Source organism: Etheostoma spectabile, chromosome 4, assembly GCF_008692095.1.
Source record: "Etheostoma spectabile isolate EspeVRDwgs_2016 chromosome 4, UIUC_Espe_1.0, whole genome shotgun sequence".
Classification (NCBI taxonomy): domain Eukaryota; kingdom Metazoa; phylum Chordata; class Actinopteri; order Perciformes; family Percidae; genus Etheostoma; species Etheostoma spectabile.
This window is the reverse complement of record NC_045736.1, coordinates 23326149-23398237: the sequence shown is the minus strand read 5'-3', so window position 1 is coordinate 23398237 and position 72089 is coordinate 23326149. Positions and strand designations below refer to the sequence as shown.

The following is a 72089-nucleotide window of genomic DNA, read 5'->3' as shown; positions in this document are numbered from 1 at the left end:
CAATCATTTAGCAGACTCAGGACCATGTGAGGACAATCTGTTCAGTCCTCAGGTCTGTCTTTAGAGACGGTCTGATAGAAGTAGGCGTGTGTAACTGTATGAGCATCTGCAATGTTTTTATGTAGTTTCAGAAATGTTAATACTATGTCATATAATAAGTATGATGATATTCTAGAATTAAAAATTATAATGCTGGATATTTTATTGTCAGACATATGGTGAAAACAAAGATATGAATACAAATCTAAATGTAGTTCTAAATGCTTGGTTGGTAACTTCAGGACCAAAGAGACTGCAAAGAAATTGATAGAGACAGTTTTAACAGTTGCATTTCAAGTCACTATGGGGCAGGTTGTTTGCACATGTGCAAGTACAGAAGTATGTAATCAGCACACACACACACACCACACACACACACACAACACACACACACACACACACACACACACACACACAACACACACACACAACACACACAAAAATGTATGTGAGCACTTCACCTAACCTCACTCAAACCCTCATGGCCTAAAACCCTGAAGTCCTCATATCAACGAAGCCACACTGATATTACACCACGGTAGATGTGTTGCCATAGCAACAAGGCCCTTTCATCTCCTGATTCCTCATTGGGTATGCATATTTAGTTTGGTGCCTTTATCCCCCCCACCCCCTTGGCCACTCCTCCCCCTTCCCAGCCAGTCAATCCCACTTTCGTCTCATCTCCCCTCTGATTGGCTTGTTCCTCTCATGCCCTCTTTCAAGGTATTGACCTTCATACACGGCTGACTGCCGATGGCAATGAGGAGAGAATCACCTGTACCTCTCTCAGTGCATGAGAAAGACACTGTGAGAGAGGGAAGGAGTGGAAGAAGCACACCTGTTGCATGTTTGAGTACCAAACCACCGAGGCTCAGGAGGCGCTTGAAGCAGCTCTTTTCGAAAATAATGCCTTGGTTGAGAATGGGGATCAGAAATAGAAAAGGCTTTTAGATTTTTCTCTATGCCTCTCTTTCCTTCCTTACTTAAAAAGTACTGCTGTTTCTGCACCTGAAAGCAGAAATATAGAGATAAGGATGCATTGCATGCAACTGATGTTTTTTGACACACACACCACACACATACTGTATATATATATATATATATATATATATATATATATATATATATATATATATATATATATATATATATACAGTGTATATATATACATATGTATGGCTGATTGATTGATCATGTCTCACAGTGTATGTAACGTGACTGTAGATTTCTTATTCTGATTTTTTCCAGCTCATTTCTTTGGGGGTTCCCAGGGAAGTGAGAGCTATTGACTTTCTCTTCTCCCAACCTGTGAGCTCAGGTTGTCTGCTCCGCTGAGCTCCAAAGGCTGACTGCCACAGTGTGGGAGGGGAAATGCGAAAAAACTAAGTTCTGATTATCTGGTCATAGCTTAGTCAGTTAGCTGGGCCACTCGTCTCATTACTGACAGCAACCTTGGCGTGTGGATAGTCAGCCGAAAGGTATTTTAGCAGCTTCTATTGGAAATCCTTCTGCTGATAACCATGTGCTCTGAAGGCAGCATGTTGGTTAAAGAGGCTGCTCATTAGTTTAAAAACTGTTTGTCTAAAATGCTGCATGACAGTGCTTGACATTACTTGCACAGTGGTAGCAATTAGATTGGTCAAAGATGAAGAGTAAATCTAATAACTAAAAACCTACAGCAGGTTGTAAGCTGTTTTTTCTCCTCTGGAGGCACTTATCAAACACTTATCTATTGTGTTATATGCGTCAGAAATTATAGGTTTACGTTTTAAGTCTTATGTTTAAATACGTGAAATATTGCAACAGCTGCTTTGCTCTTGTCTTCACGAAACTGGTGATGTAGTCTTTTGCAGTAGGTTTTTGTTTCATTGCTATTATTAAACTTCAACTTAACCATAAGCCACAGATGGAAACCATGTATGTAACTTCCACTGAGTTGTTTTTATTCTTATGTGTGCGTGGGACATAACTGGTTACTCCTTCTATTATTGACCACAATTTAATTACATTAAACATTTAAATCAGGTTAATACTGCTGTAAACAATAAATCTATGTTAACAAGGGCTGTTGTTTTGTTTTTTTCAGCCTGATACTTCAGTTTTTATTCACTCCATTGCTCTCATATGACTCATTTTCAGTCGCAGCAGGCAGCTGTCAAACAACAAACAAATTCAGCAACTAGCTGGTGAACCCATTAGAGCACTAAACTACTAAAAAAGTCAAATATTTCCCTCAGGAGTTGGTGGAGAACAAAGCAAAGCTAAAACGAGAATACATATTGGACACAAACTCAACTCCAAATTATTGCTAATGTTGCTTTGTGTCTGCTGGATGTGTAAATCTGTCACTGTCAGCTTCTCTCTTGCCATCAGAGCATATAAGCGGACTGTGAGAATTTCCGCTCCTTGCTCACAAAGCTTTGTTCCCTTTGGTCCTGTGTTCAACTCAGAATTTCTACGGCGCTACTCAAATTGCTCACCTTTTGCTACAAAAACAAAAAAAGCTGTATTGTATTTATCAGATGAGTGGTGCCCACCCTCCCTTAATGCCCAGAGCTCCGAAGCAACAAAGTCCACTGGATGACAGGCACAGGCGGAGAGGGAAGGTGGGCGCCACTCATTTGGGTGTACTGTACTGTGATGCAGTAACACGGAGATGCACTTGAGCATGAACTCTTGGTGCCAGCGGTACCGGAGCGATATTTCTTCTTCCATCCTGGAATGCTGTGTGGACTTGCAAAACCCTCTTCCGCAGTGCTGCATAGGAAGGTCTGGCAAAGTGAGACTACAGCAAGTGTGATAAAAAAAATTAATGCAGGTTAAAATGCTATGGGTTTTAATAGTTACTGTCAAAACCAAGGTATATATTTACATGCTGGTTGACAACTGTTAAATGTAATTGGATTCACAGCCTTGGATTTATTTTTAGGGATAGATAGAAGTGTGTATTAGCTGTGTAGTGGTATTTTTATAATGTTGTGTTAAAAGCACTTCATTTAATTTTTTATTTAACTTACTTAACTAATCCTGCAAGGGAAATATAAATTGCCATTTTTTTAAACAATGGTATTGGGGTCATGTTCATGGTAACAGAGGTTTGCCAGTGCGCAAGAAACTCCTTCATCCCATCTGTTGCCAGTGAATACTTTAGCTTTAATGGTTCAATTGGTTTAAGTTTGTTTTAATAGTTTTATCCGGTTCAAATTAATATTAAAGAGTTATTTCAGGTTTGATAGCTTGTATGATGGTGTCGGAGCAGTATTGGCCATGTAAAAGGACATCCCCTTGTTATTTTGCTTGATTATGTTAATGTGTTGTTTTGCAGAACGTATGAGGTATGGGTGAGTACAAAGGCACAGGCACTGTGGGCAGCTATGAGGGGTCCTGCACAATTCAGTGAATCCTGAGTTAGTGCAGTCGTGAATGAGGCTATGTGTGTGTTCTGTGATTACAGATGAGCATCGTAGTTGCTGAGGTGTTATATTGTACTAATACAGATGTGAAAAAATACATAGTGGATATCAATAATGAAATGTGAGTTAATGTGATGGAAAAGTTAATTAGTACATCTCTGAAAAGGGCACTCGGCTCGAGTTATAGCTAAGCAGCTAAAGGGAATTCTTTGTAGTTGCCGGCGGCTTCATGTGTATGGACTGTGGGAATATATGTATTGTGCCAGACTGCATATGAGTGCGGGTAGCCTAGTAATGTAACATGGTCATTTGTATTTTATGCACTGTTTGAAGAAAGGTTACACTAGTGTGGTGAAACAGACTTATCTCTATAATTGGCACCCCCTGCACACCACTTTCTCCAAGCAGAAAAGCATGTTCAGTGGTAGGCTCCTGTCTCTGTCTTGCAAAACAGACAGGCTGCATATGTCCTTTGTCCGTCGGGCCATTAAGCTCTTCAAAACTACACAGGGCTAGGGGGTGTGATTGACTTAAGTGTTTAAGCCTTTATACATACACATAAACTACCCTGGACTACCTTGGACTAGACTGATTGGCACTGTTTGACTCCCTTACTGGCTATATTCAACCCAGTCTCACGCCAGTTCGTGAATTTGTGACGTCATTTTGATTGATTTATTTGTGTACATAATTTTCTTGTTCATCTTGTGTACAGATCACGATTTCTGAATGTGACCATTTCACGAACTGCCATGACACTGGGCTGCTCTGGGGAACGCAACAAGGAGGGAAATGAAACGCAGCACGCCGGCGACAACAACGGGATGGACCACCACACGTGGCCCGTGATCCCCGGGCGCGGGTACATGATCCGCTGTTTCTGTGGCAACAACTGACTGGGCTGCCATATTAGCCACCTGCCTATTTTGCTAGCTTGCCTGTCTGGTCAATACAACATGCTGTCTTTTTGTCTGTATGGACAGTTTTCAACTTTAACTTAACCTTGCTTTCCTTTGTATTTTTGTACTATGTATGTGTGCCTGTGTGTATGTATGTTTTGTATAAGCTATTGGAAGAATGAACGTTCTTAAAAATCATGCACGCCTGGACAATTCTTCCATACATCCAAGTGAGTAACATTGGCTATGAAACATTCAAGGTACTGATGTGTGTATGTATGGCTACATCATGAGACAACATGCTTCCATTACGGATGTTTGACTATTTGAACACAGTATTTTCTGCTATTTTCTGTTATCTCTGTCCACATTCCCTTTATCTTCCCCCAATTCATTACCAAAAGAGAAAGGAACCTCAAACACCTATCTCTATCCACAGTTAATCTCACTGATCTGACTACAGTTGCATCTGGTTTGGATCACAGAAGAAATAAAAATGGATTTGTTGACACACAGGCTCTGGCCTTTTCAAACAACAAGAGACAAAGATACATAGATGGGAAGAAGCTCTTTGTTCCATCCATCTCTGGTCCAAATAATCTGATCAGAAGTGAAACAGAAAGGAGCCTGTTGGTTCTGTCATAGATTAGCTAAATTTGATTCACAGCAGGATTTCTGAGAGTAAAAAACTAAAGAGGAGCTTGTAGACAGTGGCGGATCTAGAAAACTGTACATGGGGTGGCATGGGAAGACAGTACATAGGAACCCCCATATGGGTTAGGGTTACTTTTGGTTTGATCATAAATACTGATGAAACAAGACCCATTTGTAAATCTCTAACCTTATAACATAAACAACAAAAATAGCTGATGGTCCAGGGGTAACAGCTGGCCTACCGTCAAGTGACTCCAACTGGTCCAGAACGCAGCTGCCCAACTCATCACCCAAACCAAATCCTGCAACCACATCCCTCCAGTCCTAAAACAACTCCACTGGCTTCCCATCTCCCACTGGATCACCAACAAATCCTGGTCCTCACCTACAAAGCCCTCCACCATATGGCCCCCTCAGGAAGTTCCAGGCTCTGGATCTCCCTCCCCCAAGCGATCTGCGACTCTGAATCCCTCACCATCTTCAAGTCCGGCCTCAAGTGTTTTGTTTGTTTTGTTTTGTTTTCTACCTTGCCCTGGAAAGCAACTTTGGGTCTTTGAAAAGCGCTATACAAATTCAATTCATTATTATTATTGTTATTACCAGCTTCCTCCCTGTCATCTTCATCTGCCTCCTCCTGGTGATCACTCCCTGCCTCTGTCCATCTATCTTAATTTGCAGGTTCCTCTTCATCCATCACATTCAATTCTTCCTTTTCCTCTTCCTTCACTTATTCCTTCATCTCCTTCTGTGGCCTTCTCCTGCTCTGACTCTCCTGATCTCTCCAGTTTAATGCCTTCTCCTTCTTCATTTCCCTCATCCTCTTTGTCCTGTGCACTTCTCTTTTTTTCCTTGTCACTTTTAGGCTTCAGCTAAATTCTCCAGCTACTCTGGCCTGCAAGAGTTCAGATGTTTTGGTTATCCTTTTTTAAATAAATTGTATTACATTACACTGTATGGCCATGTAGCTAATAAGAAATATAACAAATATAAAATCAGAATATTTATCACATGCACACAGTTATGTCAACAGTTCTTAATCCCATTTAATTTGTTATTTCACAGTTTGACAGTAAAGGATGTAACCTGGTTTAATTTGTGCAGCCTCATTGCTGTGATATGTGAGAGTAAGTGTTTTTTATAGTAACTTTACAGCTCAGCTAATCAAATAATTTTTTTTTTAATACTTTACATTACTGTAAACTGATCAAAGGGCAAAATGCTCTTACATATCACAAGGGAGCGATTTCACTTGCTAATTAATGGATGTGCTGATGCTGAATCGTCTACAGCATCAATCACATTCATTGCAAATGTAACTTGGTTTCTTAAAACTTCACCAGAGGAAACTGACTTTAACTTCAGATGCGTGGGGCAGCTCAGTCACTTCAGTCTTTGCCCAGATGCATGGCCACCGCAGCAGACTCGCTGTGTGTAAGCCAGACTGTGTGAACGCCGCTCGGCACAATTGATGCATGGACGTAGCTGAGTATTTGAGAGGCATGGGGCTAAGATTACATTCACAAGTATTAACTTATTATCACGGTACAATGGAGGACTCAAATGCACGATTTGGACAGGGATTCACAGGTAAGTAGATTTATTGTTCCAAGAACTATGCAGGCAAAGGTACAACAGGAGGAGGCAATAATCGTCTTCAGGAAATAGGCAAAAGTCCAACACCGGGAAAACAAACACAAGGGAAACCGCAGAAGAGAGTGAGAGAGAGAGTAACTACAATCTGGTGACGGTGAGTAGGAATGCTGAGGATTTAAGCACTGGGAAATGGGGAAGCTGAAAACAGGTGAATTAAATTAGGGGCGGAGACAGTAATCATATATGGGCGGGAAAGCAGACAAAGGGAGGTAGACAAGAGACCTGAAATGAGAGCGGATGATTACTACAAAATAAAACTGGAAATACTGATGACAACAATGATACATGGCAGAACCTGACACTTGTGGTCACTTTGTTATTTCAATGCTTTGAGAAGCTTGTGGACATAGTGTCGGTTTGTTTTTACAACTATAGTTTTAAGAACACCAAAGTCAGGGGGCAGTTTGGGGGGGGGGGGGGGGGGGGCAAAGCTTTACTGTCCCCCCGGTTTTTAGAGCTTTGTAGGGAAGAGTGAATGTAACATGTACAAAAACAAAACTGTATTAAAGGTTTAAAAAGTCAAATTATATTTCTGTTTCATGTTTAAAAGTTCAAAATATAACTTTGCATTTATGCACGTCCTTAAACCGTTTGTTTTACACCTTTCTTTGTCACTCCCCCTACCCCTCTCCCTGCACCACTTAGCTGCTTGTTGTAGATGAATGGGTCAATTTGGCCAAAACCGTGTAGATCATAACATGTTAGGTGACATGGCATCTCTTTATAAGACCCTTAATATCACCCCTCCACAAACGCACGCACACACAGACACATATTTGCTATTTCTTAACCTTTCCCCCACCATGAATGGTATTTAGGCCTCAACTAATAAGGCAGTTCTCTAAACTCCTACACCATGCATTTTCAGACTGAAATATTCATACATTTCTAAATATTTTCAGTTTGGAGCAGCATGTAAATCTGTGTCCAGAGGCAAAGCAAAATTGGTTTTGGTGTGATCTCCCCGAAGCTGGAAGAGATGTGGAATTATTCCTTGTCCCCCAGCATACAATCACTTCCCATGGACTAAAGAATCATTGACCAAACACGACACAGCATGTCTTCCTACCACAGTGTGTTTCCCGCAGTGGTGGTGCATACAGCCATTCAAGGAATTTTCAGATGCAGTATTTAAGTCTTTTTGTCATAGCTGTGGCTAATGAAGCTTAAAGTGGACCGAGTCCATTGGAGCCAAATGCAAGCTTTGTAAGTTTTTTTAAATTACATTTTAGGAAACAGGCTTATTCACTTTGTCAAGTGGGATGAGAAGACCCCACATGGCAGGGTGTTATGTATGGAGCTAGAGCCAGGAGGTGATTAGCTTAGTAAGCTGATTGAATGCAAGGGAAAAAAAAAATAAGACCACTTTGCTGTGTCCAAAGTTAAAACAAATGCACCTCTAAAGCTATTAACATGTTGTACCTCATTTGTGTGTGTGTATATATATATATATATACACACACACACACACACACACACACACACAACACACACACAGTAAGTAAAAAAACAAACAAAAAACAAAACAAAAAAACAGACAAGCTTGTGACAAGACTCAATTGCAGAACTCCATTTGCAAACAGATTTATTGACGGAGGGAGAGGGGAAATGGGGAAGCAGACACCAAGGACAGTGATGCAGAGACCGGGAGGCTTGGAGAAGCTCAAAAGGGAAGGTACCTGTGGATAGCATGGGGAAAGCAGGAGCGAGGGTCTGAGGGGAAGACACCGGAGTAGGCAGCGGAGACGGAGAAAGGCGGATGCAGGGTGCCGTGGGAGGGAGACCAAGGGGTGAAGCCAGCTGACCGGAAACGGAACACAGAAGTGGAAGCAAAGACTGCGGAGGAAAAACACAAGCGGTAAGTAACACACAAAACACAGAGGATAGAACACTCGAGCGATAAGGTCGCTTGTAAGAGTTTCACCAGAGTTACTGGAGCAATGATCAAGCAAAGATGGATTGAAGAGCCGGGGTAAATATACTGTGGTTGATTGTATATGGCAGGCAGGTGTGAGCGGTGATTGAGGACGTGATACAGGTGTGCGTTGTCAGTTGGCCTCAGCAGGAGGGAGAGGGAGGAGAAAAAGAAACAGCAGGGAACAAAACAAGGCAGACTGACAGCAAACTCAGAAAAATAGAAAACAAAACAAATACTCACGGCCAGCCGGACCCCAACCACAACAAAGCTGTGGTTTTCAAGGTAGTAACTTTCTATAATTAGGCAGGAAGTCTATGTACCCAGTCTCTGTTCTTCAATAAATAGTTGCAGCATGTAAAAGTTTTTGGACAACAAATGAGTTAATACATGTTTATTAGTGAGCTAGAGGCCGTGTTTCAATTTTTTATGTTAAGCTAGGTTAATCACTTCCTGGCTCTAGATAATAGTGCAATGTTGTGGTAATAACTTATATTCACCTTTTATTTAGTTCTACAATTATCTGCTTGTTATGTCTTTCACGTTCAATTTGGAGTTCTTTAAAAGCTGCCAGGGCTAGTCCAGTCTTTCTACGGCAAATGTTACAAGAACGTATTACTCTACTTGTCCACTCAATTTTATTGTATCAACACTGCACGATATTGCAGTTGAGAATGTCGTGTCCATTTGTTGTTTTTTTGCAAAAAAAAGTTGTCTCTGCCCCTTTAACCACTGACACATTCTCTTAGTCTCTGGTTGTAATTATTATGATGCTCCCTAAAAAAAAGCCTTAGAGATGCAAAGAAAGAGAAGAGAGATTTGAAACATGTACTCACACGGGGTGCCATGGTAACCATTTGGTTATAATTGAATGTCTCTTTGTTGTGCAGCTGCTGAGCAGAAAGAGGAACTCGCCATTGAAAGGCCATACATTGCACCGCTGGATGAGTTCTCATAATCTGTTGTCTTTTATCTTGTTTATCTTGTATCCTTCAAACCACCAAACACTCAGCTCCTCCTCATTCACTCAAAGAGCAGCATCATGAAAGGGCCATTTGTGAGTTTCAATGGGGAAGTAGGTTTGCTCCTTTCCATAATGGGGCCCAGCTCAACAGAAGCATTTTGGATGGACCGCAGAAAGGGTTTTGTTCCCAAATGGAGCTTTATGAAAGGATACAATGAAATCAAGGAACTTTGTTTCCTACTCGTGGTTGGTGCCTGCAGAGGTGATTGAATGGAGTCACTAAAAGTGGCTAAGAGGCACTTCAGCACTGAGATGTGTTCAATCACAAATGGGAACAGGAAGGGTGGCTCTTACAAGTATAATGTACTGGAAATATTTACCACAAAGTGGGAAAATACTGGTTTAATAGCAAATACGTAAGAGAAACTGAAAGTAGGCTGGTTTACGTTGTTGTACATGGATACATGAACAACGCAATCACTACAATGATAACGTTTCTTTCCATATATCAGTACCACAAAGTAATTTACTCATTTACAAGAATACACACTCACACACAGGCACATCCACACATGCCAACAGCACCTCAGGCAACAATAATCAATTAGAATATCCTGGCAAAGGCTGGCTGCACCATGTAAATGATTTGATTCAAATGAGCTTTTACTAATTAAACGGTCTAATTTGCTAAAAGGGGTGTGAGAGAGAGGTTGGTGCTGGAGCCAGATGAAATGCACAGCAACAACAAAACGCCCCAGGTGCAGTTGAAGATGATAAATGTGAGTAAAGCTGTGTTTTTGAAATGAGCTGTTATGGGGAACATGACACGTGCCTTTTTGTTTTATAGGAATGATTTATTTCGCTTTCATTATCGTGTACAAAACCAGCAACATAGTTCAAACATTGTTTTTGAGGTCAGTAAAATTCCCAATGGTATGTGCTCAGCAAAAACACCAAGACAAATTCCAAATGATCTACTTCTGACATGGCAATTTAATATATTCTCTTTTACAAATGCTGATAGTATAGTTGTAATTGTTTTAGTTGTTGGAAGCGTTTCTTTCATTTTTGATAATAATTAATAATTATCTTCTGCAAATCCAAATCTGAAATGTAATCATATTTCATTTCAAAATGTCATGAAGGTTGTGGTGTATTTTAAAGACAATCGAGCACCTGTTAAAAAAAAGAAATAATAATAGCAATACTAATATAATAATGACAAAGAAATATCCTCATCATACTCAAGAGATTACATGTTCTGTGACAACAAGAGATGATTCGTCATCAGCAGTTAGCCGACATGCGTGGCTCAATCTGTGTAATTTCCATCTTAACTTTGTTGTTTGTACATGCACATAATACACAGTAATTGCAAACCAAACCACAATCAATATTCTTTTTTTCGTTGACATTTTCACAGTACAGGTCCTGGTACTGTGCATGCTGGCTCACTGTCACCCTTTCAGGGTTTCTTGCAGAGAACAGAGCACAGAGATCAAGAACACCGTTTTTTTTATATTTTCTTTTAATAGTAAGAAAATCTAATAAGCAGTTATGAGGATATAAATATTACTTTTTTTGCAATCTGTGTTTTGGTTGAAAAAATCATATCACATTTAATGACAACTACATCAGTTAAAAACATCTTAATTGATGACCCATGTACCAGATCCATACCAGGTGGAAAGTGGGTGCTGGTCTCTTGAAGGTAATTACTGTAATATTCTGCCAGTGAGATTTTAGCAGCAGTATGTTTCAGAATTGTCAATCAGCAAGAGACACACAGCACCAATGGAGCAAAGGATTTTCACACTATGTCCAGTTGCCCAATAGAGAGAGAGAGAGAGAGAGAGAGAGAGAGAGAGAGAGGTATATTAGTACAACTAATGAGGACTAGTCATAGCATTCGAGGTGTGAGGGACCGGGCTGCCAGGTGATGTGATGGAGAAGGGCCTAGAGGGCACCGCTAGACATTTTAATAATAAAGAGATCCCCACTGAGAATGATGTGTGTGTGTGTGTGTTTGTTTGTGTGTGTGTGTGTGGAGCCTGGAATAAATTCTATGTTAGGTGGTTTAAGTGCACAGGGCTCCTGCTTATGCATTTTCCTTATTCCTCCCTTCCATCTGTCTGGCAACCCTTCTTCCTTCACCCTCTTTTGTCTCCTTCAAGTCCAGGGGATGGACAGAAATGAGAAAAAAAGGGGGGATGAAAAAAATTATGATCAAGATAGAAAGTCAGATAAACAGCACATGGCAAACGGGGAAGTATGTACTATATACTTCATAGATATCTTATATATCATGCTAACAATTGCAGGTGCCCTTTGTGTGTATGCGTGTGGTTTCTCGGGAGCTACAATGATGCAGTATCAGCATGTGACAAAATAATCCTTCAGAGACATAAATAACACTGGCGACATAATTACAGGATTGCTGTCTGATAATTTACTTTTCTCCATCTATTATTAATCAATGTCTGCAATGTCTGTCCCACACTACCATCAATATTTTGTAAATTCTCCTAAACAAAAGACCAAATAAACAACTACGGGAGAAAGGAGGATCTTTTTTTTAATTCCCCACAGAAAATGAATGACTTAAATTCTGGTTTACATCTGTGGGGACATTCTGAACTATTTAGTGTGTTTGGCCCTAGCAAAGCAAAACCAAAACTACTGTCTCCAAATTTAGAGAGCAATACCTGTTTTTTTCTAGTCCTCTGACATGACAAATGCAATGCAATACAACTATGATAACGTGATGTTGGATTATTTTCAGCACATTCTCCCAGGTACATTCCCAATACAACCACCTTGTGAATGTAACTCTTACATTCACCATCTTTTAGAGAGTAAGGTACTCTCTTTTCACTCTGGGCCCAAAGTTATGGTCACACACCTGCCTCTGAAGAATGAGTTGCTAAAGTTTTCTAAAACTTTTTACTACCCTCCACATTCCTTCAATTGCGGTCTACATCTTACCAACCAATTGTCTCAGATTCACGGTCTGACATGCTTTCATAGCCTGTCTCTCCTGATGAAGTCAGTCGACAGAAGTCAGAATTAGGATGAGGCCCTGAGAGCACCTTCTTTTGCTCCATTTATCCTCCCCCATCAGCCCTCTCCTGCTCTGTTCACCCCAAAGATGCACTGAATGATGGGTAATACCATTATGACAGATCTGGGTTGACTTCTTCTAGTCACCTCTTCTGGAGCCCGTATGTCTCCTGCTGCAGAAAAGCAAGGAGCGGCCTCTTTACATGCACCAATAAATCCTCTGATAATTATAGTTAATATATAGTTATTATTTTTTCAGCAATTGACAAAAACAAGTAATACAAATATTACACATTTTTGAACTACCCTTCCCCATTTGGTTGGTTGGTTCAGTTGAAGCTATTGCTGATTCTTTGCCCTGTCAATCCACACAGGAGTCTGACTTTTTACAAAGGTAAGAAACATGCCATATAGCTTAAATGCGATCAGGAACTAAAAATAGAACATAGGAAGATAGGCTAGTGCATGTTGAATTAACCTGACTCCAGCCAAACTTGAAATTTAGGTATGAGTATGATTGTCCTGTTGCCGAACTGTTGAATTGATTTGCGAGTTAAAGGTAGCTAACTTTGCCAGACAGCCCAGTAACGTTAGCTCGCTGATCAGACATGATTTGGCGGAGATGTGGAGATGAGACGTTCGCAAAGGAGGCAAATCAAAGAGTCTGCTTTCTTAAGTGTAAGGTGGTTAATAATACAATATCATAATATTTTGTAGGCCTAGCAGAATCTAATCTCACAGAAGAGGATTGCAGCCACATGTGAAAAAATGATTAAACGTCAGAATTCTGACTTTTAATCTCAGAATTCCTATTTCATATGTGGCCCTAATCCTCTTCCGTATGGCTGTTTCTTGATTTAATCTAAGGTTAGGAGGTTAGGAGGGTGCAGAAATGCAGCAAATCTGTTGTAAATTACCCCGCAGACCACCACTCCCAATTATTTGTCTTTCCAAGTTTACTCCTCCATTTTAAAACATAACCAGGCATCCAGGGTTAGAGTTATGTATGTAAACACAGACTGCACACTTTCTGCTGTTTTACAAGATCTCTTTCCTTTTGTCTCTCACACGTGGATATACACCTGAATTTCCCTTTTCTCTCTCTGTGTCTTTCTATAGCCTCTACATCACACTTTCTAATACTCTTCCCATCTCCCCTCAGAATCAATAAATCATTCCTGGGCAGCTCCAGTAGACTAAATCAATCACTATGTAAACATGGCTGTTAATCCATCGGCAGCCAGTCTCACTCCCACTCCCTTATATGCTCCTCTTCACTTTATCTAGCAGCATCCACCAGGGAGCATCTGATCAGTCAAGCTGGGAGAAGAGCAATCTCTACGTGTTTTCAGTGCCTCGTCGCAGCTCACAGCTCACCGTAATGCCCGTACTTTATTGCATCACAGGAGAGGACAATGCGGAAAGACACACACACGCAGTCAGACGGTCAGTACGACACAAGACAGCATGCATAGGATAGACACAATCGAGGTCTTCTCAAATGGTTAGCCAAACCTTTATTATTGTACATATGTGAGTGATGTCCATCTAACGCTGAAAGAAGAGCCTGGGTGAGACAATGGACAACTATAGGGAATTAAAGATCACCAACACAACACAGCAGGGTGCCACAGTGAACAGAGTTCAGGGCTCAGCTGCACCAGAAAACAGTGGTGGAAATTATTTTACATAAGTACAGTATTTACAGTATGTACATTCTGAGATACTTTTAGTTTAGTTGAGTTTTTCAATTTAAGGCTACTTTATACTTCACTACATTTTACAGGCAGGGGCACTTCTTTACATTTTATTCCATTGTATTGATCTGACACCAATTATTACTGTAGTCGTTTTGTAGATTAGGTTAATTGAGCTGAACCTCAACGAGCTACAACATTAAAATGCTTCTGACACATTAATTCATCAGTATTATTAATCCTAAAATAAGTACTTTTTGCCAATAATATGTATGAACTGACTTTTGTTTAAGTAGATATTGAAATACAGGAGTTTAGTAAATGATCTGAATACTTCTTCCACCACTGCCAGAAAGTGGAAGAGCCAAATGTCTTTATTTGTACAGTAGGGCAGTACTAGAAGCTATCTAGGGCACTAGTTCATGAAATAATAGCAAGGCACATTCAAGAACATATACTTGATACCATGTCATGTCTGAGTAGACACTATGGGACCTTTGCACTGTAATGCTTTTTTACCAGTGAAGACAGCAAAACATTAGTTTATTCCATTTTGGACTTAATGTTAAGATGGCTGAAATTTATGGGGCGCCGTTTGTAAAGCAGCTCGTGCTGAAAATAACAGCAACATTTTGTCACATTTAGCTTTAAATAATGTTTAAATAACTGGTATAAATTTTGAGGGTCACTTTCTTGCACATTTACAACAATATTTGTCAACTTGGAAATATTTTAAATAGTTAAATCCAAATATTAAATGTTACACCTAAATGTTAAATGTTAAATCTATATGCTAAATCTAAATCTAAATGTTAAATCTAAATCTAAATGTTAAACTAAATTAAAGGAAAATTAATCTAAATCTAAATTTTAAAATTTAAAATTTTAAATCAATTAAAAAAAATCAAATCATCTAAGTAATTAAATATAAAACTAATCTAAATTTTAATCAAATCAAAATCTAATTAAAATCAAAATAAAAATCAAATCTAAATTTAAAATTAAATTTAAATTTTTTAAATCTAAATCAAAATCAATTTAAATCAAAAATTAAAACAAAATCTAAAATTAAATTAATCAAAATGTTAAATCAAATCAAAATTAAATTTTAAATCAAAAGTTTCGGGTAAAACAAAATTTTTGTAATATCAAAAAAATGTGGGAAACCGGAATCCCAAAAATAAAAGCCGGGGTCTTTTGTTTTAGGAAAATAACAAAAAAAATCCCTATCGGGAGTTTGGGACTTTTAAATGGGATCCCGTAAAAATAACTACCTAAATAAAAAACCCATTTTGGGGAAAATGTATTGAAGAGTCTTTGTTTTTTTAGTGTCCTTTTATAAGGGTTTTGGGAATTTATAGCCCTATAGCCGCCCGGGGGGCTCACTTTGACGGGTCTTCCTTTGGGTTGCAAAAAGGCCAAAAGGGCTATCCCCCCCCCCCCCCCCAAGGTCGGTACTGTTGGCCTGGTCCTCTGGAAATGTCACACCCGCGTTCCCAACATCGGCGGCCGCCCTGGTGGCTAAAAAAAATTTTTTCACCCCCAGCGACACCTCAGGGCCACCGCGGGCCCCCGTAAGCATTTTTTCCCAAAATCACGGAGCTGAACCGTTGAAAGGCAAACAACAAAATAGAAAAAGTACTACCTAGGTTTTTGCACTACCTTTGACAACAAGACAAGCTAGCCCGTGTTTGGAAAACATGCTTACCGAGGGGGCCTGCGTGGCCCTGGGCGCCTGTCGCTGTTAATAAGTTTTTTTAAAGCCCCCGGGAGGGCTCTGCCTGTTTTAGGCTAACGCGGTTTCTTTGGACATTTCGCAGTGTCTGCAGTGCCTTGGGGGCGGCGGGGATAGGCTCTTGCTGACCAATGAAAGCGCTACGACCTCAAAGTGACCCCCCCTGTGGCTATAGGGGCTTAATTCCCCCCCCTTTCATAAAATGACACTAAAACCAAAGTACTCTTCAAAATTTTCCCAACTGTGTTTTTTTTTTAGGTATTATTTTCAGGGTTACCAAAGTTAAAGAGCCCATATTCCCCCGAAGAGGTTTTATTTTATTGACACTTCAACACCCCGACCCCCGGTTTTTATTTTGGTACCCCCCGGTTCCGCTTATTTGAATTACTAAATATTTTTTCCCCCCAAACTTTAGATTTACATTTTTTAAATTTTAGAAAACATTGTTAGTTTTAATTTAGATTTAGTTTTAAAATTTTTAATTTTAATTTGATTAGATTTAGTTTTAAAAATTAAATTAGTTTTAAATTAGATTTAGTTTTTAATTTTATTTTAACATTTAGTTTTAGATTTAATTTAACATTTAGATTTATTTTTTAATTTTTTATTTTAATTTTTGTTAGTTTAGTTTTAAACTTTATTTTAATTTTTTTTAGTTTTAAACTTTTAGTTTGTTTAGTTTAAACCTTTAATTTAGTTTTAAAATTTTAGATTTAGTTTTAACTTTAGTTTTAGATTTACATATAGTTTTTTAACTTTTAACCTTTATGAACTTAAAATTTTTGGATTTAACTTTTTAAAATTTTTCCCAAAGTTGGGAAAATATGGTTTAAGGGAAAGAAATGCCCCTAAAAACATCCATTTTTTTTCTTTTTTAAAAGCTAATTTGACAAAATGTTGCTGTTTTTTTTCAGCCAGCCGTTTTACAACGGCCCCCCATAAAATTTCACCCAACTTCCCCTTAATTTTAAGCTATCTCCTGCGTGAATAACCACTTTTCACAATGATTCCTTTAAATTTAATTGAATTGGGGGGAAAATTGTCCCTGTAAAGTGATGTTTTTGCCATGAGTTGCCGTAAATGTTTTTTGGCAGACAACAATTTATTTCCATTTCAGTGGTTTTGGTTTGATTGACCTTGACCTAAATTCTCTAAAATTTAAAAAGGTTTTGTCAAGTGGAGTGTTTTTTAGAAAAAGGTACATTGAGCAAAAATTGATAAAAATTTCCTCCCAAGTCCTACAAAATCCTACACTAACTGATCTGGGTACATTTTAGACTTAAGACAAACCCGCTCTGACTTTGAGCAACGAACGTGTGTTGCAAAACCCAAATTTTCCCTCTGGGATCTAAAGTGATCTTATCCCCCTTAAGATATCAAGAAACCCCATGGCTGACACAACAGCTACCATGAATGTTTATTTCCCAATCTTTTTCATTTTCATCCCTAGACTGCAACATTTTCCCTGCAGGGTTTCCCAAGGCTTGTATTGATTTTCCACAGGCTTTAGCTTAACCAGGCCCACTGGACAGCACAAATAGACCAACAGGACATAAAGTTTAAAATAGATGATCCCACAGAAGCTGAGCTAACAACGCTTTGGATTTATCTTTGCTGCACAAATTGTACCATGCCTATGGTATACATGCAGACTGAGCCTATAATGTCATGGTGAATCAAACCTATTAAACTGCATTAGTTGCAGTAAGGAAAGAACAGAGGAAAGAGGGTCAAAGTACACGGCTTTCATTTTTTTGCATGTATTCATCCTCTTTATTAACAGGGAGGTGAACTAAAAGGAGAGGAGTAGGTGTTAGAGCAGATTAGAAGCAATTGTAACACAATTGCTTCATTTTCAGGGGACCTATCTTCAGTAGTCGCCTACGTTCAAAACATGTTTTTGTCTAAAGAAACAGTAACAATTGCATATCTGATTGCACAGTGGGATCAGCAGAGAGAGAAAGCGAAAAGAAAAGAATTGTAAGTAGAGATACATGCTGAGAAACAAAACCAAGCTCTACTCACATGACAATAAGCTCTTCAGAGAGATGGGGAGCTTTGCAAATATGATACAATGATACTATAATAGTCTCTGTTCCATGTGCTGTTCTATGTCTTCCAACTTACTTTTCTGATACTGTGTGAGCACACATCTTTTGTATGATTTTCTTTTAGGTGTATTCCACAGCAGTTTGGAACATTAAAATGTTACTTTTTACACCTTCTTATTCCTTATTTAATTATTACTGCAGTTGAAAATGTCAAGATCTATAAATAAGAATGGTTAAGAAAACAATAATTGGGAAATTTAATGTCTACTTATGCTACATTGGGGGGAGGGGTTGTTGAAGGACACAACAGAAAATAAAACAAATGGACCATTTAAGTGACACTCCCATCGCAGCACAACTCTGAGGCACTTGTTGGATTGCTTGATCTGGTCCGAATACAACGAAATACGTTACGTATTACGTGTACGTTAAAGTTTCCCTTTAAGTATGGAAAAGGTCAATTGAATCACGATGGTAAGCTACTACTGTTTACTCTATAAGCCTTTAATCAAACTGACAAATGCTCAACTAACCTTAACCAAAGGCCTTTGTTGCCTAAACCTTAAACCATTTGTAAATATGGATGCAAACCCTGCATTTTGTATGTCTCCCATCCACCCTGACCATAGCACTTACCTGAAGAGAATTTTATTCCCCACTAAACTTAGTCCAGGCAGCAATTACTTTACCCTAAAACGTAAATGTCAAAACAGATTAGTAGTATACTGAATTACCAGGAGAAAGGGTTGAAGCAAATCCACCTGTACATCACAGATGAGAGGTAGTTATCTGTAATCAACACATCATAATCTACAGTATAATACATAAATATCTAATGGAAATTAAATTGGTAGCTGAGCTCTAAATGACACTGTAAAGTGTCTGCAATTGTTAGCGGTGCATATATTTATCATACAGTCTGTGATATTTATCCATATTGAGAATCCAAGCTTGAAAAGAAGTTGTTTAAAATGAGTGAGTCAGGTGCAATGGAAATAGAAGTCTGTTTTATAGGGAAGTGTGTGTGTATGTGTGTGTGTGTGTGTTTGTGTGTGGTGGAAGAAAAAAAAGAGTGCGTACTCTTAAAGCAACACGGCACGCTTCTGAGTTATAAAATTCAAACGAGAAGGCAGAGGAATATGTCTCTTTTTCATTAGCAGACTGTTTTGGAGCACTCATATCCTCCGGCATGGAGCCAGTCCAGAATCTCCCTCTGTCTTTAACTCTAAATAACCAAATGCATTATTCAACAACTCGCCACACTCTCTCTTCCCTTAAATATTAAACTTTAAAAATTGATTTATCTTTCAAAATTTATCACAATCACAAAATTCATTGCTGTGCAAACACTTGATTACTCACACAGATGAATGGGCCTCAGAGGAGGTGAGGGGGAAGTGGGGGTGAGGGCAGATGTAGGGCATTTCTCAGGGCTGGCGTTAAAACAAAAAAGACTGCAGTGGTGGCTACGGACATAAACTGACAGGTGATGGAAATACACATTCACGTCAATGATTGGAGAGGAGGCATACATTATAATTTCAAATGTCTGAGAGTAGAGAGAGAGATCTGGAGAGAAATACAAAATGTTTCACTTTGATCCAGATCCAAGACGGATTTTTCTACTGCTGGCATAACTAATATGGTGGAGAACCCACCAGGCCTGGAGCACATAACCTGCCTGTTGCTGCAGAAGTCTGTTTTATGAAATGTGTAAAGCAAATGCTGTGTTCTTGCCTCTTACCTTGAGTATAGGCTCTCTGTCTCTGTTGCCTCATTTGCTCTAACTGACCATTTGCTAGTTTACAATTTGATTATGCTTACATGATAATCAATTACCCAATTGCTGCTGTTGAATATAGATTTTTTAACATCATTACCTTGTAGGTGGACAACTTAAGGTGAATATTTTAACCCACTGACATATAATTACAGTTTTAAGGGTGACTACAGCATGTGGAGCCTAACTGTTCTTATGTAATCAAAGAGAGTGGGTAAAATTTTCACTAAAGTTATCAACGCTAAGATGCAATTTTGCTAAAGGGTAAAATCAGAGACAAAAAAAAGATTTGATTAACCGCTATTTTGGAGTTTAAAGGAAATTAATCCAGACATAACACATTGTTCTAATGACGAACTTCCAGTTGATGCAAAGCAACATTATAATTCATTTGGAGTTGGTCTCTGTTTCTTTTCTTTTTTTTTTAGCTATTAAAAGCTATTAAAGGAAGATGTTCTTGTTAGCCAGGCCGTGTAATTTTAATTTGTGGGAATGTACGTGTAATTTTAATTTGTGGGAATGTACAACAAAACAGAGAACTAGAGGTCTAAAAAAAGAGCGTCTGAACAGTCTTATTTTTGTCTCTCTCTGCAGCATAGCAATGACTTTGTTATCTCCCATCTGCAACCACTGCCTCAACAGTTTTTATCGGTTAGATTTGTCAAACCATGCTTTTATATGTTTGCAGAATAATCATTTGAAGTCTGGTTTACGTAAAGTTTGTTAACGCAAACCTTCCTATACAAAGACAAATTATCTGAAACTGTGAAAAGCTAAAATGTTCTGATGTTAGTATGCACCCTCAGGGATATAATTCACCTAGCTCATATAGAGCTGCTGCTTTTGGCTGAATCAGCTTTTTTTGCCAATCTTCAAACAAATTACACTGATGTTACCTTGGAGAGCCTTAAAGAGAGACTGGAGATATGGTCAGTTTCCATATGAACATTTACTAAGAATTTATTATCTTTACAATGTCTTTGTAATATACGTCTGCCGTCATGACTGAACATGAAAAGAAAATATATTATCTATGGTCACTCTACCATGGCAGCATTCATCTCTCTTTCTTTATTTATTTGGAGTTGGTGTAAATAATGCTCAAAATAACCATGGTCTTTTTTCTTCATTTCCTCTGTCTCTCTCTGCCTCTCTATTTCGCTTTCTCTATCTGATTCCACGCACTGATGATGATAGTGTGATTAGCTTTTCCCTTTGTCTGCCTCATCACTGAGACAAATGCACTCATCAGTTTAGACCTGGAGGTCAGGCTCTGTAAAATGCTATTTATTAAGCACATTGATTCCAGAACAGCTGGTATTAACAATAGAAAGATTCACAACCACGTTTCTGTTAAATACTGCAAGGGTAAATATTATATCCCTCAGCATGCTTAAGTCAAACTAAAGTCAATACTAATCCCAAGATGTGTCTCTAACAAAGGTTTTTTGTCATTTACAATGTAGGTTGGCCAGTTTGTAATATAGTAATCTTCTAGTACCTGGGTTTGGGAATCATTTTAGATTATGAATCTCTGTACACATTTACACATGTGCAAAGTTTTATGTTGAAGCAAAACAGGTCAAATTTGGATCAGACAGTCAGATATCTCTACCTTTGCTATCTCATCTCACTTTGCATTTTCTCCCTGCTAGGCTGGAAACACTTCATCAGAGTCTTAATTAAAAGCAAAACCACCCAGATGATGGTTCATGTACCAAAGACCAAAGAATATCAATGAATCATCATTGCATTTTGTTATAGCCGGTGACTCAGAAGGGTATTGATGAGCACATTTGTGTCTGGCCATCACAGAGACCACAGCTCAGTAAAGGGCTGTTGAAACACACATTAAACTTTTCATCACTCTGTCACACTCAAAGAGAAAACTTCCCAAACTCTGACTCCCTGTGGATGTTTAAAACATGCTGCTTACATAACACACGCACACGCACACACATACGCGCACACACACACACACACACACACACGCACACACACACACACACACACACACACACACACACACACAGTATCTCTCTTTTGCTCTCTCGCTCTCTCTCTGGAGCACCAGTGTATTTTCTCTTTGATAGAAGCACCTAAATGATGAATCATACAGCATTCCTACATCTCACAGCGCCACTCCAACTGTCAAAACATCAAGTGCCACGTCCTTCTGCATTCTGTCACATCTTTTGATTAATACACACAGCTAGACACCTGAGTGCATAAAGGATTTCTGCCTTTTCCATAAATTACACATCAGGGGTTGAGACACCAGTTTTGTGTGTCACCCCAATCATAGCGATCCAGGATTTCAGCTCAGGAAGGAGTCATGTTTGAAATGGCATTGCTGTGCTTTTCAATAGAAAAAAAGTGTCACAGACAGGCGTGCATTCTGTGGAGACAGAGAGATGGTAATCACAAAACTCATTATTGCATTTTTAATCTTAAATCACTTGAACACTCAGCAGGAGTTGACAGGTTTTCATTATAAAATGTTTTCATTATGCAATTCTTCCAGGAGTTGGTTAGGCAACATAAACCTCTGAGAGGTTAGACTTTGCACTTTGTTCCACTTTTTCATAATGTTAACACGACAACATGGAAAAAGTGTAAAAAGCTGACGACAACTATACGTATAAGTTGACAATGTGAACTACTGCTTTGTCCTTGGAGAAAACTGTGTTCTGCAACAGACACATAGGATTAAATGATCATGATGAACCAATAAATAAATGTACAGTATCTGGAATCGGCATTTGTGTGATATGATTGGCCATAATATACAATATCATATTTAGTGTGACACCACATCTAGTTAGTGGGGAAACTTGGGAGATAAGATAACAAGAAAGGAATGTGGGATTTACTCCTTTGATTTCTCCCTGAGGGCCAGGCTGTTAAAACGTCTCCTCCTCTGATATTTCCTTTTGACATTGGAACCTCAATGCTGCTTTTACTCAGGCAACAAATTGCAAAGTCGTTACAGTAACTATGACTTTGAAGGGGCTTAATGACAAATAAAAACTGTAGCTGTCAGCTGTGAAGGAGGTCTGAGAGTCAGCTAGTTGATATATGAGTTTCTAAGACAACCAGTGACAAACAATAGCCCAAAAAAGCCAAATTATGTGTGAACAAAATGCAGAACCATTGTAGCTTTGCTTTGCAAGTTGTGGTCTGGCAAGGCTCAAATGGAATTTGCTTGGGGCAGACATCATTTCAAGCAGTAAATGACTGGCAGTGCTCTTCCTCCCTGAAACACTGAGTTTAATTTGAATCTTTTGCAAGGAATTGTTGTGCTGTAAGAAAAAAATTTTCAAACAAGGAAAAGTCCGCACAACAGTTAAATGCTCCGAAAAAATATTTATTGGTGCAAAATCAGGCACACATTTTTTTGGCCCGAAATATGGCCTTCCTCAGGTGTATTTGAAAAAACAAAAAGTTTGGAAATAATGTTCATTTTAAATTTGCATTCATACGTTAAATAGTTGTCAGATGGACCAGGGGTTTTGAGTGAATAAAGACATAAGGAAAAAGGTATGGATGCACACTCAACTTTAGACACTACCGGCGCAGAATGTTTCTGTTTATCTTTATTGTCTTTAACTTTGTAACAGTTGTTTAACTGCTATAAATCATCATATGTGTTGATGTTGATTATTAATTGAATCACGAGACTTTAAGCTTTCAAATGGTGTGCTGCATGAGCATGTTCATGAAGATTTAATGCTTGGAATTTATGAAAACATATATAAGTGGAGAAAACCGCTTCGCTTCAGTGGAGAAAACGTCCCGTACAAGGGACGGCGTTGCAAAAGAGGTTCCTAAAATTTGATATTGCATGTTTAAAGCTTGTATCTGAAGCATCCAAGTGCCATAAAATCAGTTGCAGGTTTAAAGCCAGTATTTCAAGGCATGTGTATCTTAATTATCCCTATGTACTGACAAAAACACAACACACACCCACACACACCCACGTGCACACACAGACAGACACACACAGACAGACACACACACCACACACACAGAACCTCAGGTTTGCTCTTCTATATTTTATCAGTTATACAATCCACATTGCATGCTGCTCAACTGAACAGCTGGTATCCTCCACCATTAACACAGACATAAATAACAGTCTAATCATAAATGAATATTAATGCATGTCTATTAGCATTAGCTTTGTTGCTAAGGTCCCTGTGGGTAGCCTATTAGCTTCAGCCACACACTGGGCATTAGTATCAAGTCTCCTCATTGCATTTTCAGCAGACGCAGGTGAATTGCGGGTTTTCCTCTGAGAAAACAGTCTTTTCTGTCTGAGTTATGAGAACAGCTTGCTAATCTTGACAGAACAGCTTGTGTGAGACTGTTTTAACACTTTGTATATGTGCTTTCTGTGTAAGTTGCCACCTTTTCCTAAGAACTAAGGAAAAAAAAAAGAAATGAAAAGCAAGCTATCATCAGCACTTGTTGGAATTTACTTCACATACTTAGGTGATCCAAAGCTTGGTATTTTGTGCTGCTGCAGAAGTCAAAGCATTTAATTTTGACAATCCAAACAGTACCAACAAAGTTTGACCACTTGTATTATGATGCATCGGAGTTTTCATGAGATGAGAGGACACAGTGAAATCAGGCAGAAGAGATTGATTTATTGCTTGTTAATTTTGCTACGTTGTTTTGTTTCTTTGATTACACCAGCCAAATAATTCTTCATAGCATCACCCAAACTGTTCTTCACTGCACTCAGTCATTTGTGGTAAGTTTTCTTAAATGGCTTGTGATTAATTCAAATCATTACAAGTACACAATTTGATTGAAACATGCATAGCATTTGCATAATGAAAGCGCCGTAGAGTAGGGCTTATTGTTTCGATCCAATCTCAACCACTCAGACTTGGAGCTTTGTGTATTCAAGGGGACTAATATGAAATCACACAAATGCATTGTGTACAGTGTTCTCAAGTATGCACAATTACAAACTGGTCTTTTAGAGGCACAAAAGCCTATTTTAGGCTAACATTGTTCAGCAGAAATGGTTTGCGTTTTTTATAGACCTAATCGGGAGAATAATGGTGAGGATGCAGTGAGTGATGAGGCTGAGAAGATAAACAAGGATGAAAACAAATTCTTGCTACAAGAAAACCTATCATCATAAGTTTAGTAAATACTTTTTTTAGTGTATATTTGAGTTAATTTAAGGAAATAATGCAAGCAAGCAAGGTCATTGTGCTTTTAAAAGGATTATTCCAGCAGTTTTACATGCTAAAGCACTATTAAAAATGTATACTTTGTATCACAGCTAACCAATGTACAAACCATATTTTTGACTTTTAAGAACATTCTCGATCAATCTATGCAGCAGTTTCCGTTTTTTCCATACAGTATGAAAATCAATCAGCAAACTCTTGAGACAGTGTAATCAGTTAACATCCACTCATTAACACTCAAATCAAAAGTACTTTTGTTATTTTACCATTTTACTGCACTTCCGTGGGTACACACAGTATATGATGTATTTATGCACCTGATGTAGAATGTCACGTAGTTCCGTTTGTTACATAAAAGGTAAAATAACTTGCTGTTTAGTTTAATTTTTGAATGGAACATGGACATTTTTTACATTTTTGTTTGACTGTAGGTTTCACATTGCTAGAACAAGCAGGTATTCTTAATGTACCTACATACTGAATAACTACCTACAGGAATCTCAAATAGTAAATAAAAGATTAAAAATCCTTAAATCCTTAAAAGGTATTGTGATGATTCCAGTCTGCACTGGCACCTTACCTACCTACCAGCAACCAACAAATCTGTTTTTAGTCCTCTGATCCACTACCAACAGATGCAGCATGATAACGTATTTTTGAAGGCCTTATCTAGCTTCCACACCATCCAAGTAATGTCTGGTTCAGTTTGAGCTGCTGCTCACAAATCACAGAGTCCCAGAGTTACTCAAGGAGTAACAACCAGCCTGCCAAAACACTCCCCATCCTGAACACTGGACGGGAGCCAAGCATTGTGCTCTTGCATGGGTAGATGAAAAGGTAGAATGTCCATGGAATAGAACACTCCAAGGCATTATCATTCCTACAAGTGTAACATGGTTTTCCCCGTATGTGCTAATCAATGACAATACTTGAGAAGTTCTAGGAAACACTTGACTGGTGCAGAGAGGAGGTCTTGATGATAGAAAATACTCTTACAGATTTCTAAACAGCAACTCTGACAATTGATTAAATGACGCTTCTTTCCAAACTGCCAAACCTCTCCATCTTTCCTTTCCTTAAGGGTGGCATAGGACAGTATAGGGCAGGGTAGGATGGGAAAGGATGAACTCTGATGATAGGCAACACAATACGTTGATGAAGACATAGACACAATAAACACGATACTCCTAAAAAAAGATTAGAGCAATGGTTGTAAAAACACAGACAATGTTGCCCCAAAGGTGGAAATGCAAAGGTTTATCTACAGACAACTGATCAAAAACAACCTTTTAATCATCCAGATCAGCAGAAGAGGAGGCTATCAGCCCAGTTTATCTTTCATTTGAGACAGGATATCAGATGATGCTGATACTAGCCTTTTCTCATCATACACAATGTCCCTAGGTCTCTTCTCCAATCTGAAATATATCCTGAGTTGAGGTCAGAGATAATTTAAACACTCCAGAGACACGTCAACATCAATAATAATTTGGTTTTGTGGCAAATTCAGTTAGACGCACATGTTCAGCCAATGCTTTTTCTTTTTAATTTTTACCAGACGTTCCTGGCCCTAATATCCGTATGAATTGTAATTTTTGACTGACACTGCTCCTCTTTTTAACTTGTTTTGTTCTGTCTGTTTATTTTACTCTTACTTTTTAATCATTGTCTGAACTTGCTTGTAATTCTCTATTTCTACTTTGTCTCTTCTTTTGTTTGCAAAATAAATGGCATCTTCATTTTACGTTTCTTAAAATGCTGCTGAATAATGGAGAGACTGCATGCAGTAGCCATAGTGAGAGGCAAGGCAAGGGACCTGCAGTGAATACATATATGTGTGTGTGTGTGTGTGTATGTGTGTGTGTGTGTGTCAGCCTATCCGTCTGCATGCTGAAGATTAGCCTTGAAGGCAAAGCCATCCCCCCCTTCAGCCACACACACACACACACACACACACACGTATCATGCAATCAGCTGTAACAAAACTGCCTTTGTACGGACCTCATCTAATGGTAATGTAAGTATTGCATATGGTAGCATTACATAATTTATGATTGTCTTACTATGGCTAGAACACAAAGATCACAATGCAGGGTCAGAAAAGAAAATGAGAAAGAGAGCTACAAGCAGCTAATAGGATGATGAAATCCATGGTACTGCAGGGCAATTATTTTGCATCCGATACTGTGCCATCCTTGTGGCAAGGCTAGGGGGCCCCCTGCTGATAAAACAGCTAGGTGGACTTGAGACATCCAATCCCCATCTTCAAATTGATAGACTGGCAGAAATTCACACTGCAATAACCAGTGCAGGCCTCTCCACACGATGCTCCTATTTAGTTGGCCAGATTGCCTGGTTGTTGATAGTCTCTAGACACCACTTTTAACTCAGAGAGAGCAACCAGGCAAATGCAACATCTGGGGTTCCCTACCAGCTGAGCCAATAAAAAAGGTTGTGCAAACGGAATGGAGAGAATGTCAAAAAAGGGAAGAACACCAAATGGTATTGATTGCGGGGGTGTGGGTGGTGTGTGGGGGGGTCATTTAAATGGATGGAGACAAAGTAATCTCCCTCTTTATCTCCCTTGCTCTCTTCCTCCTTTTCTCCATCCCTCTCTTTTCCCAGTCCAGTGCCTGTCACAGCTGGGAAGAGGCTTTTGCTTGCCTTTGGCCCAATTAGCCAGGGCTTAAAGCGCAAAGCATGTTGAGCGGTGTAGGTCCAAGCTTGGTTTATTCTAGTTTAGCATGGCTTGGCTTGGGCTTGGCTCGAGGTTCCTGCTTTGAGCTGCTATGCAATTATAATTAAGGCTGTCCTCTGACACGTACACACAGAGTGGAATTTTTCTCCCCTCAAAATTTCAGGCATCTTGCATTCTAGCATAGACATTCTCTCCCTCTTTCTCTCTTGCCATCTTTTTCACGCGCACACACACGCACACACACACACACACACACACACACACACACACACACACACGCACACACACACAAGCACACACACACGCACACACACACGCACTCGCCCCCACAGCACATGGTTCAGGCTCAGCGATCTGGCATAGCTTCACAAAGACACAAAACTCCCAAAAGGGAAGGGGAACAATACCATTTCATCCCTCTCTTTAATAGCCTCATCCTTTATGCTCCCATAAACCTCCCCGACTCTTTCCCGTCATCTCTCTCTCCATTTTTTTTCTCTCTCTTACTGTCTCTCTGTTTCTCCCTCTTTTTTGTTCTCTAAACTGAATCACTTTGTTCTGTGAATTCATTAAACCCTATTCTATATCGCCAGTGTCAAGGATCAATGGTTGCCATCGGAACAGCTCCCAGCATGGACTGCCACGCTTGGCCATTTTTAATGAGGCCCGGTTCCATCTGTCCTGTAAAAGGAACAGGAAAACTCATCTTTCACTACCAAAGTATCACAAAGATGTTAATCCTAAGGGTCTTTTATCTGTCTATAACTGTAATAAGTTTAATTAAAGACCCCAAACATGCACTTATTATCAAATAATATCTGCTTTGGGGTGAACCTGTATAACTCCTGGTGTTTCATACCTTTATTTGTACTTTAGTACGTCACAAATGTGGAAACAAACTGCTAGGGATAGGACTAATTCCAGCTAATTTTGAATCAGGATTTAACCAAGCATGCTAAGAAAATATGACCTCAAACTAACTAAACAGAAGCAGTAATTTAAGATGTTACACCATGCTTCCTGTGTGTACAGGAAGCAGCAAATAGAAACAGAGAAGGGGAGATGAGAAAATGACACCTGCACAAATGCATGGCTACCACACCCAGGTCATCATGTCTGACCCAGTAAAGATGCATGAGATCTATTGCCACCACTGCACAGTAAGGTCCACATACAGATAGGCCTCTAAGGGCTTGGATAATTTTTGCACATAGACATAGATAAACACACACATGGATACACAGAAAGAGACATGCAGAGACAAACACACACACACACACACACACACACACACACACACACACACACACACACACACACACAACCGACAGATAATTGGGCAGAAAACCTTCATCTAAATCAAAGATTCTGTGCCAGCTGAATTCAAGCCTAGTCCACCAATGAGCCTCCGGATTGTGAAAAATGTATGAAAGAAAACGGGGAAAAAAGCCACAATGACAAATCACCAATGTTCGGTCCAAGGAGAGAAAAAGATTTGTTGGAGACGCAACGTGATGCATAATGAAAATAGATGCCTGTGCTGAGGCTTTCCGGGCACACTGTTGGTCTCCATTTAAAATCAATCCTGTCAATGCATCATAACTTATTTTGACAGGGAGCAAGAGGCACTTCAGGAAACACTGGTTAAATGATGTCTTTAACCTGCCTGTAATTGACCTCCGAATTGAAAGGGAGAAAGAGTATTAAAAGCCTGGGGCAGGCGATTATAGTTCTCTGCTACTTGCGCCTGCTATACATCATTTCTGATCAGACCTGGGTCAGCATAAACCACAGCGTTTTTCTTCCCCTTATAAAAAAAAACGGAGGTCTGTGTACAGTAGAGAATGGCTCTTCTGCTGGATGGAGCAATGGGCTCTGTGCTAGATTGGATTCATGTGCAGTGTATGCTGCTGCCTTGGGTTTTCATACACATCAGAAAGCCACAGTCTTTGCCAAGTTGAGTATCTTCTTTAGATATAAAGAAAGAAAAAAAGAATAAGAAAAAGAAAGATGAAGCCAGAATATTTAGTAAATTTTGAGATGGGGATGTATTAGATTTCATGTAGCATGCTATCCAAACTTCATCCTCTGCTTAAAGGAACACAGTATACTGCACCTCTAGATGCTTTCAAAGTATAACTTACTGTACTATTACTTTATTTCTTTCATTTAAATACAGGAAAACACACAATCACACGCTTACAATCACAATCAGATGGCAAAACACTGACTTAAACACACACCATCTGGCTGCATTAGGAATCCAAATGACATCTGATTTATGCCGGAGCTCAGGGAGCAAGTCATTACCCTGCGATCAATTTACTATCAATTTGTCAAGTTGTTCAAATTTTCCACATAAATCTAATCATATTCATTCACATTTGTGTTGAGAGTAACCACCAGAGCTCCACGTACAGTATCTCATACTGCCAATTACACCAGCACCGTGCAGCCCTGCACAGCCAGCACCATACAGACATCAGCTGCTCATGAAAACTGACCATAGCCAGCAGCAGCTTGCAGCAGCATCAGTGTTAGCTAATGTCCATAGACATTGCTCCAGTTTAATTAATTAATACTGGAACGATACAGCCAGTCATCCTGAGCCACCTCCTTCTCGTCCCCAGCTACCTTACACCCCACATCCCTGCTCGATTCTGCCGCCCGCAATGGCAGAATCAGGCACGGGTGGATGTGAGCATGTCATTGAGTTTTTAATATGTTGCAGGAGGAAATTAATCTAGGGCAAACAGCAAATAAATGGAGACAGGAGTGTGCGGGGACTTAAGCACTCAGGCTATGGTGGCCTGTGACAGAGCAAAGGGTGCATGTTTGATTGTAATTACGGTCGTGCTTTGAGCCCTCCTCAAGAGTCAGAGGGCGGAGGTAGGAGAGGTGTGGGGTTTGATTGAGGATGGAATGGAATAAGGGATGATGGGAGAGTGTGGAGGGTTGAAGTGAAATGTAAGCATGTGTCCATATGCTGCTGGGAAGGTGGGAATCTTCAAAAGGAATTTTCCCCTTGGCCAAGTCTCCCGGATGCCTCAAGATGTTGTCCAAGGTTGAGCGGAGTGACGAAGACAACACACAGACACAGAGGAATAGTAGGAGAAGCATCACGGGTGCCCAATTCTGTTTGCCAGAAAACAAATCAGAAATTAAAAAGTTATGAGCAATGACAAAATTATGAAATCCCAATCAACCACCCAGTGATACAGACTGCTGGGTGGAGATGGTGCAACTTTCTCCTCCACATCCTCTTCCTCCCACAAGTGAAAATAGAGCCCGTATTTTTACACTGCACCACTCAATGATGCTGAAGTTGCTGATAATAAGAACATCAAATTAATGACATTCGGATGTATCGAGAGTAGGGATTCAAGCATCTTGACATTCAAAAACACACTTGACATTTTCTTCAATGGGCCGGGTGACAAGCTGCTTTCTATAACAATTCAATGCAATTTCAGAAACATTAGAGATGGATAAAGATAAATAAGGGTATTTGACCATACATACACATGTGTTAATCATCAACACTCAATGCAACACTTTCATGATAAACAACTCAATCTGAGATATTATGGTGCAGCTTCTGACTTTCTTCAGCTTTGGTTCTAAAGCCCCACTCGCACAGGACCAGGGGACCTCACTTGATTTCAAAATTACCCCCCAATGTCTGTGTCATGCAGCGCATTAACCAAGGTTTGTCCCAAAACCTCGGTGTTTGATGAACTATGGTATAGGTCATTTGTGGTGGAAATTTTACTTGACAATTTACAGACATGGCAGATTCGCACGGGATTAAGATAACAGACCAAATTAGGTACTCAGGTAATACTATTCCAGGGTAAATAGAGCTTAAATGAGTTATGTCTGTTGCTTGTTTTGTTGAGATCAATACAAAAATATGTATATACAAGCACTGTCTATGACAGTAAAGGCCCACACCCACACAGGTGGTTTAACTTATGGCTACTTACATCTCTGCTCAAGTGTACTTTGGGTGGAAATGGTCACCAAAATCCTTATCCTAATAAAACTCGTAAAACTGTTGTGCTGCCCTAATCCCAGGTGCAGGGAAACTAACAGGGGAGTGAGGGAGCTATCAAGCACACAGTCCTGAGAAGAGGACTGATCAGGCCTAATAAGTGAAAACACTTGTGTGGGTGGGCCGAGGGTGTGTAGGGACTGGATTAGCTGAGCAACCAGCTGTCTGCAACGCGGTATTATGAATCCCACTGCTTTTAAAAAAATAAAAACTGTGTAGCTTTCAAGCTGTAGGATTGGCCAGGCATTCATGCTTGCACAAAGTACTGGAAACCTAATTTCTTCAGGTCCTATCCCCTGACCAATGGCCTGACCCTAACCACTTGGGGTCGATGACTAACTTCAACCATCTGCCTAACCACTCAACTGCTGCGCAGGGCGTGCCTTCTCAAGAAAAAACAGCGAGACTCATAACACATCTGCAAAAGTTGTGGCATCATGAGGAACATAAAGTATATCACATTAGTGCTGATCATGGCACTCACCAGTAAGGGGATCTTCAATGTAAAAATTATTTTGCCAGTCAGATTGATAATTTTCTTTAGGTGCGTTGCTACAAGTGACCCCTTTCACATCACACACGGCCATTTTATCAAGCCTACTGGTATCCTAAGTGCAGCTTTAAGGTTTCTTTTGTACATGTTATGAACACAGCCATACTGGGATCTGTTTAATCTTTGTGAACTGAACATAGAATTACTGTAAAGAGCTTTGTGAATCCTTTGTACGGCCCATCACCTGAAACCAGTGTGGCTTGGGACAGGAAAACTACTTTAACCTCTCCACCATAATAAGGCTACAACACAGTCAAACACAATCAGTTAAACACAAAGGTCTCCTCATTTGCCCTTCCACGGGTAAAGATGTTATTTTATCATTACACATCATTTATGACTAGCAACTGTAGTCAAAAGTAGTACAAAGATAAGTAGGAGTGAAAAAGTGTTGCTTGGGAACTCTACATACGTATATAGATGGAGCTCTTCTACAAAAATTCCAATAATAACAGAAAAAGTAAATACAGACATTGTTCTGCCAATGGTTGTCCAATCTGTTATTAATGTCCAATGCCCAGTGAATGGCATTCTAGCCAATACCAACACGGCTGGCTCGATACTGTACAAACAAAGTCTTCTGTCGGCAATGCTGAGAGCAACAGAAGGGACAACACAGGACAGGTGGTGGCTACATGTGATTCATTGTTCCTGTAAGAAAGCACAAGTCCCACTGGTGGCCAATCTCTGCTCCCTCTCTTTTCTCTCCTTCACTATCTTCTTCCTCTCTCATCTATCTCTCCTTCTTCTCCTTCTCAGATTAGGTGTGAAGAATAATTAGCGGGTACTGAAGAGCCCCGGGTGGACTGGATACTCATGGAAGCCTGGTCACTTTCTCCATCACCAAATGTCCCTGGCAACACAGCTAACAGTGGGCCATGTTGTATTGTTAATGAGAGTGCTGCTGCAGTCACATATATGTGTCTCTGTCACTGATGTGACTGTGTGTGTTTGTGCGTGCATGCGTGCGTGTGTCCGTGCATGTGTGTGTGCGTGCATTCGTGTGCGCGTGTGTGATTGTGTGTGTGGTCACCGTATGGAACAGTTTTTGGCTTAGTTTAGATCTGTTTGTTCCCTGCCAGAAAAAATACAAAGCTCCATTGGAAAAGCATTAGAGGACTAATAAAAACACATAAATGATTTGAAACAAAGGGGCTTACTGATTCAATCCCTGTCTCCTCAAAGGTAAACATGTTCAATAAGAGGAGTCAATCAGTGCTATGAAAAAAGACAGACTTCTTAATAGTGGCAATTAGTTTGCTCATATTATTTTAGCTTCTTTCAACTTTCTGCTGTTTGATATAATTACATTTAATGTGGCTGTTATAACAATTTAATGACAAACATGCCAGCAAGCGATGATGGGAAGAAATATCAATGATGATGGGAGAAACCTTTAATGTTCCTTGTTTGACCTGGACACATTACGTAAAAACTGAAGAGGAATACAGACAATTGTAATCTTTACTTAAATGGTGTATTGCTTATTCTAACAGTTATGCACTACTTTTTAATGAAGTGAGCTATTTTTCTAAAACAAAATGAAACTAACTTCATAATGTCAATCTACAGTATTTTACGTAGAGTTAGTGATATTGGAGGAACACAATGAGATAGTGGAATTAAATATTTCTCATACTTGAAGGATTTCTTTAAGAAATCCATCTAGCACACCAGCCTAAAAACTGTGGTATGATATCCAGGCTTTATCAGTTCTTGGTGATATCTGGCCGCTGTGCCCTTCCCATTGAGAGGATCTGGGCACGCGATTGCCCAGACCCCGCTCTCGACTGGCATATAGTATGGTCTAACATTCCAGAAGTTTCTCGCAATCCAGATCATCAGCAGATTCACTACAATTTCATACAAAGGACATATCTCACCCCGGTGAAAATGCATCCCATGGAAATAATTAACAGTCCTTTATGTACTTTCTGACCAATTAAAGCTCAAGGTATATTTCCTCATATGTTCTGGGAGTGCTCTCATGTTGGTCAGTTCTGGAACAATATTGCATCCAAAATTTCCACCTTGATTAATGTTACTATACCTGTTAATGTCAATCTTTTGATTATGAATGACCTGTCAGCCTTCCAGCTCTGTAAAGCTCAAAAACGTGCTGTGTTTGCTGGACTTACAGCTGCTAAGAAGCCAACTATCCACCTACCCATCCACCAGGGTTAGGGTTAGTTCTATACTGTATTTCTTCTTATGTTAAGCAGTTAACCTACAATATTTACCATGCCCATGATCTAAGTTTAGCTTGTTCAGCATGCTATCGTTTGCTGATTAGCACTAAACACAAAGTCCAGTTTAGTGTGATTGCAATGTTTGTAGTTTTGCAGATATTTGGTCAAAAAAGATCTTCAAGCTAAATGACAAATCAGGGGATGACAACATAGTAATCCATCCAATATTTGTATTGATTTTACTCCCCTGCAAATGTCAATCTGCTGGTGTCACCTGATGAAACGTCGGGATCAACCATGTCAGAAGGATGGATCCACTGCGGAACATAGATATTTGTACATAATATCATAGCAATCAATCCAACAATATTGAGATATTTCACTCAAAACTAAAACTATCAACCTATCGTCCTCGGGGAATCACCAATTTCAATACGTAGTTTCATGGCAATCCATCCGATAGTTGATGAGATATTTCAGTCTCAGACTAAAGTGGTAGATGCACTGACTGACCTTGCAAATCTTAGAGCCACACTAATCCTGATTTTAGTCAACTCAATTTTAGCTTCATGTCGTGCTGTTAGGTTGACATTCAGACAAATATCCAACAAACACTGGTAAACCATGTGTAACAATGTGAGGGCAACAACCATCTAATTTTATATCAAGCTGAGGAGGAAGCACTTGGCCTGTTCTCCAGATGGCAGGAGGAAGCAGAGGAGACGGTTTGCAGTTGCAACCATACAGATGAGTGGAAAGCTGTGAGTCTGCATAATGTTGGTGGGGGGTATTCCTGACACCCTGGCACGACCCATAATCAGCTTTCCTCAGTGACAGCATGGAGCCCATAGGAGACTCCTGTCTGTCTGTTTCTTTAACACATACACACACAGTACAAATGCATGTGCACACACTCACCTGGCTAGAAGCGTAGGGGGTCACCGCCAGCTGTAGAGCAGGATACACACTGAGCTGGAGAGGAATCCACAAACACATGGCCATGCAAAATATGAACACACAAAGCAGCATCTAATCTACATGAGAAGGATTTCATATGTGTGTGTGTGATGATGATCATTGTACACACGTTTGAGAACTGAAGCATTGAAAAACAAAAACATGTATTTTGAGTCTCACACTGTGAGGCTTCATCACACCACCTGAACACAGACACCAGCAAGCAGCAACTGATATTAAGGGGACAGACACAGATACACATGTTAACATTTACCTCATTCACACAGTCATACACAAAGTAATCTGGGCATCACATAGAGGTGTGGACAGTTGTAGCAGACAGTAGGGTCTGTCATTCATACAGCCATGGGGAGTGTGGCTGGGCAGAGACCTGGAGCCATGCAGGGAAAAGCTATTGAACAGAACAGCAAGGAGCGAAAGCTCCCAGACGCCGCCGCAGCCCCTGACCTTTCTCACCAGTTCATATCACCAGAGGCTTTCTAACCTGCAATTGCAGGATTAGTTTCTCAATGTCAAAATTATATGATTATATAACTGAAAATAAACACATCTGGAAGTTGTTACTGAGGATAACATAAAGAAATTGTATGATGTTAAAAGTTATGCCATTTACAGTATGTCATAGGGAAACTGTCTCTTGTTTTTAGACAATAATTGGGATTTTCTCAGTTTTCCATTCCCTGCCTGAATCCATCTGCGCCGTGAAAGTTATTTCCTTTGGCAACCTGTGGAAGTCACCAGTCACTGTGTCCGACAGCCCCATGAATAACTGAGGACTGTTATCTGTCCCAACTCATCCGGGGACACTGCAGGGAGGTAACAAATGTGACGGCCAGCATGCATCAATAAATGCCAAAAACATGAAGGACTTTTAAAAGGAGGCCGAGGTGAAACTACTTTGGTCTTTTAACATCCCAAGCAGGTATTGACGAGACAATGATGGACTGTGAAACATGATGAATGATTTTAAATGCTGTGTTGTAAGAAAACACATTTCTTAATCTTTATCAGTCCCCATTTAATGAATAATGACTCTATCAGCTTTCAAGTTTCTTTTCATCATTTATAACAATATATATGTACACTCACGTTGTAAAGATTTGATCACTCTCACCCATTGCACCATGATCTCGCCATGTAGGCCTATACATTTTCTCCCCGAACATCCCATTTCAGCTTCATGTAATAAATCTCAAATGCAAAGCTATGGTAACCAGGCAACCAGGTTACTGTGAGTAATCAGGTTTAAGCAACAGACAATTGGGGAAATATATGTGTTTGCTTTTTTTGCCAAGAGTTAGATGAGAAGACAACAAGAGAGCAAATAAGTGTGTTGAAAAAAAGTTAAACGATTTCTTTAAGGCAGGAAACCCTCACTTAGTTTCTAATTATTCATGACAGGATACACTGCTGCTAAGTTATGCTGCCACATTGATTTCACAGCCACACTTTCCCAGTCTGAAGCCCATAGATCATTCACTGAGTGCATGTTAAAACCCTGTTAGAACCCAGTTACATTTTCATGACAAGGAATCCAGGTTTCTCCAGCAGCAATCTAGTGACTTGGTTTCTTTCATCCTTTTCCCCAATTAAGAAAAACGTCTCGGGTTACGTATGTAACCCTTGTTCCCCGAGATAGGGGAACGAGACACTGCGTCGGTTACGACACTATGGGAACGCCTATAGGCGTTCCCATAGTGTCGTAACCGACGCAGTTCGAGTTCCCCTCGAAGGGGAACGTCTTGGGTTACGTATGTAACCCTTGTTCCCCGAGATAGGGGAACGAGACACTGCGTCGTGCAGTTCAAGTTCCACTCGAAGGGGAACGCCAAGTGCTCTAAATTCACTGAATGTGTAAAATGACCAAGACATTACAGTGAACTGAAAATACACTACTGAATGTGTGTTAACGGTTGGACAGAGGAAAAACCTGCAGAATTGACACATAGTCTACAAGGTGTGATTGTCTGTCATACTTTGAATATACCTTGTTCTGAAATCCTAAATGACATACATCTAAGACTGTGGTATTAACTGTAACTGCACATGCAAGCTGTCTGCCCTTTGCAGCCAAACCACAGCCTTTTTGTGAATGCACCCGAGTCAACCTTTTGTTTAAAAGCATATTTAGGATGGAAGCGTCACTTTTAAGATTTACCGTATTCTCGTTTTTTGTTCAAATGTCCTTTTGAATGGGAGTACTAGGGGCACTAAATAGCTATTTTTAAAACACTAAGAATTCTCAACTATAGGAAAATTTGCTCTAAGTATCACCAGGGGCTCTACACATGAACTCAAGCATTGAGAACATTGTTTGAGTTTACTAAGAAAAAAGGTTTTGAACAACTCACTGAAGCGTTTGTTTTTTTGGTCACTGTCCATATCGCTAGTCAAAAATAGTAATAGGGAGGAGAGTAAAGATGGAAAGCTCCTAAAGCTTAGTTCCATATATAAATGCACAGATAATTTGTTGTTTTGTCCTTGGTGAAACACAATACTGACCTTTTAGTAGAAAAAGGAGCCTCTTATAAGAATGACATTTTCTCCTATGGAGTCCGGTCATTTGCATTCGAAGATCACATTTTTTTGACAGGGAGACTGTTGGATAGCGTAAACAACAACTGCTAACGTGAGTTGCTCAAAACCTTTCTTTTTATTAAACTCTGTGAACACAATGTTCTCAATGCTTGAGCTCATACGTAGAGCCCCTGGTGATATTTTAAACAAAGTTTCATGTTGTGTCGAGCCTTCTTAGTGTTTTTACAATAGCTATTTTGAGACTAGCATAAAAGTACCCCTAGCACTCCCATTCAAAAGGCCCTTTGACCAAAAAACGAGAATACGGTAAATCTTAAAAGTGGCGCTTCCGTCCTAAATATCCTTTTAAACGAAAGTTTGACTTGGGTAGATTCACAAATAGACCCTAGGTTGTATTTTAATAGTTATGGCGGTATGTTTTGTGCATTTGTGTGTATATGTGTGTTAAACTTAGCCCTCCTTAATGAGTTTGCTCTGTCAGGTCTGTATTCTTAATGAACTGTAGGGGAACCACATCACAGGCTCGCACTCCAGTCACCACTGTGCAAACGTCCTCTAGCTGCTGCTGCCAAGGTAGAACCAACCAGACAATGACTCATATTCATACCTGCTCTACATGATGTGTGTATGTGTTTGTGCATCTGTGTTATTATTGGCCCACAGAGCAGTCGGAAGTTACACATGTACACTCTCTTGAGCGCTCAAGAGAGAGTAATTGCCTGCCTGGTGGTGATACTCGTATCCCTCAATCCTTGTGGTGATGAATCTTAAAGATATAGGTAAACAAAGCCATGTCTCTGTCTATCTGCCCTTGTTAAGAAACACAGCTCTTTAAAATGGACAAACGAGGGGAAAAAAAATGCGGTTGACATTAGAATAGATTCCTATTGACCAAAAGCAGAACACTCTTTTCCTTTTGCTTTGCCGTGGAGTAGCCATCCACAGCTAACTAATGTGTCATACATCAAGCCTATCATGTCTGACTGGAGATTGCTTGTTACAGATATGATGAAGAGTTGCAGTGTAGCCACATTAATTAGGAACCCGTCACTCGCATACAGTGAGGATTGAATCAGTAAGGTGCTTTTAAGTGCCTGTTTGTGTGTGTGGTGTGTGTGTGTGTGTGTGTGTGTGTGTGTGTGTGTGTGTGTGTGTGTGTGTGTGTGTGTGTGCAGTTGCACGCTTGAGCTATTGTTATATATAGATAAGCGTGTGCACGGCTGTAGAAAACAGTGTGTGTATGTGTGCACAAGCGCTGCCTGGAGGAGGAGACACACCGAGAGTAAAGCCATGACTTTGGTTAACAGTAAACACACCACTGAGAGCTCATTAGAGCTCTCTCGTCTCCTCGCTGCACTGCTCCGGTGACGGGGCTTTAGCTCCAGCCATATCTGGCATCCAGTAACAAGCTAATTAGCGGCTAGCACTCATTACAGTCAGGCTAGTGAGCGCAGCCCCTCTCCAACACATCATCTGTATCCTGTCAGAAACACAGCATGCACGTTACAGTTCCAAACTGACTCAGATTGGAAGAGGCTAAGTAAAGCGTTTGCTAAATAGACACTGTTAGCCCCAATTTGTTCCAAGCTCATCAAAATGGCATCCATGGGTTGTTATGGTCCTTGTTGCATCAGTTATCTGACATCCTGAAAGGGTCAGGAGTTTTTTTATTGGCTTAGTATTAACTTAATTACTTGAAAAATGCTTTGAATCAAGGCTTGCACTATTGTTGAATCAACTGGGAATACCTGGGGTACAACTTCAAATCAAGTGTATTTTAACCAGTTATGGGAATAACGGCGTTGTAAAAAACAGCGTTACTAACGGCGTTACTTTTTTTTAGTAACGAGTAATCTAATTGATTACTCGTCCCATCTTAATAATGCCATTACCATAACTGACGAAAAATGTGGCTCGTTACTACAATTGAAGCTGGATTGTTCATCAGACCAACTCTGAGCCGAGAGGCAAAGCCTTTTTTTCTTCCTTGGTTAGTGGGCCGTGCATGAGACAAGCGTATAAATGCTGACGATTGGTTGAGGTTGCTTACAATTTCTTGGTAAGCCAATCAGAGGTAGAGTTGGGAGGGTGTTCAAAAGCACGCATAGTCACACAACGAACAACACAAGCAAGTCAGTCAATGAGAGACATGGCGTTATGAAATCAAGGAGAGGGGTAACTTTTTCTGCTAAAGATTTCCCCCCGTAGTCAAAAAAACATGAAACTATGACTCCAGACTGGCTACTTGCTACGAAGCTTATCACTGTCACTCTCTCACTTCTCCCTCACTCTATCACGCATGCGCGCACGCACACACACACGCACACGCACACACACACGCACACGCACACGCACACGCACACGCACACACCAGCGCACAAGCATAAACAACAGGCCACTTACGTTATTTGCACTACAAAGAGTGTATGTATTTGTTTTTTTGTTTTTTTTCAATAGTGCTTAACAAGCCTTATTTAATTTTGCCCAGTTGTGGCCTGTTGAGGGGTATTAAATATCAAAAGTTCCAAAACATCTATGGTGTCACTTGTATCAATCCACTAGACATCATTTCAAATTTGAGCATTTACTTGAAAGTAACACTTTAGTTACTTTGTGAATGAGTTACTTTTATAATTTGTAACTGAGTGGAGTATCTAATTTAGTTACTTTTTGGAAGAAGTAACTAGTAACTGTAACTAATTACTTTTTAAAAGTAACTTGCCCAACATTGGTTTTAACCCCTGGGCAGCTTCTTGTGCTCTCCAGAAAAATGACAGGATTGGTAAATTGTTCAATGTAATTTGTTCAACGTATGCATCCATAGCCAAAGTCAGATAGTGTAAGATTCTTTTATATATATATATATATATATATATATATATATATATATATATATGTATATATACACACACACACACATATGGTAAGAAACAGGTGCTCCAACAGAGCATTTCATACAGAGGGTGAATACATGGGCACTATGAAAAAAATAGTGTTTTTGAACATTAAAGCATGTAAACACATTCTAGTAGAAACACAAAATACAAGTATATGAACCTGACAACAATATATAATAGGTATCCTTTAATGAAGTAGTTTTGTCTCAGTTTAACTCACCTAACTGAACTGTACTTTAACTATGGTGGCAGTAGATCAAAACCTTCCTTGAGAATGCTACTACAGAGTTTATGCTGAAGACTGCATATTACACAAACAGGAATACTTGTTTATTAGATGATCACGCTCTTATTATCAAAAATTCCAGTGGGCACATTTCTCTCTGAACAACATCCATTTTAATCCGGCCTTTAAATATGGTCTTCCAACAGTTAAGCTCATGTTACTTTTGTTGCATCGCCTCATTGTTCTTTGTGTAGTATGAAGTACCGTCCAAAAGGAATGCTTCAGCACAATGTGTATCTGAGAGCTGATCAACCTACTCCGTATTAGCTTAAATTTGTATTGATAATTTCTTAATGTTTTATGTCTTACTTTTAGTCAATACACTATTGCTGAGTAAAGTTAAGCTCCAGGAATCAATTATACTCCAATATTGCAAAGCAGGACACTGGAGAGACTGCTCAGGCATGTCCTGGTGACGAGGACAGAACATTTAGCACCAAAATGGCCGACACTTCCAGGTTATGTTACTGGATCCACCCGCTTGAATCCTTCTGGTCACATTTTTCATTGCTCTTAACACTCCAACTAAGCAGCACTTAGACTTTTAATCTGCTGTAATTTCACCCTTTTTTAAGAAAATGCATTACTCACCTGGTCAGGCGCATTAATCAAGCCCCAGAATAGCTAAATACATTCGCCTGAAACAAAGATCTAATAAACAAGGAACAATACTGCAAAGTAAACAGTAGTTTGCTTGAGAATATCTTATTGAAGGGAATTAGAAATAAGGAAAATACATTTAAACAGTCTCCAAATAATTGCTACACAAGGTTAAAGATCACACTATTAATATACATTATTATCATGCAGTCAAAGTTAGAAGCTGGAGGGCAGCAGCACACACAAGGCTAGCCCCATATGTTAAACAAAAGAAAGCATGCATCCCTTATCAAAAAAACTATTAATCACACAGGCTACACCCACCGTAATGATGCGCATAGATAAGGAGATAATAAGGTAAATGAGAGGGAGAGTTAAAATAATACCGTAGCCAGCACGGTTCATGCACTGTTGCACTGCTGATGAATGATACAGGTCTCTCTCCTCCTTCTGGAGCTCCTTCCTCTTTTCTTCCTTTCCCTTTATCCGACTACAGTCCCCCTCGTCCCTTTTTTTCTGATGGCGAGGAACAATATGAAGATGCAGTCGCACAGGAAAGCATCTGCATTTTATAGAATGTTGTAAATTAAAATTTTCAGAAGCACATTCTTAAAAAGCAGACAATATTGTAGCAATGTAGATGACAAATGCAGATAAATACACACAAACCTTAAGACAGATGTAGACAAACACACATGAGTCTTTCACGACTTACCTGTTGGAGTTGGCAGATGGTCCTGCCCTAGAGAACTGGTAATAACAGAACAATAGCCAATTAAGGAGTGACGGAGAAGCTGAGGGGGCCAACACAGTTCACGGATAGATTCAGTCAATTAGTCAAACCCTCAATTAGGAGCCTGTCCAGAGACACAGTGTTGATATCCTTCCATTAACCACACCAATTCACAGTTTTTGATTGGTATCATGTGATTACTGTAAAATGTGTATAAAAGTCCTAATATCATATTGAGAGGTATTTTCAAAACTAACAATGACGTCTATCCCCTCCTTGATCTGTTTCAAAAAATTACATTGGATCAAATAACCTTAAAAAAAAAAAAAAACATAGGGTGAGTTTAACTTGGCAAACTAAATTATAGGTATTAATTGCAGATGCAGAAGGTAAAAAGAAGAAGAAATTGAGTGACATTCATGAGAACCTGTTACCTTGTGACTTAGGCTTTGTCTGCACCATATCCTGACACCAATGTGCAAGCTCACAATAATATACACACACTTCCAAAAGCTTAAAAAAATAGCTTCTCTCCCCCTCCCTCTCTCACTCTCTCACACACACACACACACACACACACACACGATACAAACATGTTAATGCATTAAACATGCACACACATGCATACCTAAGTGCATAAACACACACACACACAACATGCTGACTCTGCTATCTATCTTCTCTATGTACGGCACACGGCGGTTCATACACAAAGACACACATTGCGTTGAGATCATAGATATGTTGTCTTCAGTTGTGCCCTTCCTTTCTTCATGACCTTAAGCTGTCAGTGTTATCTGCTCCAGACATAAACACAAACACACGCAGAACATCCCCATAAACTCACTTTGGTTCAAATACACACACACACACACACACACACACACACACACACACACACACACGCATACTAACGAATCTCATGGAGGCAATTACAGAGCTGAGCCCTTCATGTTGGCTGGCTATCAAATATTTTCTTCCCCTCTCACAATGCTGTTAGTGTGTCCTTTTTACAGAGGAGCTGGCATGATTGCTACCTTTACAACCCTTATAACTAACACAAACCTAACAATTTGATTGTTGTAACTTATGTTGGTCGGAGGTTTTAATGTGTTTTCAACAATTTTTTTACCCTATAGACTTTTTAACTGTCCACAACTGCGTAACTTTGATATATTTTCTGCCTGTCTCCATTGCTAGTGCCCCGGCTTCCATTGTGTGCTGACTTGTGTTGTGTTGTGTTATTGCCTCTTTAGCCCTATGCATCTCCATCCTGACACCTTTACATTGGCACAGATAAGAGGTAAAGCAACTTGCTGCTTCTCGTCACATAACCTGGTAACAGCAACCATAGCAACCCATCAAAGCCAGCCAACTTTGCATACAAATGATTGTGACAGAAGTGTGTATGCATGTGTCAGTACGCATGGGAAGAGCTGGTGCCAGTTTGTGCGTGAGTGCGTGCGTGTTTGTGAGAAATGCATGTGAAGGGGGAGAGAAAAAGAAAAAGGGAACTGGTGAGAAAGAAAAAAGAGTTAGAGCACAGAGACCAATTACATTTTTTACTCTCCTTTTGATTTCAGTGTGAATACACTATGAGCGGAGGCCAGCACTTGATTTGTGGATCAGATGGTACTTATGTTGTACTTATGCAGGCTTTTATGTATGGAAATGCATAGGAGATGTGAAGTCCCTTTTCTGTCTCCTGAAGTTTGAAATAAAAAAACGTTTGATTGTTAATGTACTTTAATAATTAATAGCCTCAGTACATTGAGTCATGTAATCTGGAAAAAATTTAGAAACATGGAGGAGGGAAGGTACTCTATGATCTTTAGTTCAAGTTTGAAATACATTTTCATTACATGCATTACCTGCCTACTCAGGTAAAAGAGGAACATGAACAAAAACTATACAGGAAAAAACGAAATATCTGTCATCTGCTCCATCACAGCATGCATTATACATAAAATAGGTCATAAGAGCCTTTGCTCTCAAGTTGCCTGGGAAATGATCTTTTTGTCAGCTAATAGAGTTCTAAATAGTTCTAAGTAATCTTGCCTAATTCCTAGCAGAAAGTGACCCAGCACTGTTACAGGGCAAACTAACAATGAATAATGAAGACACATCTGTGATTGTCAGTTTACAGGGATGGGTTCATGTGTAAATGTATGCACTTGTGCGTATAAGTGTTTGTGTGTGGATATGCGAGCGATCTGGTGTGACCATGATCAAACAAATGTGATTTGCGTCTACCTTTGTGTGTTTGATTGTTTGTAAGAGAGTGGGGGGAGATTGTCTAGATCGTCTTTGCCTCCTCTGGCCCTGGCAGTGTGCCCAACATTGGCAGGCCTATGAAATTTAGCATTTGTGAATGTGTGGAAGGCTGTTGAAAGGGTGTGTTTGTAGTATGGATGCAAAAAATATAGTTATATTATTATGGACAGATAATAAACTATGGAACTACAGATATTATATGAATGGTATCCAAATTGAGCATTAATATACATTGTTGTGTTTAGTTCTTCTTTTCACTGCATGGACAACTAGTGCAAGCAAAAAGCCCTTAGCACATCCTGCTCTCCTCAACAGAATTATCTCAAAATAACAGTATATAGTATATACAGTATTTACTATTTATCAACTATGGAGGGGCACTCCTCTGATTTTATACATACAGGCCAATTTAATCATCACTGGGAATACTTCTCAGCCATTGAAAACAGTTATCAATATTAATACTATACAACCTTGTTGGTTTTGGAGGAGCTTTCCGAAAGTCTGAAAAACCCTGATGATGACATCAGGGTTGTCTTGAGCTTAAAAATACATTTTGCCTAATTAAATTCAGCTTTATGTCACGGCAGTGTGGATAGTGTGTGTAGATGAACGGTGTGTGGCTTTCCTTTGACACCGCAGTGCATGGAGCTCCATCCTGAGCAGAGCATCGGAAGTCTGCCAAGATCTGCTGGATGACGCGCAACACATCACGGAGGTCTGCTGAGATCTGTCAACATCTCAGGCAAAGCATAATTTATCTAAACACACTGCCCCGCACAAAGATTACACAGCGCTGGATTAAAATACGAAAACTGTCTCTTTAAAAACGCAAATTGGCAAACTGGAAAAATAGAGCACTGATGATGAAGGTATTTAACGCGCAGAGAAAGCCTAATGACAGATGCATTATTGGAATTGTAGAATCCAAGGTTTTTGAAGTTTGACTTATACTAGGGACTAAAGATCAGGATATCTGCTCCACTGATTTTAACCATTCTTCTTTAATCTGTCTCTCGCAAGTCCCTCAACTTTAATAATGTTTTAAAAAATGCTGGGTCAGATATAAATTAGAAATGTACTCAGCAGTGTTTTCAACTTTATTCCAAGAGTTAATTAAGCTGTCGCGACTACTTCCCCTCTGCCTTCCCAATGAGTAATCACTTGCATTTATATTTCTTAAGTGTTTGTAAGTAAATGATGAATCTAAAAATACTTAAAAAATATGTAGTCAGCAAGGCTCTTATTTATAAATGATAACCTCAATTTCTCACAAACTCCAATTCACTAGTTGAAATAATGCAATCTTAATATTAAGCAAACCAATTTAATGTTTGCCTTAATTCCCAGAGAAAACACCTAAGTGGTAAGGAGAGTACACAAATAGAGGTTGAATGGGCATATCTAACTGTCTGACGGACTAAAAAGTGTTAAATAATTTAACAAAGTGCATGATAACAATTGAGGACGATAAATCCTTCTTGCTTCTGGTTTAAGCCCTACTCACGCGTTTACATCTGACAACAGATACAAATAAACTAATTTGACAGTTGGGGAAATATTCTTATTTGCTTTCTTGCCAAGAGTTAGATGAGAAGAGTGATACTACTCTTACGTCAGTACTCTTAGTTTGGAGTTGGACAAACAGATTTGGGATCATGTAAAAGCAATAGTCTGTATCTGTGTGTATGTGTGTGTGTGTGTGTGTGTGTGTGTGTGTGTGTGTGTGTGTGTTTGTGTATGTGTGTGTTTGTGTATTTGAGTTTTCTCCAGATATGTGAGTGGCAACTCTCCTATTATCAACTGCAGCATACTGTGAGCTTAACAGGCCAACTGACAGTCCATAAACAGTGGCAAGTACAGTCTTTTCAAGCCTTGTCTTGGAGCTTTTATGTCAGATTTCTGGTTGTTTGAGTGTGTTTGGTTTCCCCCTTGGCTCTCCTTTCTCTTGATATCACATGCATTGCACTCTGAGTAGCCCAACCCGAATGCCGTCTATGAAAAATGGATTTCTCCCAATCCGCATTGCCATGGCGATGCACAGCTTCCCCTGCCAGTTCTGCCCTTTTAAGGATTTGCATCAAAGTTGCTGCAGTGATGGGGAGGTGAGGAGGAGTGTGGGTAGAGAGTGATTTCACCCCACACTCAGCGTCAACGGAAAAGCTTCATTTCAAATTTTATAATTATATGATTTAGAATAGTGGTGTTTTGGGATCAATATAGTGTGTGTGTGTTCGAGAAAGAGCTCTAAGATATCTTTCACCAAGTAATCACCAATGAACACTTGATGCAGGAGGAAGAAAAATGGGAAACTGGGGATGATTCAGAACCTGTCCAAAAGAGGGAGCACTCTGCCATAAGCAATGAACTCAGATTTAATTCAGGGTCAAAAAAAGAGTTTGCAAAAGTGGAACAACATTTTCCTAAATTATGCAGATGCTAGGGTAAGATTCAAACCAAAGGCCGTCAATAAAATTTCATCTGATTTCATCTTATACCGCTCAAAAACAGATGTCAGGCATTCCAAATTTTGACACATTTAAGGTCTGATGTTTCAGTGACAAATAAAGACGCACAAGTCTTTGTGGATATCTGCCACTCTCTTGCCACTTTCTTTTTTATGAGCAACACAAAACACATTGTAAAATTCTTTTGTCGCTGGTGGGTTAAGACGGATTTGCCAAACCCATATCTTACCTTTGAACACAACTCTGATTAAGACAAAGATTTATGATGGATTGAATAAACAACCTGAGGTATTGTGGAAATTGGAGACTTGTAAACAAACGTTTGAACAAAAAGTCTAGAAACATCACAAGTTCTTGAATTCTGCGGAGTGTTGAGAAATCAACTTGGCCTCAAAAATCTCATCTATGTTTTTGATAATGAAGTCATCTCTTCATTATGCTGAGACAAGAAAAAAAATCAAAAGTATTTTTGATCAATTTTTCAAATACTGCCATTTCTCAGCAGGGCCTGTATGAAAGAGTTACTAAGACGCTGTAACTATTTTAGGGTTTTAGGGTCATGATGTAATGAGGTGACGGCAAGACAGTGTTGACAGGCACATTTATTGTCAGTGCTCATCTTTGAAGTAAAACATCTGCATATAGCTGTGTACTCCATAAATTGCAATTAAGTCCACTGTCATTAAATTGCATTTCCAATGTTAAATGTCCCGTTATTTGGTTTATTGAAAGCTTTTGCATGTGGTGATGATGACTTTATATTTACTTGTCAGGTTGCATTCTCCCATACACTTTACATTCAGGAGGGGGTGCAGAGTTCTTCTGTGGATTGTATATGAACTCAATATATGATATCAACAGAGACAATACGGACTACATCTTACTGGCTCACACAAGTCTGCAACAACCCCCCTTTCCCTTCTTCTCTTGGATGCAGATGTAGATGGAAATTAGCATGATGATCCAGTCTGTCACCTGCTCAGCCACCCAGTTAGTCCTCTTTCAGCACCTCTGGCTGCCTCGACTGTGTCCCAGGACTGATACCAAGGTTAGAATGTGGTCACCAGTGTGAGTACTCTCTCCATCTGTTCCCCTCCACACCCCATTTCCTCTCTTTCATCCTGCTTTTGTGTTTATCTTTTTATGATAAGCTTATCCCTCCCTCTCTGCATCCTTCTGCCACTGTCCTAACGTTGTGTTTCTCTCCTCTGTCCCATATCACTCCTCCTTCCTCCCCATCCTTCTCCCTTTCCCCCTTGCATCTGTTTGGTGTATTCCCAGGGGCCATAAGGGGCCAGAAGGTCCATGAATAAGTCATAAACAATGGCCCCCCAGACTCTGTGATCATCGCCAACCTGTTCAAAAACATGGTTCCCCGCCACCTCTCTCTTGCTCCCTCTGCACCCCTCTTTCCACATCCATAAGCAATGAAAACATAAATAAATAAAGCATTAGGGACTGTGTCTGTGTGTGTGTGTGTGTCTGTGTGTGTGTGTGTTTCCACCTCTTGTTTTAAGACTATCACTGGCCAGGTTATCAGATATGGAGATACCAGAGGTGGGTAGAGTAGCCAAAAATTTTACTCAAGTAAAAGTACTGTTACTTCAGAATAATATGACTCAAGTAAAAGTAAAAGTAGTCATCCAAATAATTACTTGAGTAAAAAAGTACTTGATGAAAAAACTACTCAAGTAGTGAGTAACTGTTGAGTAACGTCTGATTTATTTCTTAACACAAGCATCAATCAGACAGACAAAAATACAAAATAATCATATTTAGGCAAACTATTGTTCATCCAATCAATAAAATAAATTAAAATTAATTTATTAATTACAAAATAGCTTAAGTGAGAGACTTGTCACATTAAATTTGGATGGATACTGCATGTGCAAAACATACTGTATGTAACCTAAAAGACAACCATCCACCTCTTCACAGCAAAAACTAAAACCACCGCTACGTTTCTTCAGGTTAGATGTTGAGTTGTTGAACGCTCACATGTCCGTTTGTTTTGGTCGACACAGAAGACGCCGCATGATGTAGCTGCTGTTTCGCACTTTTCCTAAAAGGTAACCATGCTTTCACTATGAGGCCGGGGGGTTCCTCCACGTCTGTGTTGCCTTGGCGACGGTTGATTCTTTGTTTTGCTACGACTGTAAGGTAACACGTCCCGCCCATAGATATATACAGTCTATGGTTCCGCCGCTGAGAACGAGTATGGTCACGTGACGGCACAACGCCGTTTGATTGGTGGAACACAGTCACGTGGTAGAGCCTTAAGCGGAAGACTCTCTCTCTCTGTCAAAATAAAACATTAAAATGAGACGTACGCTGGGGTAAAAACAATGACGCGTAGAATACCAAAGAAGTAAAAAGAACAGTAACGAGCTCCTTGTAGCCTAATGTAGCGGAGTAAGAGTACAGTTTCTTCTTCACTAATCTACTCAAGTACAAGTAAAAGTATAGTGATTTAAAACTACTCCTAGAAGTACAATTTTTTCAAAAACTTACTCAAATAAATGTAACGGAGTAAATGTAACTCGTTTCTACCCACCTCTGGGAGATACTGTAATATTGTATTAAGAAGACAACCAGCCAAACCAGTTCTCAGTTTACATGTATTACTGCCATTACTATTAGTTAAGCAAGAGTTATATTTGTCAATAGGCCAATACTCATGAGAGGAGTTCAAATTAAGAGTTGGTTATTATTGTTTTCAAACAACTTGTATTTTAAGAGAGAACTAGGAGGAGTTTTTTGATGTCATTTCAGTCTGGATTTCTTAAAATGAATGTTTAGTGGCCTGGATTGGGTTGCCGCAGCTTCCTTACTAAGTTTGTGTGTGTCTTTCGTACATTCTTTGCTAACTAGAGATTTCATTTATTTTTATTTCATTTAAACTTAAAGCAACACTATGTAACTTTTCCCGCTTTGGTGCCCCTACAGATTGGAAGCAGAAGTCCCATTCTGTCTCATTGGAACCACAGATCCGCTACCCGATCTGGCAAACTTACATAGTGCGGTGGTAGCGAATGCAGAAGTGCTGTTCACCTTGATGAACCATTGAAACGGTTTTGTAAACATTATTTTAAGGTACAAAAAGTTACATAGTGTTTTTTTAAGGAATGTTTGAGCTAATAAAGTCTTTATTGTAGTAATGTGTAAATTGTTTTCTTGGATGCATCTGTTTAATCAGAATTGAAATGGGAAGTCACTGTAGCATCACAGGCTGCAACAATAACTGACAAAAACTATTATAATAATTTTTTTTCCTTAAAAACATTATTTTGAAAATGTATTGTAATGTAATGTACTCACTGCACATCTCTAGTGAATAGATTTGCAGTATTGTATTACTTTGTCTTACGTATAAAAGCATGGGCAGAAATATGTGTGTTTTAAGAGTTTTTTAAGTCAGAGTTTGAGCTCATGCAGTTAAGCATGACAGGGAACTATCCAATTTGAGCAACGAATTGAGCAAAGCTTATTTGGACATTCAGCAGAAAGGTTAATGACATACGATTCTGCTATATGTGAGGTGCGTTATGTTATTTTAGGAAATGTAATTTAAAATCTTCCCACTTTACAAAGTTACTATATGGCATTTTATTAAGTGTGGGGAAGTCTATATCCATGGCGTTCCAATTGTTTCGTTCCCGTCGGAATTCCGCCAAATTTCACTTTTTTTGACCCATGTCCGGTACCTTCCACTTTCTTTGTGTTGGAATTTTAAACTGTGAAGGAAAACTAAAGTTAAGACCATGTGATTGGTTTCAACTGTAAGCTGTGTGTTATCTGCTGATTAGGGAAAAGTCAATCAAACTTGCACATCATACAACTTATCGAAAGATGCATAACACTAAAAATCTGTGAACCCAAAACAATCACTGAATTCTACTCATTGCCAATCTAAAGTTTTCTCTTTATTCAGTACTGAAAAAGATAAAAATGAATCATCAGGTTAGATTGGAATGAATGAAGTAAGTACTGGTAATAGGCAGTGTTAGATTCCTTGCTTCTTTTAGGTGTTTTGTCCTATAAACCTGTCACTCAGACTGGTGTACAAGAACATTTGTGAAAGTAGGTGATGAACATGTGATATTCTGCTTATCAGTACATCTAATGAACTGCAATGCTTGACCAAAGCACAATTTTTTGACATAACACTACAATAACCAGACATCTGACTCATTCATGATAAAAAATATGTTGCCAGGACACTTGCCTGAAACAACCTTCGGAGAGTGTTTCTCAAAGGCATGCGGCAGCAGGCTGGAAGTTCAGAGAAGTTATTGCTCTCTGATAACGTGAATAAAAAAACTAAAAAAAAACTGGTCGATGGGCAGTTTGTCAGGTGAGCCAAAACTAAAAGCTTGTAGTATGAATTCCAGATGCATTTGATTGATAAAACAGTCTTCAGCTAATTAAAAGAAATGCAAACTTTGAATTTCAATGTGTTGCATTGCAAACAGAGTCAAACAGAGAAAACTCCTTTTCCTCAACTTTGGTTCCGACTACCTATGTCAATGGTTGTGATTTTCTGTTGTGAATTTTCCTGTATATTTTATTAATTCATTCCCTGTTTCCTTGTTGTTTACTGACTCCTGTGTTCCTGTATTCTCTGTTGTGTTTTACCTGTTCCATCCGTATGTACGTGTCATGCTTTAGTTATTGTCTGCTTTTTTCCTGTGTCTTGTCTTGTCTTGTTTTACTTGCTGCCTTCTGTATCCCACCTCTGTGATTGTCTGCGCTGCCCTGATGTGTTTCACCTGTTCATCAGCCCTCGTGTCAGCTGTCCCTCGTTTCTACCCTCGTTATCTTGTGTATTTGTGCTTTATGTGTCTGGTGTTGGTTAGTCATCTTTCTATGCTTTATTCCCCTGTATCTCTTTGTGCATTGTCGCTTCAAAGTGTTTTTGAGTTTCCCAGTCTGATTCTGATTTTGTTTGGATCTTCCATTTATGTATTTCTGGATATACCTGCCTGCCTCAGGACACTCTTGGTTGTAAGCCTTTTGTTTAATAAATCTTCTAACTCTGCCTGCTGCATCCTTGTCTCAACGCTCTGCATTTCGGGCACAAGCCTGCTCTTTCCTTAAATGTAACAACCTGGGAAAGTGGGTCTGATGATTTGGCCAAAAAACCGTGAGGCAAGTTTTTACAAGAGTTTTTTCTTCTCAAAACAAAGAAGTAATTTTGGTGACTTGTGAACAATTTATTAGCCAGCATACAATTGTGTGGTTGTATTGGATTGATAACCCCATGCAGCTACACTACCTCTGCAGATAAATCAGTTCCTGCAGGAACTGCAAATTTAAACAATCCCAGCATTATTTGTAAGAGCTTGCAACAGTTAGCCTGGCTCCGTCCTCCTTCGTACTAAATTTTCATTTCCCCTCAGTCTCTGTACAAATGAAACACACTAGGGTCTGGTAGGACCATGCTATGCAACAGTGCCCAGTCTTCATAATAGGCATAAACTGGTCATATCAAGGCAACATTTTCAACTTCCTGCTATCTGCACAGACAACTGGCTACCGGCTGCTACAGGAATGCTTACAGACTGCATATGTTTACCCACTTAAATCCAACTTTGCGAACTAAAACTTTTAAAGACAATTTATTTGTTTTGAAATAGATGACATATTGTGATTACTTCTGGGTCAAATTATTTCCAACTGATCTGCAATTATTACATGACAATAACAATTGTGCACTGTAAATATGATTTATAGGAAAAAAATTCTATTAAATTTACACAGCAATCACAGGGCTGATGTTTGTGGGTCACACCATGAATTATGGATTTCTCCCCCATTTGTTAGCTTTTTTATGGTGTTAAATGAGAACTTGGTCGGGAGGATGGCAATTGTAGTGGAAATTCCCAGGGTACATTCTGTAGATTTGTCCTGTCACAGTTGTGCAGTTATGCAATTAATTTCTGAAACAATCAGTATAAATACATATTTAATATGTTGCTTACTTGCCTTTAATCTCATCTGGAGCAATAATACTACTGATGTTACAATATGTGTCTGTAGATCACAGGAAGAAAACAATGGCACACAGTTGTAACATTTTTGGAAGTTTAACTGTTTTGAGTCAATACATTTTTAATCATTCTAAAGGGGAACATTTTCTCTGGTTAGGGTGCAAGGTTAGCCAGGATGTTTGACACCCAAAGAACTTAGCATATTTGTGGAAACAGAATAATGAACCCCGCTCCATCAGGTGATGAACAACCTTTACAGACTATCAGAAGCTCTCCCACTGCTCCTGGTAGTGTGCTTCTGTAGCTGATAACTTGCACATCATTCAGTTTCACAAGGTGCATCTCTACCCCAACAGAGCCCGCTTTGTTTTTATGGCTGTTGCCTTTGAGTATGTTCATCCATGTATGAAATTGTGCATACTATCAAAGCCTCCTTTGTTATGCATGTTAAAAAAAAAAGTATCAAAGTATTCTCATAATCAAAGCAGGACCATGATTACATTACTGTATGCATATAACATGGATTTATCTTTTTAATCAAGATCAGGTTGCTCAGCTATTAGCTTTCTCACCTCACAAGAAGATCTTTTCTGGTTTAATTACCAGCACATGCCTTTCTGTGTGCAAGACCTCTGGCTGAAAAGACAAGATCGAAAAACCACATGCTCTATGTTTGATGAAGGCAAAAAAAGGACATCTTTCTTTTAAGTTATCCACTGTGGGTGTTGAAAGGATTTCAAAATTCTGCTTATTTATGAAGCTAGAACAGTAAGGGAGGCCCAAATAAAATGTTTTCCAAGATGTATATGTGAACACATGTCTTATTGAGTAAAGACCAGGGCAAAACATTGCCAATACTGCCAATATTAACATACTTTTTCTTTCCATCCAGTTGTAGCACCTTAAAACCCTCTGAGACCGAGAGACTCGCCCACGAGTAAAAACAGCACCTCTGATTCATAGTTTAATCATTTATAAACCATAAAAGCTGGAGACTCACCAAAAGTTGTGGCTAAAAGGTAACGAATTAGCGGTTACGGAGGTCGCTTCCGGGTCTTTCTAGCCTCTACAGGTGATTTTCTATCCAGCCTGGAACGTCCAGCCTCTTTCGGGGTTGTTAGGCATTGAATCCAAACCGTTACATCCAAGATTGATCCACTTTATGTCCATAATTCATTTATATTTCATAATTCATTCGCGTTTTTACTCATTTCTGCCGCTAGCTCGCGGCTCCTTGTCTGCTCTCTGTGTGTTTACGGAAGAAAAGGAAGCAGCCTGCCCATATATGGGAGACAACGTCACAGAAAGAGTATGGAGTCCTAAAGAGGTCAAACTTCCCAGTCACACTATGGTCACACTAGTCTCATTTGCGATCAAAGATGTTATAGCGGAACAAGAAAGATTTACCTTTTATGGAGGAAACGTCCCTACTGGTTTTAGATTTGTCGTATGTTTGGGCCTTTTTTGAAGAAATGTTAATAGTATGTGCTTTATATGAGTTATAATGTTTATTATGTTTATTTTTGCATACTCTTTTAGACACACAAATGCTAGTGTAGCATTGCTGTGGGTGTAATATCAATAAATATGTCATTATAATGTTGACTATTGGCATAAGTAAATGTTATGAGGGCAAAAGCGTCTGGATGTATGTATTTTGTCATCTGTATAAGTTATAATGTTTATTTCTTCACAGTGTGACTCCCAAGGCATATGAGAAGTGTTTTAGAGAGGAAAAAGGCTTAGGTTTTACTTATCTGTCTGTCTGTGATCAATACATATCTGGAAGATTCATGTTCCGTTTTATTTATTTATTTATTTATCTTTAAGGTCCTACAACCATTTTTAACATTCAAGTAACCTCACTGCAACCCAAATATTCTAATAACCCAGTTTGTCCTGAAAAAAATGATGTTCATATCTTGACTGTAGACAGCAGGGTTGATGTTTTACCAGCTTTTTTATAAAATAAATCCAGACGGACCATAAACTGTAAAAATGGCCTTAGGGCTCATAGGCACCTCAATGGGACATCAGCACGCATTTCTCTGATCAATATAAACTTAAGTGAAAACTAAGTATAATGTAAATGGAATTTCCATTTTCTTTCTTTTCCAGTCCAGCATGGCAGTACTCAGTGCGTTTACATGCAATTTAAACAAACAGTTACATTTGGGTTAAGGCAATACCCCAATTTCTCAAACGCTATGTAAACACCTTAACCTGGTTCAATTTGGATCTCTCATAACTCAGTTAATGGAGGTAGAGAACTCCTTTAGTAACCTGAGTATCTCTGCATGTATACACATCAAGAGGTTTTTGAACTGTAAATAATTTGTCAGCTTGCAAATTGTTGCTATGACTCCATACAACAAAACAGCAATGCCCGAATCAGTAGAACATCGGCAGATAGAGCCTGTGGTCCGTCATCTTGCTCCCCACCGGGGTAATTCTAGGATCCGACCTTTAGGGGGGCTCAGCCGCAAATGAGAATGTGACATGGATACAGTGCCTTGCAAAAGTGTTAACCCCCCCCTGATAAATCAGATATTTCATTAGCCTGTAATCTCTGAGCTAGCCACTGAACAACAACGTCAGCTAACATTTAAATAACTTTTTATTTAACACTATAATGAAACTAAACCTGATACTTTACAAGTCACAGTAATAACGACCAATTTAACACAATGTTCTAACCTTTAGTGGAGGGAGTCTGGCCCAACCACCTCCGATTGGTCAAAACTATGTTTCTGTTCCAGGTGCATAGCATTGGTAACAGCGACACAGGATATTAAACCTGTTTCAAGCCCTATGAACATGTAATTGTTTTTCCTCTGTCACTAACAGACAATTTCACAAACTCTCATTAGAGGCACTAAAATAGATTTAAAAAAAAGAAAAAAGAAAGAGGAGATGAAATTTAAGGATCTAAAATCGCCAATGCTCGCCGCCAAGGCAGCAGTGGACATTAGGAGATGGCTAACATAAACAGATTGTCCAGATTGTCGCCCAGCAGTTTTTTTTTCCTGGATTAGGGTGGCACCTAAATCATGGTTTCAACTGTTGCCGTGGCCCTGCTCCGCACCCTGCTTTGCCCTGCTACACCCTGCTATGCTCTGCAATGCCCTGCTACATCCTGTGATGCCCTGTAGTGCCTGACTACACCATGAACTACTATAATTACTATTTCTAGTCATAGTTCCATTATCTTTATTGTAACTATTATTGCCACTGTTCATCACACCCCCAACCGACACCATCAGACGCTGCCTACCAAGAGCCTGGGTCGGTCCAAGGTTTCTCCCTAAAAGGGAGTTTTTCCTCGCCACTGTCGCACTGTAATGCTTGCTCTTGGAGGAATTACAGGAATTTTTGGGTCTTTGTAAACTATAGCGTGTGGTCTAGACCTACTCTATCTGTAAAGTGTCTTGAGATAACTCTTGTTATGATCTGATACCATAAATAAAATTGAATTGAATCTCCGGGGCTGTCAACGCTGTGTCCTGGTTTTACCTCTCCCTTCCATCTCGGTTACTATACAACCTTTCTTCTATCTCACATTCAGTCTGTCATGACTTGGTGTTTTTTGTCTCTTAACTCACGTCTGTCTGTTAAAAATTAAACTCTGGTATTATGTAACACTGACAAGTAATGGGAAGCTGCAGAACAGTGCACACATACTGTGGAGGGTGAATAATGACATCACTTACCTACTTTGAACAACCTCCTTTCTCTCTTTCTCTTTCACGCACGCACACACACATTCAGGAAATTGAGCTTGCTTACTACTGCAGATGATGCGTTTGACATTTAAAGTAGAAGTATAGTACTTTTCAATTCTCCAATCATGTCTACTGTGCTTCTTTCAACAAATCACAGCAAACTGCATTTACAAATGACATTCACATCTTAACCAGGATAAAGATGCATCCATAACCATTTGACTTTACCTTTCTGGCAGTAGCCTCCACTCTCAGTGGCCCCCAATAGCTGAATGCACACACTCTTGTACACTGTCAAGTATTTTTCCAGCTTATGAGATAGATTTTTTTGTTTTCCCACAAGTAATGGAATATCAAATCTCTAACTCCGAGTAGCAGAATGTTCCTTATCTCTGCGCAGCAACCTATCTGTTAAGGGAATTACAAAAACATGTAACTTTTGTAGATTTAAAGACTCAACAAGCCTCATTTGCAATTCTGTAGTCCCAAGTGGCAGTGAGCGATAACAGTTTGAATTTTTTTTTAAATGTGAATGGCTTCATTATTTAAGTATTATGTAATATGGTGTTTTTAAACTCTCAGAATTAAATTCCATCTTTTTAGTGTCTGATAAGAATGGCTTAAAAAAATACCCCTGGCAGCATTTTTAGTCACAGACAAGCTGGAAAACAGGTGTTAATTTTTTCCGATACAGTGCACAAAACTGCAAACTGCTGTAAATTCACTTGATAATAAACCCTCCTCCACTCAGACCGATCGCTCTGTATTCACCGTCACTCTTTCACTTGCTCCGCCACACATTCCCCAGACACTGCCACACACAAGCACATATTCATGTTTAGACAAAACAACTGACAGTTGTCATACTTTTTCTGTAAACCTGAATTTTGTGGGAATGTTATAGCAGGATTAACAGTATGATCCATATGATTGATATGTGACATAATGTGTCGTGTTTCAGATACTGAAGATGCCCAACCCGTCTGGCCTCAGAACAGTTGTCAATACTTCTCTACGCTGACCACTTGTTTTTATTTCCGTATTTCCACACATCCATGGAGAGTTAGTTCCTAGTACAGTATGTGCATGTAGAAAGACCGTTTTAACAAAATAAGAAAACCCTGGATTAACAGGGGAGAAGCTGACAGATGTAAAAACCATTATAAATTCTGCACAACAATGCGCCGGTGGATGTACAGATAACATGCAGCCTCATTCTCACTACTGGACACTGATCCTTTTTTCTATATAGCCTACTTTTTGTTGAACTATTTAAAGTGAAGAAATGTGCGCCGTGTGCCTATTATTTTTCAGAGATAATTTATAAAGATTAAAATGTATTTCCTCGATGAGTCTGCAGCCCCCTCAGCACCTCCCTTCCCACGCTAATGCTTACAGAAATCCAGTACATCAGCTAAAATCCCAATTTATAAGATAGATTACAGGGTACATTTTCAAATGCAGTGTTTTGCTTAAATGCACTTTGAGACAAGCTATGTGCAGAATGGAGGGATCTTTCAGGACACACTCTTGCCAGATGAGTCCCCATGCATGGGGAGTGGATGAGCAGCTGTGTGCCATACAGGACAGAGAAGGAGGATAGCGGGCGGATAATGGGAGGAGAAGCAGGTGGAGCGAACGGGGTGGAGGAGGAGATGTCTGCCAGGAGGGTTGGCTTGGCTCTACATCGGAAGGAACAGAAGGAAGACAGAAAGTCTCTCAGGCATTCCTCATTTCTCTCAACCAATTTATCAGTCTCTGCCTTTTCCTTTTTTCCATTTTCACACCACATCTGGACTCATTCTATCTTTTTTTTCCTTTTCAACACCACTGTTGGATTCCTCACATTGACTCTCTTTCTCCTTCCTGTCCAGGCTCTTATATGTCCTCTCACTCTTTTTCTTTTATTCCTTTCATGGTTCTGTATCTCTCCTCGGCACCTTCTTTCCACTTTTTCCTCTTTGTGTGTGTTTTAACCGTCTTCTTGTGCTCCATCTTTTCACAGGGAAAGAGCTTGGCTGGAGATCTGTGCCAGTGCAGTCTAGAATGTGCCACTCTAACGAGAGAGTGGGTGTCAAACACAGACATCAGGACAGCTTGCCAGGGACATGGCACCACATTGAAGCCAATGGCTGCAGAGAAACATGAATGTATGTCTGCTTCAACCCACTCATCCAGAACCTGATCCTTTTGGTTCACTTAAATCTTAAGGAATAACTATATCATATTAAACCTTCTGACATTCTGTCCTTATTTTTGCCACAATACAGCAGGAGATGGTCAAGCCTGGCTGGTCAACTTGCCAGTATACTTCCCACAATATACTGTAGATAACTTTTGTGTCACACTATAACCTCACAATTGCACCAAAGCTTGCTAGCTCGAAGTAGTATATGTAATTATATACTTAGGTAGTGAGGATTGTTTTTGCACTGATGTACCTATACATATGGAGGTTGGATTCCTCAGCTGCTTAGTGGATTATGTTGCAGGAGTACTTTGGGAAGTGTGTAAAGGCTTTTATTGTAATTTTTTTTGTATTGGCTGATATATAACATGGATTTAACAAGCTGTATATACTGTATACATCAAACGTATATATATACTGTACATATATATATATATAGATTTCTACATATACACTGTACATGTACTGTATATACATATGTCATAGTATGGTTTGTTTTCCAGACCATCTACAGCTGCCATCCTTTACAAAGCAGCAAGCTGCAAACCTTTGACAGCCACCTTTTCAAGCCTACACCGCGTCTAAAATTATTATGCAAATTATATTTTACACTGATTTTCCTAAATAGTGGATGTAAATGACAGTCAGTATAATTTTCAAGTCATCAACCGTCAGGGTTTAAGTCAAAATTTGTATTGAACAAATCACCCAATGAAAACAGTATTTTTTTCAATAAATAAAAACTTAAAATGCACTGTTCCAAATTATTATGCACAACAGAATAGCAAAACGTTTTATAGGTTGTAAAGAAGTGGAATTGGTAATTTTTTTGAACTTGCAGCATTAGTAGGTCATATGTACTGCAATCAAAAGCTATTTCAATCAAACACATCTTAACAAAGCAAATTACATGTTACCATAGGACCCCTTCTTTGATATCAGCTTCACAATTCTTGCATTCATTGAACCTATGAGTTTATGGAGAGTTTCTGCTTGCAGGATGTCAGAATAGCCTCCCAGAGCTGCTGTTTTGATGCAAACTTCCTCCCACCCTCATAGATCTCCTTTTATGCCCATAGCAGCCAGTGACAGAGGTATTCTTTGCAGCATGAGATGGTGCATTGTCATGCATGAAGATGATTTTGCTACAGAAGGCACAGTTCTTCTTTTTATACCATGGAAAAAAAGTGGTCAGTCAGAAACTCTGTATACTTTGCCAAGGTCATTTCACACCTTCAAGGATCCTAAAGGGGCCTACCAGCTCTCTCCCCATGATTCCGGTCCAAAACATGACTCCGCCACCTCCTTGCTGCCGTGGCAGCCTTATTGGGACATGGTGGTCATCCACCAACCATCCACTACTCCATCTAGTGTTGCACGGCACAACAAGACTGTTTGACTGTCTTCATGTATTTCTGGGCCCATTGCAACCGTTTCTGCTTGTGAGCACTGGTTAGGGGTAGCCGAATAGTACAACTGCAAGCCTCTGGAGGATCTTACACCTTGAGGTTCGGGGACTCCAAAGCCACCAGCAGCTTCAAATACCTGTTTGCTACTTTGTAATGGCAGTAACCTTCCTCATTATGCCTTTTTCTCCACAAACCCATCTGTGCTCTGAATCAGCCACAGATCTCTTTGCAGATCATGCTTGAGTTTTCGTGAAAAATCTAATGTTTTCATACCTTGTCCATGGCATTGCATTATTTGACTCTTTCCCACAGCAGAAAGATCCTTTTTCTTTCCCAAATTGCCTGAAACCTGTGGCCTATTTATTAATGTGGAACGTCCTTCTTAAGTAGTTTTCTTTTTAATTGGGCTCACCTGGCAAACTAATTATCACAGGTGCCTGAGATTGATTTAAGTGATCCAAAGAGCCCAGAGACACAATACCATCCATAAGTTTGATTTAAAAACTAAATGTTTAATGTTTATGACACTGAATTACAATTTGCATAATAATTTGGACCTCTCCGGGAACCATCACCTCATCGTGGGGGAGAGGTTTGTGTGTCCCTATGAACCTGAGGGCTGTGTTGTCTGGAGCTGTGTGCTCCTGGTATGGTCTCCCATGGCAAAGTGGTCTCAGGTGAGGGGCCAGACAAAGAATGGTTCAAAAACCCCATGAAAGATCGAGGTAGAGAGGGAGTGACCCTGCCCGGAGGAGGCCCGGGACCCCCGTCTGGAGCCAGGCCCAGACGGCGGGCTCGTCAGCAAGCGCCTGGTGGCCGGGTTTGCCACGGAGCCCGGTCGGGCACAGCCCGAAGAAGCTACGTGGCACCCCCATCTCCATCCCATGGGCTCACCACCTGTGGGAGGAACCGCTGGGGTCGGGTGCGCTGCCATATGGGTGGCGGCGAAGGTCAGGGGCCTCGACGGACCAGACCCGGGCGGCAGAGGCTGGCTCTGGGGACGTGGAACATCACCTCTCTGGGGGGGAAGGAGCCGGAACTTGTGCGGGAGGTGGAGCGCTACCAGTTAGATCTGGTGGGGCTCACCTCTACGCACAGTCTCGGTTCTGGAACCGTACTCCTGGATAGGGGTTGGACTCTGTCCTACTCCGGAGTTGCCCAGGGTGTGAGGTGCCGGGCGGGTGTGGGGATACTCACAAGCCCCCGGCTGAGCGCCGCTGCGTTGGAGTTTACCCCGGTGGACGAGAGGGTCGCCTCCCTACGCCTGCGGGTGATGGGGGGGAAAACTCTGACTGTTGTTTGTGCATATGCAGGCCTTCTTGGAGACCTTGAATGGAGTCCTGTATGGGGCTCCAGTAGGGGACTCCATAGTTCTGCTGGGGGACTTCAACGCACACGTGGGCAATGATGGAGATACTTGGAGAGGCGTGATTGGGAGGAACGGCCTCCCTGATCTGAATCAGAGTGGTTGTTTGTTGTTGGACTTCTGTGCTAGTCATGGATTGTCCATCACAAACACCATGTTCGAACATAGGGATGCTCATAAGTGTACGTGGTACCAGAGCACCCTAGGCCAAAGGTCAATGATCGATTTTATAATCGTTTCATCTAATCTGAGGCCGTATGTTTTGGACACTCGGGTGAAGAGAGGGGCAGAGCTGTCAACTGATCACCATCTGGTGGTGAGTTGGGTCAGGGGGTGGGGGAAGACTCTGGACAGAACTGGTAAGCCCAAACGCATAGTGCGGGTAAATTGGGAACGTCTGGAGGAGGCCCCTGCCCGACGGACTTTCAACTCACACCTCCGGCGGAGCTTTTCGTGCATCCCTGTGGAAGCTGGGGGCATTGAACCTGAGTGGACAATGTTCAAAGTTTCCATTGCTGAAGCTGCGGCGGGGAGCTGTGGTCTAAGGGTCTTAGGTGCTTCAAGGGGCGGTAACCCACGAACATCCTGGTGGACACCGGTGGTCAGGGAAGCCGTCCGACTGAAGAAGGAGTCCTTCCGGGATATGTTATCCCAGGGGACTCCAGACGCACTTGCAAGGGACCGACGGGCCCGAAGGGCTGCAGCCTCTGCCGTGACAGAGGCAAAGCAGCGGGTGTGGGAGAAGTTCCGAGAAGACATGGAGAAGGACTTTTGGTCGGCACCAAGGTGCTTCTGGAAAACCGTTCGCCACCTCAGGAGGGGAAGCGGGACTCATCCAAGCTGTACAGTAAGGATGGGACGTTGTTGACCTCAACTGGGGAGGTAATAGAGCGGTGGAAGGAGCACTTTGAGGAACTCCTAAATCCAGCTGACACGTCCTCTGTGGTGGAGGCAGAGCTGAAGGATGATGGGGGATTATCCTCAATTTCCCTGGTGAGGTTGCTGAGGTAGTCAAACAACTCCACAGCGGCAAAGCCCAGGGATTGATGAGATCCGTCCACAAATGCTGAAAGCTCTGGGTGTGGAGGGGCTGTCTTGGTTGAACGCCTCTTTAACATTGCGTGGAAGTCTGGGACAGTGCCTAAGGAGTGGCAGACCGGGATGGTGGTTCCCCTCTTCAAAAAGGGGGACCAGAGGGTGTGTGCCAATTACAGGGGTATCACACTTTTCAGCCTCCCTGGTAAAGTCTACTCCAAGGTGCTGGAAAGGAGGGTTCGGCCGATAGTCGAACCTCGGATTGAAGAGGAACAATGCGGATTCCGTCCTGGTCATGGAACAACGGATCAGATTTTTACTCTCGCAAGGATCCTGGAGGGAGCCTGGGAGTATGCCCAACGAATCTACATGTGTTTTGTGGATCTGGAGAAGGCGTATGACCGGGTCCCCCGGGAGAAACTGTGGGAGGTGCTGCAGGAGTATGGAGTGAGGGGGTCCCTTCTTAGGGCCATCCAATCTCTGTATGACCAAAGCGAGAGCTGTGTCCGGGTTCTCGGCAGTAAGTCAGACTCGTTCCAGGTGAGGGTTGGCCTCCGCCAGGGCTGCGCTTTGTCACCAATCCTGTTTGTAATATTTATGGACAGGATATCGAGGCGTGGTCGAGGCGGGTAGGGTTGCAGTTTGGTGGGCTTAGGATCTCATTGCTGCTTTTTGCAGATGATGTGGTCCTGATGGCGTCATCGGTCTGTGACCTTCAGCCCTCACTGGATCGGTTCGCAGCTGAGTGTGAAGCAGCTGGGATGAGGATCAGCACTTCAAAATCTGAGGCCATGGTTCTCAGCAGGAAACCGATGGAGTGCTGTCTTCGGGTAGGGAGTGAGTCCTTACCCCAAGTGAAGGAGTTTAAGTACCTTGGGGTCTTGTTCGCAAGTGAGGGGACTATGGAGCGTGAGATTGGTCGGAGAATCGGAGCAGCTGGTGCGGTATTACATTCTGTTTATCGCACCGTTGTGACGAAAAGGGAGCTGAGCCAGAAGGCAAAGCTCTTGATCTACCAGGCAATTTTCGTTCCTACCCTCACCTATGGTCATGAAGGCTGGGTCATAACCGAAAGAACGAGATCCAGGGTACAAGCGGCTGAAATGGGTTTCCTCAGGAGGGTGGCTGGTGTCTCCCTTAGAGATAGGGTGAGAAGCAAAGTCATCCGAGAGGAGCTCGGAGTAGAGCCGCTGCTCCTTCACGTCGAAAGGAGCCAGTTGAGGTGGTTCGGGCATCTTGTAAGGATGCCTCCTGGGCGCCTCCCTAGGGAGGTGTTCCAGGCACGTCCAGCTGGGAGGAGGCCCCGGGGAAGACCTAGGACTAGGTGGAGAGATTATATCTCCAACCTGGCCTGGGAACGCCTCGGGATCCCCCAGTCGGAGCTGGTTGATGTGGCTCGGGAAAGGGAAGTTTGGGGTCCCCTACTGGAGCTGCTGCCCCCGCGACCCGATACCGGATAAGCGGTCGAAGATGGATGGATGGATGGATGAATAATAATTTGGAGCATGGTGTACAAGCAGTGAGTATTTGATACTTAAAATGGTAGATTCACTGGCCTATTCCTTTAAGTCAGCCTCTGCTCAAGCCTCTGCTGCACAGAGACAGTGTTTTATTCGTGGCTCGCTTTTTTGATTCCACATCTATTGAGCCATGTTGTGAGAAGCAACCGAAGAGCTTGCTCCATACACGAATACTGCCAAAAACACTTCACGGGACTCAAAGAAAAAATACATGCATTAGTTCCCTTATTAGCAGGCAAAATTCACAACATGTTTGAAAGTCAGCATAGAGGCAACGTGCTAAATGTCAGTGTTGCGGTTCAGGAGTTTGTGTGACAACAAAGAAAGTGAAGAAAATGAGGAGAAAAACTTAGAGACAAGAGAGTGCATAGGAGGTGTGAAAGATGAAAGACCAGACAACGTGAATAACAAGCGAGAGGTGAGAAATTTAAGACATAAGATGTCTGAGAAAGAGTTGGAAAGAACTTGAGACATACGCCAACACATTAACACAGAAAAACACTGAGAAGAATGATGCAATAAGACAGAGGATTTTGAAGCAGTAGGCAATGTTCCTTTTGTTAAACTCTGTTCGTTGTGAAAAAGGCTTTTTAGTAACACCGTCATCAACAAATTTTGAAACAGATCTTTGTCAGTTAAGTCTTGTAAATGATGTAATGTCTTTTCAGTTCTGATAGGTCACCATACAGTCAATACCGCTTTAAAAAAGACAAATGTCAGTGAAACATGCAAACGTCTTTTAACCAGCATATTAACAATATCCAAGTTGAAGGACTCATACAGAAGTGAAAAAGTAAATTATACTATATTCACAAAATAAAGCAATGTTATAATACATTTGGACATTGTATCTTACAATCACTTGCAGAAGCTTGGTTGCAACACATTTCCAAGATAAATGTACCATCACAACAATCATCAGTACAAGGACAAGGCAGCTACCATCAGTATTGTTATTACCACCCCGAGGTCTCTTCACTGAACCAGAATGAAAGCCTCGTCCCATCCCAACAAAATCATGAATTCTAGGTGCCAACTCCAACACACAATCAACATGCACTCAAAAGAATGCAGCTAACACACATCAACCCACACACACAAACACACACACCAGGCGGCACCCCTCCTGACCCCTCAATCCCGGTGAAAGCACCCGAGGATCAGCAGCGCGACCGTAGGGTGGCGAGTGGCCCAGGCCGGTGTGACGACCCCGCTCTGACAGAGTGTCAATACAAAGCAATTTACAAGCGCATGAAAAATCGACCCTCGATAACAGGCAATTTCTCTGCTCTGCCGCCTCAAGAGGCGTGACCCGCCTTGCAAAAGTGAGGGAGGAAGGCGAGGTGGGTGGAAAAATGACAAAGAGGAGGAAGAAGAGGAAGAGGAGGAGAGGGGTGATCATGGTCTAGTGGATATGATTACAGCCTACTGTGTTGTAAAGGGGGGACAGGGTGGAAGGGAGGGAGGCAAAAAATGTTACAGTAATAGGGCAGGGAAGGGAATTGGCACGAGCGATTGTAATAGTGATGTGAGGAGCAGAGAAATCTCTATGATGAATATGATGGTTGGATTCCACTTTTTGAAAAAAGGAGAAACGGCGACATAGATGGATCAGGGAGGAGGGACTTTAAAAGCTCTGAATTATGCAGGATTGAGAGAGAGGTGCAGAAGAAGAAGAGATCAGAATACGATTTCAAAAAAGAGAGGACGAAGTAGAGTCAAAAAAAGAGAACGGACAGAAGATAGGTAGATTGGGGAGAAGAAGGGTGGAGCAGAGTTGTTGCTGTTGTTGATGAAATGTGGATTGTGTGAGGTGCAGCGTGCGTGTGTGTGTGTGTGTGTGTGTGTTGTGTGTGTGTGTGTGTGTGTGTGTGTGTGTGTGTGTGTGTGTGTGTGTGTGTGTTTGTGTGCGGGGACTGGAGGCCACAGGTGAGGACAGAGATAATGACCTCATTCCTCTTCTCTTTTGCCGAGACACTTTCTTCTACACCACTCTATTCATCAAGCCCTCTATTCGTCTCTCCATCTCTTGCTCCCTCTTTTTTCTCTAATTCTCCCTCCTCTCTGTCGAAGGAGCCAGAGGTCACACTTTCATCCAAACAGACAGGAACACACACAAACGAAGACATGTGGAAGTATGTGTCACAAAATATGTGTGTGTCTGCTTGTCACAGGAAAACACATACACGCGCTGCACGGAGGCAGATGGCATGGACTTAAATAGAAAAATAATTTCTAGTTAAACAACACTTCATCATGAGTTCACCTGTCGGGATCAAAAGCTGCCTCAGCAACAGGAGAGGTCATATTAACCACCATCAGCCTAAATAAAGGTTTTGGACAAAGAAAGATTACTTTTTAAAGTTTTTTTTTCAAACAAATGAGATTCTTCACTAGATGAACTGTCGTATTATTACAAGTTTCTTTGTTATGCTCTTCTTTACATTGAAAGACTTGACGATTGATTGTGAAGCTGCATTATAATACTCTGTGCGTGTATGAGATTGATTGTGTATTTTCATGCACATTCTACAAGAAAGTACTACCTATGCTGATATAATGTAAATTAATACAATTTGTTCTGTTTAAACTCAGCATGACTTTACTTTGGGACACATCTCTTCTTTCATCTGATTTGCTTTGTCCGAGTGTGTGTGTTTTACGGCTGGAACCAGGATTTTAGAAATGCTAAAGTCACAAGTCTGACATGCAGCTTTTAGGAAAAGGAAATTACTTTTGTCTGGTTTGTTGGAATACTCATTAAGCTCATAGTAAGTGGGTTTTTTTTGTAAATGAAAAGGAAAAAATGTAAAGTAACTGAATAAAACTGGAGTGTCAGCTAAGTGCAGAGTGTCAGCTCCCAGGAGCTCTGCATGACCGCAGACACAGCTGACACCCAGCTGGTTGATCACCTTTCTTCTGTTCCTTTCTCAAACAATTTAACAGGACTTTTTCATGTGACTTGTTATTACTCTGGATGACATTTGAAATGTAGCAAATTTCTAGCCTGGAAATCCAGACCCAAATCTGAAAGATTAAGGGCCTGGCATTGAATAATAAAAGTCGGCCACCTCGAGGGGCTGCACCAAGCGTGCACTCACTGCACGCAATTTGGTAACACCACGACCAATCACAACAACACGTGGGGTGATGTCTCCAGAACCCCACACGCTTAGCTACCAGCGGAGCTAACTGGTAGATTAAACTCGTCATCAGTTTAGCTTGTCTGTGGCCCGCCTATATCAGATACACCGATGTGATTGGTGCAGCTCGGCTACAAGGGTACAGTTAATGAGCAACATTACTCGATCCCAGAGCAACTTAATGAGGAAATTCAAATTATGCTCTTCAAGAACTCTGGAAAAATCTTGTTTGAGGAAAATGAAATTAGGAAATTTCCCCCAAAAATGAAAATTTTCATTATACAACGTGAACAACTGCAGATGAATTATACTTCATGCACAGACCTAGCTGCTGTCACAAGCTAAACCCAGACACTAAAGTGTATTTTAGTGAATAAGTAAATGATTCCAGCTCCTGCTCTGCAGTACAGAGCACAGATAGCTGCAATAAGAAGAAAGCGACAGTAAGAGAGCTGTATTGTTTAAATGGCCAGTTTGGAACAACTCCTTATATTTGCTGAGGAGGGTCTGTTGTTTTATTGCAAAGAAGAGTGACATGAGCAATGTGTGAGAAATTCACTGACAAAACCTAGATTGAAATGTCTTTAGTCATAAGGACTAGAGACAAAAAAAAACTAAATCAGGTGATGAAATGAACACAGTGTCAGTGTTTCAAACATCACCTCCATTGTGTTATCAGTAAGGAACAGTGACCTGCCCATTTGAGCTGTTCTGTAAAACATGTCCCTCACAAGTCCTCACCAGAAGTTAGCCCATCACCGTGCATATCAGAGGTCTTTGCAATGATACAAGGCGTGGGACTTATTAAGTCATTCTTTAGTCTTGCTGGGATAGGAAAGTGTGTTGGAGTGTTCTGCCCACCTGTCTTGTTCTGCACTTACACTGAACAAAGACCCCCTGTGTGGCACACCTGTGGTATCCTCATAAAAGCTCTCTGACTTAAATATTCAGTGAGTGGGAGTGCAATAAAGACAGAGATACTTTGGCCTGTATTGTTTCCTCTGCACATCATCTCTGCTCACACAGATCTCAGAAGACAAAAGAGAAGAGGAAAGGAAGGCACTTGAGCTAAGAGCATGCAGCCTTGTCTGTGCACAAACCTTTTAAAGAATCCTATAGATCAAAACTCAAGTAACGCTAAAGTGAATTCTTTAGGTTCATTTTACAGGGGTTGTCACATTGTTACTGTAATATAAAAACAGAACTGTCTAGTACAGAAGAGAAAAAATGAACTTGACTTGGGTGTGGCTGCTTCTCAAAATGTAACACTCCACAGTTACATGAATTATGTGCAAGCAGAGTACAATCCCTTGCTATTACACAGGCTATTTTGTTCAATCATTCAAGATAGTAGTGTACAATGAATGTATGACAGCTTGTTCTTATTCCTTCTTCGCTGCATTGCCTTCCAAAGCTTTCCCCCCCCACATTCCTCATTCAATAGTAATTCTGTCTTTCTCTCTGATTCTTCTCCTCCCTACATACTCATCTTTTTGCTTGTCACTTTATCTTCATGTCAATTACCATCTCCTTCCATTTCTCCTTTTTCTGGTGCCGCTTGCCCTCTCTAACACCTCCATTTGTATCCCACTATTTTCTCACCCTCCCTCCCTCCCTCTTCCTTCTTTTAATTCCACGATCTTCGGGCCTGCATGCAAAGCCTCCATGTTCATCTTTTTCCTCCCCTTTCTCATCTGTTCACTTTATTGACACTTCATTTCTGTCATTTACTTCTTCATCCATCATGCCGCTTCCCTTCTCCTTCCTCTGTTTTGTCTGTTTCTTCATTCTCTCTCTTCTCCTAAAACCATACCATATTCACTTCATCTTCCTGCATGGTGTTCTTGTCTTTTACCTCCTCGGTTTCTCTTTCTTCTTGTTGTCCTTCGCCTCATTCCACACATTCTTCGTTCTCTCAAACATGCAGCATATTCTCTCCTTCTTCTTTATTCATCCCAGCAATGAGTGAGCGACCTGAATCTGTCTCTTTGCATTACAGCCCCTCCCTTTGGCAGCTCAGGAACACCTCCAAAAACCAATAGTGTGGCTGCCACCTTGCCTCACATGCCCTCATTTGTGTGTATGAGTGTAAATGTTTATGTAATCGAACCTGGAGTGACAAGGAAGCCAGCCTTTGTGTCCTATTGCTACAAGTGCACTGGACTTGGCTATGCCTCATCTCTGTTTTCATGTGGGAGCTAGTTTGTTGGGGGCGATGGGTGTGTGTGTGTGTGTTTGTGTGTGTGTGTTTGTGTGTGTGTGTGTGTGTGTGTGTGTGTGTGTGTGTGTGTGTGTGTGTGTGTGTGTGTGTGCACTTTCTGTACAGTATGTTTATCAGTATGCCAAGCTGGGAGCCTTAAATGGATTTTAGCTGAAATGTTTTGCCTCTTCCAGAAAGAAAGAAACTCAAGATTATCTCACATTGCCAGAGTCTCGAACATATATGCATATATTGTTGAGTGAGTGTTTGTGTGATATCTTCTATATGCACAGTGTCTGACATGTTGTCTGTAATTGCCCGTGCCTTACCATCCATCACAGGGTTGTTTTTCCTTACACTCTCTTCAGTCACCAACTTGTTCTCTCTTCTGCAGATAAAGCAAAAAAAACTTTTTCAAAATCATTCTGACAAGTGGATTTTATTCTTTTTAAAGCATACATAACAAACTTTCTAGAAAGAGATTGCGTGGGGGATAGAGGAGGAAGAGACATTGTATCTGCCAAGCAGGAAAACAATCAAGGCAGATAGCACTGAGTTGTCAAAGAGTGTGACACCGCCAAAACACTGAGGTCCCACCCTGGGAAAATAAAAAACATTGCACTGACACAAAAGCCTGTATTCTCCACCAACTTTGTTTTTGACGCAACTAATGTTTCCAAGATGCAGCAACACTAACTTTTCTGATAAACGTACTTGATGCTGGCAGGCTAATGGATGCACTTACTAGTTGGGTCATGACATTGTTGTCAGAATACTAAGCATGGAGGAAACTTGGATTCAAACTTGGTGAATGACACTTCAAATGGTGTCAAGTCAAGAAGTGGAGAAGTCAAGAACGTCAGAAATGTTTTACATGACTGACAAAAGTTACAGTCACATTCAAGTTTTTGTTTATCTTCTTGCCTCACAATCACACTCAGACTACAATGGCAAGCTGTTTTTTGCCACAAGATTTGACTCTTGTTTAGATTGTGAGATACGATAACTGCCTCTCTAAACTCCAAAGTTATCATCATCAGGACTTGTAAACATAACTCTGCAACTGCCTGGTCCTCTTTTCACCTAAGATTAATAACAAATTAATGGAAGTGAACCAGAGAAGTGTAACCCACACAGGAGCACTCTACTAAACCAAGAGAAAAAAACTTTCACTTCAAATGACCACAATATGAGAAACAGAGAGGAACTAGAGATGCATGAAACATGTTCTTCATAGATATACAACTTATGACAATTTGACAGGGAAATAAGATTACACCAGTGGGCGTTTAATGTGTAAATACTGTCACTTGTTTTGTTGTCTTATGCTGTAAATTTTTTGTAGGTGCACATCAGCCAAACTGTTTGTCTGTACTTTCTTTTTCAAAGTGTATTAACTAACCTACTTTGACATTTTAAAACACACATTAGCAAAGCAACAGATCTAACGTTTACTGTAGCTAAAACGGTTTAATGTGTTTAAAAGTCCATTAAGTATGAGCAATTGTAAACTGTGTATCTGTGTGATCACATCCAACAGTAAAAGTCAAGTTGTTTGGTACTAGAGTTGCATATTTGAGTCTCTCTGTGAGAAGTTATAATTTTGTGTCTTGTCAAAATGCTATGGTGCATTGTTTTTTATCTTTGTGTTTTGTTTTGCAATGTGAGCAATTTGTGATTGATTGTCAGAGTTGAGTGTCAAGTATAGATGAGTATTGCTTCTTAGGGTTAGGATTTTGTGTGGTTCATTAAACCATGCTTTTAGGGACAAAGGTCTAAAAATAAGCCCATTTTTTTAAAGCGTTTTAGAAACCACAATTAATTGACATATATCTTGTCAGTGCCAAAATGTCTTAATGTGTGCAGTCACACTGTGTGTGTGTGTGTGTGTGTGTGTGTGTATGTGTGTGTGTGTGTGTGCTTGTGTTTGGGTCCACAGAGGCAGTGACCTGAACACGATTGTGGAGGTGGTGCAGTTAAATGGACCGTGGCTGAGGCAGTGGACCCAGTCAGTAAATGCTTTGCTTTAGGTGGCGGCACAGCGGCCTCAACCACTCAGACATGCTGTGAAGTCACACGGTCACAACTCCATGCCACAACAGACACACCGCATGAAAAGTTGATATTATCCATAACAATTAATTGAGAGTGTAGAAGGCTTTTGTTAGCAATATATAA

General features: G+C 40.4%; 1 long non-coding RNA gene across 1 annotated transcript; it reads left to right on the top strand.

Moving 5' to 3' along the window:
- Positions 1-30099: 30099 nt before the first annotated feature.
- LOC116687978 (uncharacterized) lies at positions 30100-55546 on the top strand. The gene is made up of 3 exons (XR_004331673.1): positions 30100-30111; positions 36123-36134; positions 55460-55546. It is a non-coding gene; the product is annotated as an uncharacterized LOC116687978 (long non-coding RNA).
- The last annotated feature ends 16543 nt before the right edge of the window (positions 55547-72089 follow it).